Here is a 63,495-nt window from a genome sequence, read left to right as displayed (position 1 = left end):
TTCCTTTGAATCCATTAATATCTGTGGTATGATCCAGAATGGAAAAGATGATGCTGATTGGCAGCGTACTGTGATTTCAAATAGTAACAGCAACTTAGTGGGCCAATGTGCAGGTAGTACATTAGAGTATTTTTTTTCCCCTTTGGATGAGCATTTCCTGTTTGCAGCATGAATGATGCAAGGGTTACTGCTGTTTGCTGTCAGAAAGGCTAAGTCATGGTGAAGCATTATGTTAGGCTGGACACAGTTGAAGCTGGATTAATTTATACTCAGTGATCAAAGGAGAGTTGTTTGCTTATGGTCCCTTAACATTTTTATACTGTTCTTAGAAGTAAAACTCCTATGCTTCTGTAAGCTTGTCAAATAGTAGGTGAGTTCTCCCTCACCCCAGGATTGCAACCCAATCCATCATGTTTCCCACCTATCCTCCAATCTACTTTTTTCATTTTCTTTTCTTTGACTTTCCAAATTCCAGTGGCATTACAATCTCTTCTTTACATCCAATTCAAAAGAAGCTGTCTCTCTGTTAAAGCAGTGTTTGCTGTTAGTAATGAGTGGGGTGAGGGCAATCAGACTTAAGCCTAACCCTGACAAGATAGAGGTGCTCCTGCTCAATCAGGCAGCAGATCAGAAAATAGGGATTCAGCCAATGCTGGATGGGGATTAAACTCCCCTTGAAATCTCAGGTTTCCATCTTGGATGCATTCCTGGACTTAGTTCTGAGCCAGGTTTTGACAGTGGCCAGCAGTGCATTTGCACAGTTAAAACTAATGCACCAGTTGCACCGACTACTGGAGATGTGACCACTGAGATCTGTCATCAGTGAAACAAGCCGTGATTTCATCCTGTTTGGATTATTGTAATGCAGTCTGTGTGGGGCTTTTATACTTTTAAAAAAAGTATAAATTCCAAATAGCAAACCTTGATTTTGCCATTTAATATAAGAGATACCATCTTACTACGACATTGTATTTAATGGGACCTGACCACTTATGGATTTTGTTATCCCTGGGGATCCTGGAACCAAACCTTACCATACCAAGGGCCCACTCTACTCATCTTTCACACAAACAGTTCATATCACACTATCATAGAATTCATAGAGATGGAAGAGACCCCAAAGGGCCATCCAGTCCAACCGCTTTCAGCCATGAAGGAACTCACAAACAAAGCACCCCAGACAGATGGCCATCCAGCCTCTGTTTAAAGACCTCCAAAGAAGGAGGCTCTACCACTCTCCGAGGGAGTGTGCTCCACTGTCAAAAAGCTCTTGGTGTCAGAAAATTCCTCCTAATGTTTTTTTTATTTTAATATTAAATTTTATTAATAAAATAACATACAACCAACAAAAAAGAATAATACACAAAAAACCCAATATACAAATACATAATGTTGAGGTGGAATTTCTTTTCCTGTAGCTTGCAACCATTGTTCCGGGTCCTATTCTCTGGTGCAGCAGAAAACAAGTTTGCAATATCCTCAGTATGACATCCCTTCAAATACTTATACAGGGCTATCATATCACCTCTTAACCTTCTCTTCTTTGTAGAGATGGGATATTCATTTGTATTAAACTCTCAAAAATGAAATCCCAGCTAATATTATCAAATGGCTTTTTGGCGTTGCCACATTAAAACCAGTTTTTTTATTGTGCTTTTCAAAGTATGTGATAATATCTACAGTACAACAAATGTTAATCCTTATCTGTCTCTTTGGTTTAAACATCCTTCTTTCATCTGCTTTGTAGAGATGGGACATTTTATGCATCTGGATACAACAGTAGGGCATTCAGGCGAATCAGCCATTTTGGAATCCCGGATACTTTACCCAAGAAGGAATACAAAATGTCTACAGTTTTTTTACAAATTTGATGGAAGTCTGCAAGATGAGCTCGTTATCTGGATTAAAAGTGATGATGGCACTGGAAATGTTCGGAAGACAGATAAACTACAATCAATCCCTGGTATGATTTGATCTTTGAGATTTTAATTACTAGATTTGATTCCTCATATCCAGAATATAACTGGTTTGGGCAATAAAGCCTAGAATAGATTCTAAAATGATAGTCAGCCTTTCATGGATCCACAGATTCTGTATGCATGGCTTCAACCTTCCACAGCTTGAAAATATTCCACACAAAAATTCTATAAAGCAAACCTTGATTTGCCATTTTTTTTATATATGGGATACAGTTTTACAATGCCATTGTATATAATGGAACTTGAGCAATCCATGGGGGGGGGGGTCCTGGAACCAAACCCCAGTAGATACCAAGAGCCCACTGTATAATGTTATATGCACAATACAAAAAATGAGTTTTGACATCAGTCTCTGTGGTTATTGCATTCCAAATGTATAGGATGAATGCCCTGATAAATTCTTTCCTTATTTTATAATCTAATTATAATCTTAGATGTGTAATAGAACACACTTTAGAGGTGCAATAGAATAAATGTACCAGATGAGTCTACCCTAGTTTTAAGTTCTTCAGCAGAAGGTTTTCTTCCACTCTGTGGAAAGTTTGGTGAGGACATGAGAGAAACCCTTCTCAGAGGCTGCTTGCACTCTTGATAATTCCTTTCCACAAGAGGCTAAGCTGCCCTGTGCTCTGCTCTTTTTTTGCTGGCAGGCAAAGACATTTCTATTTCAGCAGAACTTTGGGCCTGAACAGACATGTCAAATGAATCTGCTTCCAGCTGCTTTGCTGTTTAAATGGCATGTGCCTCAAAAGTGGTTAGAAGCTGCACCAAAGCCGCACTCTGGTCTTTAGGACTGGAGCAAAAAGGAGCTGGCATAGTCTGGCTCCTGGTGGCACCAGTTGCCCCCTGTGTTCACAGCCTTCCTTGGCACAAAGCTGTGTGGACAGTGGTGTCCTGACCTGTTTCCAGCCAGAGGGGACTTAGGCCACTCTTTTGTGCCTGTCTGTTCCACCCCTTCGACTTTCAATTGGTTGTGCAGATGTGATTTTTAATGGGGTGAGCTGGACTTTAATTTTTATGGCTTAAACATCCTTTCAATTTCATTTTGAATTATTTTAATATACATGTATTGTATAATGTTTTTTTAACTTTTGTATTGTACATAAACATTTGCATGGTAACTTATAGTGTAAGTCACCCTGGGTACCATATTTTTGGAAAGGCAGGATATAGATTTCATAAATAAATAATAAATTATTATGGCATTTGACTGCAGAGTGCTCTAACTCCCCGCAACAAAATGGGCACAACATTGGGTTCCTACACTTGCTTCTTACCAAAGCCTCCTTACAATATGGACATAGTAATTATCGTGTCTTCTTTTTTTAACAAAACTAATGTCTTGTTAATGCAAAAGCATACTTAATTGGGTTTATATTATCACTATGTTTTGAGGGTGTACATAAAATGGCAGAACCAGCTTCATTAGAAAAGTGCAAGGAGCATTGATCTGTTGAATTGCCAAACTTGCCAGCTTTAGCCATCATAGCAAGAGATGAGAAATGTTGCAAGCTGAAGTCCCTACTGAGTTTCCACATGTAATCTATGTAATCAAAATGATCTGAGACTGGCTAGGGAGGCAGGAAGCCACAGGAAGGAGTTCTTCAAAATATTTGAATCAAGAGACTGACCAAGAAACTAGTGGAACCACTGGTCAGCAAGGATGGCAAAATTCAAACAGAGCACACTGAAAAGGCAGAACTGCTCAATGCCTGTTTTGCTTCAGTTTTTCCCGCCAAAAAGACAACTATGTGCTTCCAATTTTCAGTAGAGACCTTGGCAAGGAATCTGGATTGGATCCCAAAATACTGAAGTAACTTGCTGACATACTCAAAGAACTATTTGCCATCATTTCTGAGAAATCTTAGAGAACAAACAAGGTGCCAGAGAACTGGATATGAGCAAACATTGTTTTTTTCTTCAAAAAATTCAAAAAACAAAAGAGATCCAGGAAATTGTGGGCCCGTCAGCCTGATATCAGGAAAAATATTGGGAAAATATTATATAGGAGTCTGTCTGCAAGGACCATTACCCTGACAATGCAGTGATCAGTAGGAGCCAGCATGGATTTGACAAAAACAAATCCTGCCAAACTAATCTTTTTTTTAAAAAAATAATGTCACTAATTTAGTAGATGGCAAGAATGCTATGGATGTCATTTATGGATTTCAGCCAAGCATTTGATAGGATCCTCCATGATATTTTGATTAGCAAGCTGATTAAATATGGAATAGATGGAAACACTGAGATGTAGCCATAATTGGTTGGAAAACTGTGCTCAAAAATTGTCATCAATGGATGTGCTTCAGACTGGAAGGAAGTCTCAAACTGAGCACCACAGGATTCTATCCAAGGACCATTACTCTTCAACATTTTTATCAATGACTAAAATGAAGAGTTGGAGGGACTCCATATCAAGTTTGCAAATGATACAAAACTGGGAGGAATGGCTGACACATTGGAATATAGAAACATAATTCAAAAGGACTTTAATAAGCTAGAAAATAGGACTGAAAGTAATAAAATTAAATTCAATAGAGACAAATGTAAAATCTCTATTTTTAGGACACAAAACTCAAATGCACAGGTATGTGACTCTATGATGCTATTGCACCTTTAGCCATTTGCTATTGTGAGGACAAATAAGGAGCATCAAGCACTACAAAAGTAGTTCATGCAAAAATGCTCAGTTTTTCTCTTCTTTCTTTACAGCTGATGGAGAACAAAACTGGAATTTAGCCACCATTCCTTTCAGTAGCCAGACTAAATTTCGATATGTTTTTCATGGCATTAAAGGAAATACATCCAGCTCTACTGGTGGTATTAGTATTGATGAAATCAGTTTGACAGAAACACAATGCCCCACTGGCATCTGGCAGATAAGAAATATTACTTCCCTTTTAAACAGTACCTCAAAAGGAAACTACACTTCAAGCCCTTTATTCTATAGTTCAGAGGGTTATTGCTTTGTGCTCAGACTCTTTCCTCATGGTCCAGCCAGCTCAACAAGCAGAAGTTATTTGGGAATCATGTTTGCTCTGTGCAGTAGCCAGAATGATGGAGTTCTAGAGTGGCCAGCTGGGAACAGGCAAGTGACATTCACTATAGTTGATCAAGATCCTGACATTACCCAAAGGATGTCAGCAAGTCGAAGCTTTACTACAAACCCTGAAGAACATTACAGTAAGTCTAAGAGCTATGTCATGCTTTAACATTGATTGACTGACTCAAGCATAGGTTTCCCTGTTGCTTAGCCAATGTTTGTTAGATTTTATTTCATAATCCCTATTCATGGATTTTATATTCTAGCATAATAAGGTTGAATTTAGATCTGACCATGCTCCCACAAGGAGGTTCACAATATATGTTAAAACCAGATACAATTATAACAATGGTTAATACAAAACTTCAAAACCAATTAATTTAAATTTTAAATAAAATTATGGATTTCAGCCAATTAATTTAAATTTTAAATAAATTTAATTAATTAATTAAAACATCAATTTAAAATAGTAAAAATACAGTTAAAACATAGTAATAATGATAAAAATACAGCACATCTTAGTTAAAAGACCTTCTTCAATGACGAGTTAACAGCCTACATAAATAGGAAGGTATATTTGCCAACTGGCAGAAAAATGAGAGAGAGGGCCAACCTAGGGTCCTATAGGCGGGAATACCACAGGCTTGGAGCAGCGATTGGGAAAACTCTTTCCCATGTCCACACCACCTAATGATGGTGGGACGAAGTAAAAGCCTTGGTCTTCCAGACAGGCTGGACTTAGCTCTTTAGGCTTTTATAGATCATAGTCAGTACTTTGAATTGTGCCTGGAAACAGACTGGTAATCAGTGAAACTGTTTCAGACGCAGAGTTAGATGTTCCCTATAATTAGCTCCAGTCAGCAGTCTGGCCACAGAAATTTAGGCCTGTTACAGACTGCCAAAATAAAGCTGCTTCGGGTCTCTTTGGAGATATGCTATTTAAATGATGCATGCATCCTAAGACTCCGGAAGCTGCACCAAAGCTGCCCTCCAGTGCTTAGGAATGGAGTGTGGCTTTGGCGCAACCTCCGGACTCTTAGGACCCATGCATCATTTAAACAGCATACCTCCAAAGAGACCCAAAGCAACTTTATTTTGGCAGTCTGTAACAGGCCATTGACTTGCTGAAGTTTTCAAACAGTATCCAAGGACAGCTCCACATAGAATTTGTTACAGTAATCTAAACAGGATGTGTTACCATGGACAAGTCTGACATCCCAATAAATAAGTGCAGCTAGTAAACCAGCTTTAAATGTGCAAACATACTCCTAACAATCTCTTAGACTTGGTCTTCTAAACTCAGAGTTGAATCCAAGCATTCATCCAAGTTATAGCCTTGAGATTTCAGAGGGAGGGTTAGTCCATTCAGCAGAGGATGTATCCTTGTTCCCTGATCTGCTTTTTGACACTTCTGTTTTTATAGATTAAGTTTCAGTTTGTTTGCCCTCGTCCAATCCATTTCCAAGAGAAGGGACTGGTTTAACATTGAGACAGCGTCCTTGGATTAGATGGAAAAGAGAGATTTTGATACAAAACATACTGCCGAAATAATCCAGTTTGAGATCACTTTAACAGCCCTGGCTCAATGCTAGGGAATTCTGGGAACTATAGTTTTGTGAGACATTTAGCCTTCTCGATCAGAAAGCTCTGGTGCCACAATAAACTACAATTCCCAATATTCCTGGCACTGAGCCAGGGCAGTTAAAGCAGCCTCAAACTGGATTATTACTGCAGCATGTTTTGGACCCAGGTTGCATGTCATCAGTGTACTGGTGACACCTGACCTCAAAACATTGAATAACTTTTCCCAGCATTTTCATACAGATGTTGAACAGTATGGGGGCCAACACAGGGATGTGGACCACTGGCTAGTATTTCAAACAGAAGTCCCCACCAGCACCTCCTTACTGGAATCATTGCAAAACATTGGCGGGTTATTGACCGCCGCTTTGAGGCGGTCTGCCGCCGACGCCGTTTGCTCCGTAAGGGAGCCGCCGCAGCCACACCGTGCGGCTCCCTTGCGGAGCAAAAAAGAAGCTCCAAAATGGAGATTCTTTAAGCGGCGCCTCTATGATGTCACGAGGCGCCAGGGGCGGACTCGCGATGTCATAGACGCTGTGACACGTGCGGACGCACAGCGTCCGATACGTAAACATGGCAGCCCCCATGTGGAAGGGGCGCCGCCATGTTGTACGTAGGGAATACATACTAGGGTTAGGGGGGTGCGGAAGCACCACCCCTTCCTAACCCTAATACGTATTCCATACGTATTTTTTGGTGGTTTGTAACCCGCCATTGTTTCTAAATCTCATCCCTGATGAGGGAGCCCAGAAGGATGCCATGTTGATGGTACTGAAAGCTATTAAGAAGTCCAGCAGAACAAATGGAGACACTAGTTCCTGCCATCCATGCAAAGCTGTTCCATAACCAAGCATCAAGCAGGACTGAAATAGACCTCATGGACCCCTTTATTTGATCCAATAACAGATCTAATTTTTTTAATGCTATGTATTTCTTTAAAACATGTTAATCTCATGTAAATCTGGATGAGCTAGAGATGTAAATAAAGATATAGGAGATAGTGGGCAAGATTCTGGATTGTACTGGTAAAACTCTGCCAATTGTAGCCTCGTTTCCTCACCCTGCTTCTGCAACCTGCTCTTCTGCCTTTGGAATTCCACCCGTTGTCATTTGGTAGATGGGGATGATGAAGGAGCAGTCAGGCAGTGGCCATTTGTCTTCTTTTAGCTATACAGTACAAACAAAGAAACCATCATTCTCCAAGGTTCTAAAGGACCCCCCCAGGAAGCCCAGGACCAAACCATCTTTTTCATGCATCCAGCTGCAGGAACACAGCTGACCACTATTTGGCCAGGCCTGGGCTCCTCCAGCCTTTAAATGGCTATTGAGGTACCCCAGTGGCAGAGGATTAGGTTGTACATCTACAGGATCATTGTGAAAAGGAGGGGCTGGATGCCTCCTTCTACAACAACCTAAAGCAGGTACTGTAATACACAAGTTAATGCCTGAATCTGTTACTAACAGAATTCTGACCAATGCATTCTTCTGGCTATTAATATGTTACAGTATTGATGAACAAATACCATTCATAGAAAGAGGTGCACTCTAGACCAGACTATAATATAAATGTGACCATGAAGAATTAAAGTTATTGAATATTACACAGTTTCTGATGGTAACCCCTGAATCTGCCATTTGTGCTTTGATCTGTTATTGAGCACATCCACTTTGCAATCCTTTCCACACCTATAGAGAGCCAGTGTGGTGTACTGGATTGAATGTTGGATATGACTCTGGAAACCAGGGTTTGATTCCCAGCATGGCCATAAAACCCACTGGGTGTCCTTGGGCACGCCTCATGCTCACAGCTTCAGAGGAAGGCAATGGCAAATCCCCTCTGAACAACACTTGTCAAGAAAAGCCCATGATAGGTCCATCTTAGGGGTGCCATAAGCTGGAAATGACTTGAAGGCACACAACAACAGTACACCTATAAATAAAATCCAACTTGCTTTTAGACAGAGTTGCATGCTATTGTATAAATTAGGGTATTTGTAGGAAATAGCAAGAATCCTGGAAACGTTTTTAGGGGGGAAATGTCCCTTTTCGTTAGCATGCTAAAAGTCCATAAGTTTCCATGATACCAAATAATCAGAGACTTAGGCTGCATCTGCTGCAATACAGAAAGGAATCTTATCTAGGATCTTAGTTCCCAAAGTGGGTGAGAAGGAGGCAAAAACTTGAATTTCAGTTATGAAGACTATGGAGAAGCACATGGTCAATGTCAGGACTTGACTTACAATGAAAATGCACATCATGAAACAGTCTTTTTAAAAGTCTCACATATTTAAAGACTGTGACTAGTCTAATCAAATGGAATACTAGTATTTATGTAAGCTTATGTATTATTATTTGAATCTTGAAATGTCACAAAATGCTAGGAGATCTTGAATCTCATAAAATGTTAGAAGGGTACGTTTCAATTTGTTTATGAATTTCTTGTTTGTTTGTTTAATTTTGCATGACAGGTGGAAGCTATTATTGGGACAAGCCCTCAATTATTGGATCTTTCGATCCTTTCTATAACCGCTCCATAGGACCAATGTGGGGATGGAATTACATCCTGCCACACAGCGAATTGCATCAGAGGAATTTCCTGAAAAACGACAATCTAATCATCTTTGCCAGTTTTGAAGGTAGTATGTGATTTCTTTTCCAACTTATGATTTATTTATATATTTACTTCACTTGTATGCCACCCTTTTCCCAGAAGGGATCCAATTATACACTTATTATACAAGAAAATAATGCCCAGAAAGTCAAAGAAGACTTACAATACCCAAACTGGCTGGAGAATTTATTAGAACTAATTTTGTTTGGGTGAGCACTTTTCCCTAGTAAATTAGGTTCTATTAACAGATCAAGAGATTTTTTTTAAAAAAATGAAACAAAGCAGATCAATCTCAGCATTGTGAGAACCAATTTAATAATAATAATAATAATAATAATAATAAATATAATAAAACTTTTATTTTTATATCGCTTTTTGTTAAAAACAATCAGAGCAGCTTACAAGAGTTAAAATACCTCCATATATACAAAATATCCCCCCATTAAAAGACAATTAAACAGTATAGAATTTAAAATTACATAACAATTAAAACCAATAAAAGTGGCAAAGTCATAATATATATATGGGGGGGGGGGCAATCACCACATGACCGAGTAGTTTATTCTGGAAAGGCCTGCCGGAAGAGATCTGTCATGATAGCTTTCTTGAAGCTGTCTAAGTTGGTGATTTGACGGATCTCATCCAGCAGGCTGTTCCACAGGCTGGGAGCGGTTGCAGAAAAGGCCCTCTGGGAAGTTGCAGTCAGTTTAGTTTTTATAGGTTGCAATAAATTCTTCCCAGAGGACATGAGAGTACGGAGTGGATTATATGGAAGTAGGTGATCCCTTAGATAGGTTGGGCCCAAGCCATGTAGGGCTTTAAAGGTAATAACCAACACCTTGTACTGTGCTTGAAAACTAATAAGCAGCCAGTGGAGTGACTTTAATATTGGTGTTATATGGTCACTCCTAAAATTTATTTTTATTTGTTTGTTTAATGGATTTATATCCTACCTTTCTCCCAAAATGGTGGCTCCAAGAGGAGATTAAGAGAATTATACCGTGATCTATGCAAGAAATAAGAGATTTCCCCCAAGGATGTAAAGACAAAGAGCTTTAGTTCTGCAGTACTGTAAAGGAAAAAATGATGTGGCATCAATATGCTGATCATGAGGAACAAAGCTGAGAAAAAGAGTGTGGATCAGAGAGGTGTAATGCTGCTTAGCTTGTACCTGATGAAAAGGAATAGTGAGGAAATTTGTAACAGATTGTGACCTCTTTCAGAAGACTTTATCACATGTGAGGAATTTCTCTTAATTTTGAATGAACTGAAAATGGGGCCAGAACGCATTCACGTGAATTTGCTAGTTCAGCGAATTTACGTGAATGCAAATTGCGTTTGAACTGGCTTCCCATTGCCCGAAAATAGCATGTCATTGCCCGAATTTGCGTGTGGTAGTCTATCACGCAATAACGTGAAACCCCATGATTGCGCTCGGACTGACTTCCCATTGCCTGAATTTGCGTGTATAGGTTATCACGCAATAACATTAAACCCCATGATTGCGTTCAGATTGCCATGGGATTATACTTCCAATTTCTCTTGTCTGATAAACTCCAGAGACACTGAACTGCATGAGAACATGGACAAAAATATTAAAAGCAACAAACTGAGGAATAGGAGGGAAGAATGCGGCAAACATGAATGAATTGGTGGATCTGCAAAGCCTACAAAGCTGACAGAGGCAGGGACAAGAGTGGGAAGATGGCAGTGTTTCAGATGATGGTACTGGAGGAAAGGGCAATAAGTCAGGGAAAGAATGAGGGACAGAAACAAGGGGAAGGTCAACTGTATGAGATGTTGAGGTAAGTAAACTGGCAACCATGCAGGAGGAATTCTTCAGCAAGAATCCAACACAGAGCAGTTCTTCATGAAGATAAGGATGTTCCTGTGATGTATGTGGACAACTATAATGATGTCTGGTTTTTTTTCCTTCTTTTTCTTGCAGTTGTTGAAGATCCTGGTAGTGTTTTATAATCTAAGAGCATCATTTCTTTGTAGAGGTTTTCACAAGCATGTGCGTCCTGTACATTTACACTCCTTAGAGCAATCTTCAGGTGTAATTTATGGATTCATGATGTCTACAAAGAAATTCTTGCAAAGAAAATAAATTCAAAATAATAAATGCATATGTTCTTCTGAATGTTATCTGTATTGCAGCCTGCAGATCCATCTATCATAGCTTGTATATTTACTTATCCGTGTATTACATTACATTGCACACAAAACAATTCACAGAAAATAAGTGATGCTCTAAATAAAACAAGAGCTAGAATAGGAGATAAATTAGCTCAGTTTTCTCTTAATTCCTAAGTGTAATTGATATTTCCTCAACGAAAGCTTGAGGCTGAATAAAATTTCCATATTTTGTTAAGCAATTTAAGCATGCATACAAGAGACATACAGGCATGCCTCAATTAACAAAGCCTCTAATAAAGAAGTTCCTTTTAACTAAGTATTTTAATCTTCATCCAGCCCCCATTGTCTTCCTTTGTCTAGTTAGATGTTTTTCAACAGTAGTGGCATTGGGAACGTGGTGAAGAAGGGCTGGTGAAACATTCACTTTTACTTTACAGCAATATGTCTGCAGTAAACAATGCAATAAAGTTTGAACTGAGAAAGAAGTAAATTTTCCTCTATCTGATTCTACTATAGCTGTGTGTGCCTGCCTACAACAGGGTTGGAATCCTGTTTCACATTACACTTAACTCAGTACTTAACTAAGCACTTTGTTTTTTAGTGTGACTATGTCAATAATCTCACACACATTCTGGGTTTTTTATTCACACTATCAAACTGCATCTGTGCACAGCTCTATGAGTTTGGTTGTTCATACATGTCAGCGCTCAAATAAAGATGGGGCCAATGATGTACTTGAAGCGTATAAAAGACATGCAGAGTTTTATCTTGGTTTATCCCATGTCTATATGCAATGGTTATTCACACATCTGAATCTTTTAGCAAAGCTCAGGGGGGAAAATCCAATATCAACTATCCTGATTTAAGTGGGATTTTTTGGCAACCCCAGCCCTCACCCCAAACTTAATCGGATGCCAAACCCAAAGGGTGCTCAACAATGGCTCTTTTTCAACCTGGAGAGAAGTGATCAGTGGGGTCCCACAGTGGTCTGTCCTGGGCCCAGTGCTATTCAACATCTTTATCAATGACTTAGATGACAGAATTGGGAGCATACCTATCAAATTTGCAGATGACACCAAATTAGGAGGAGTAGCTAACACCCCAGAGGACAGGATTAAAATTCAAAATGACCTAAATAGACTAGAAAGCTGGGCCAAAGCTAATAAAATGAAATTCAACATGGAGACATGTAAGGTACTGCACTTAGGGCGTAAAAATGAAATGCATAGATATAGGATGGGGGACACCTGGCTGAACGAGACTACGTGTGAAAGGGATCTAGGAGTCCAAGTAGACCACAAGTTGAACATGAGTCAACAGTGTGATGCGGCAGCTAAAAAGGCCAATGCAATTTTAGGCTGCATCAATAAAAGTAAAAGGGAAGTAATATTGCCACTCTATTCTGCTTTGGTCAGGCCCCACCTGGAATATTGTGTCCAGTTTTGGGCACCACAATTCAAAAAGGATATTGAGAAATTAGAGCGTGTCCAAAGAAGGACGACTAAAATGGTGAAGAGTCTGGAAACCACGCCCTATGAGAAACGACTTAGGGAGCTGGGATGTTTAGCCGGGAGAAGAGAAGGTTAAGAGGTGAAGAATTAAAAAATGATAGAATAGAAATAAATATTTGAAGGATGTCGTATTGAGGTGGGAGCCAGCTTGTTTTCTGCTGCTCCAGAGACTAGGACCCAGAGCAATAGATGCAAACTCCAGGAAAAGAGATTCCACCTCAACATTAGGAGGAACTTCCTGACAGTAAGGGCTGTTTGACAGTGGAACAAACTCTCTCGGAGTGTGGTGGAGTCTCCTTCCTTGGAGGTCTTTAAACAGAGGCTGGATGACCATCTGTCAGGTATGCTTTGACAGAGCGTTCCTGCATGGCAGGGGGTTGGACTGGATGGCCCTTGTGGTCTCTTCCAACTCTATGATTCTGTGATTCTATTCTATGATTCAAAATTCATGTGAATAACAAAGATTCAACCTAGATTATACCTGAATTATTTTCACCATCTGAATATCCCCTAAGGAACTTTTTCACACACACACACACACACACACACACACACACACCAAACCATTCAATCATGCTTCATTTATTGGCAGAATGGAGCTCCTTGTCCCCACGCAACTGATGCCCAGTAAAGTCTGTTGGGGGACAAATTACAATTGTGGTAGTAGTGTCAAAATTGTGATTTTGTATCTGTTATTTCTATTTAGCCTTCCATTGCTTGGGGAGATCAGTAAAAGTCCCCCTAGTCATGCTCAGAGATGTCTGATGGGAAAACAGTTTATATCACACTTTATAATTTTTTGATCATTTTTCATAAATTGTTGCTAACCTTCCAGTCAACAGGATCATGGAATATGCAAACAAAGCATGCCATCGCAAGTGCCCAAAGAAGTACCAAAGCACTTCTTTCCTTTTTCTATTCTAAAGGTGGCCAATATGTTCCCGCAGCCATCCAAGTATTTGTCAGCAAAATAATTTCCCAGATGCTGTATCGCTGTCAGGAGTACACGCTTAATGATTACAACTCATTCTAAGTAGCTCAAATCAATTTTTAAAGAACAATTACAAGAATCCCAACATGCATCCCAAATGTAATACTCGGGTTGGAGACAGGACAAATTTCTATGGAAGCCCAAATATTGATGCTTACTGTGAATTGTTTCTCAGGCAATCCTATACCTAAATCTGATTCCCATAAAGGTATCATTCCTATAGATTTTCCAAACCTACCTTCCTGTAATATTCAACATATTCAAGCTTGCCCAGTTTTATCTACAGGTAATTTTTGGGTTTGAAGAAATAGGATGCCTTCCATGAAAACATATGATGTACCACTGTGCTTAAGTCCCTCCAAATAGTTTTGCTTCAGGATTTTAGAGAGAAAAGGACGGTTCCTAAAATTCATGATGTTTCAGAGAGTGTGGGGACTATTCCTGCCATAGTGTCAATACATGGTACTTTAGACCTCTGCTCATCAGACATCATAATTTACTAATCCCATGGGTATTTTTAAAAGTGTCACTTGATCGTGACACTATGCTCCTGTTCATTCAGCCTATAATTGGATTGGCATTTTTGGCTATCACATCACACTGTCGACTCATGTCTACTTTGTGGTCTACTAAGACCCTTAGATCCTATTCATATGAGTTGTTTTCAGACTAGCTATCCCACATCCAATTTTTGTGTCCTTTGTTTTTCCTGTCTAAAGATAGTATTTATCCCCACTGTAATTTATTCTGTTACTTTTGTCCCAAATCTCCAATCTGTCAAAGACATTTTGAATCCCGATCCTGCCTTCTGGTGTATTCACTACCCCCATCCCATTTGAGAGATCCAGTGTTGTGTAGTGGTTTGAACTTTGGAGTATGACTCTGGAAATGAGTGTTCAAATCCCATTCAGTCATGGAAATCCACTAGATGATATTAGACAAGTCATAATCTCTTAGCCTCAGAGGGAGGCAAAGGCAAACCTTCCTTTGAACAAACTTCGTCATCCAAGTTCCATGATGAGGGTTGCCACAAATTGGAACTATTTGAAATTCAAACTCCAACAAATGCCTCACTTGCCTTGCACACAATTTCATTGTCCAAGATGTCAAAGAGGCAACATCTGATCCTAACCAACAGTGATGATCAGGTTAATGGTGTGGAAGTGGCAGGATTCTTAGGTGGGAGTGATCATGTTCTCCCAAAGATTGTTATACAGCAGATAGAAGCCAAACATAGTCAGACGCACATTCAGACTTTATGAAAGCTGATTTCAGTAAATTTTGGGAAATACTGGTAGCGATGCCATAATCAAGAATATTAATAGAGAAGGGGATTCATGGGGGATGGGAGTTTCTTAAAAGTGAGATATTGAAGGTACACTTTCAAACAATTCCGGTGAGGAGGAAAAGTGGGAGATGTCTAAAGAAAACAGAATGGGTGTCTAAAGAACTTTCAAGTAAACTCAAAAAGGACATCTACAAGAGACGGAAAAAGGGAGAAATTACCAAAGAAGAATTCAAACAAATAGCTAGTTCATGTAGGGAAAAAAATCATAAAAGCTAAAGCATAGAATTAGCTTGGGTTTGCTTAGGGTTGCCATAACCCGGCTGCAACTGGGTTTTTCCTGGTTTTGGCGGCACTTGTCCGGTCCCGGCACAGGTGCCGCCAAAAACCGGGAAAAGACTGGTTGCAGTGGGGTTGCTAGGCAACCCTCGGGGCCTAGCTGCCCTCCTCCTCCTCCACCGCGCATGGCCACGCAGAGGAAGCGGAGGGCAGCAAGGCCTGGGGCGGTGGAGGCTGCAGTGAGGCAGCGCCTCTTGGGCGCAGCCACTCCAACCTCCCCGCCTCCGTGCAGCCTCCTCGCCTCCTTCCTGGTCCCTGTGGGAACCAGGAAGGAGGTGAGGCCCCGATCCTGGCCTCCGATCGTGGTGAGGCCCGGGGCTCAGGCAGGGAGGGAAAGCCTCCTTAAGTGGAGGCTTTCCCTCGCCGCTTGGCCTCCGCTCCCCACCGTGATCGTGAGGGGAAATGTAGGACAAAATGTTGAAATGTAGGGCACATTTTGTGTGTCCTACATTTGAAAATTTTGTCCTACATTTTCCCGGTTTGGAGGTCCAGCAGTATGGCAACCCTAGGTTTGCTAGAGATGTTGAAAACAAACAGGGCTCTTTTTTGTTTTGTTTTTTGGTTAGGCTTCTAGCAAAAGGAAGAACAAGGAAAATGATAGGGCTGCTGCATGGAGAAGACTGCAAAATGCTAATCGACAACAGAACAAAGGCTGAACAATTCAACACTTCCTTTGCCTTGGTCTTCCCTGAAAAGGAAAACAGTGCTAAACCTGGGGAAAATGTAATAGATAATACTATAGGGGAAATGCAGCACAGAGTAGGTAAAGAATTAATACAAAAATTACCTGGCTACTCTAAATGAATTCAAGGCCTGGAACAGACGGGCCTTTGCGGCGCCCTCATCACATGCGAGGGTTGCCTGGTGGGCGGAGTGCCCACATGCCCAGCAACCCTCGCACATCATGGACACGCCATAGCTGCAGCACGCCCACCAGACGGGGCGCATAATGACATCACAGCTGCACCGCTTTCAAACAGCACAGTGCAGCTGCGACATCACCACGCCGTCTCTGATGCTTTGCAATTTGGTTGCTGCCATGCTCCTGTGGAGCAAATAGAGGCGTCGGGAAGGTGCCTCTTTTTGGCACTCTGTACCGCGCCCAAGTTTCCAGGGCAGGATGAACTGCATCCAAGGCTATTGAAAGACCTGGCAAAGTAATCTCAGAGCAACTGTCTATAATCTTTTAGAATCCTTGGACAATAGGAGAGGTCACAGATGACAAGGATGTTCTCATCTTTCAAAAAGGAAAAAAAGAGAGGACCTAAGTAATTACTGCCCAGTCAGTCTGATATCAATACCAGGAAGGATTCTAGATCATTAAAGAGACAATCTGCATGGATTTCTCCAACTAATGCAAGACTTATCTTGTCTCTTTTCTATTTACAGAGTCACAAACTTGGTAGATAAAGGGAATGCTGCGGATGCATCACAGCTTGATTTCAATAAGGTCTCTGACAAGGTCCTCCTTGATAACCTTGAAAACCCATAGGCTATACAATGCGACTGTTAGGTAATTTTTAATTGGTTGACCAACCAAACCCAAAGGGTACTCAGCAATGGCTCCTCTTCATCCTGGAAAAGGGACTAGTGGGGTGCCTCAGGGTTCTGTTCTGGATCCAGTACTAATCAACATCGTTATTGATGACTTGGAAGATGGAATAGAGAGTATGCTTATCCAATTTGCAGATGACACTAAATTAGGAGGATTAGCTCAGAGGACAGGTTCGGAATTCACAGATAGATTAGATAGGTGTGCTAAACAAACAAAATGATTTTGAGCAGGGAGAAATGTTGGATACTTTGATTGAGAGTTCCTGCATGGCATGGGGTTGGACTGGATGGCCCTTGTGGTCTCTTTCAACTCTAGCATTCTAGCGTTGGCACATGACAACCTATGAAGGTTCACAACCACCACTACCATACCTAATTTGGTGACATATCGAAAATTGATAAGCATGCTTTCTAGCACACTATTCAAATAATTTATACAAATATTGAGCAACTGACCAAAGACAAAACCCTAAGGCACCCCACTAGTCATTTGTATCTGATATGAAGAGCAACAATTGATGAGCATTCTCTGGGTTTGGTCAATCAAACAGGTACAAATCCACCTAACAATAGCACACACATGCAGTCCACAGTTCACCAATTTGCTTGCAAGAATTACATAAATTGCCTTGTTAAATGCCTTACAATAATCAAAATTTATTATATCCACAGCACTCCTCTGATTTATCAAGCTCATAACTCTATAAGAGAGAGATTAGTTTGCCCTAACTTCTTTGTGAGAAACCCATGTAGGATCTTTGTAATCACACCACCCTTTTGTAAATGTACATAGACTGAGACTAGTGGTGTTTTCTATAACCTTTCTTGGTGTTGCCAACAAACTAATTGGTCAGTAGTTGCTTGAATCCTCTTTTTTGCCCTTTTTAAAAATGGAAACAACTTTTACCATGTCCACTCTGCTGGGATCTTTCCTGTTTTCCTAGAATCTCAAAGATGATTGACAGTGGTTCTGAGATTACATTTGCAAGTTCCATTAGTACTTTTTGATGAAGTTTATAAGGCTCTGGAGACCTGAATTCATTTGGAGCAGTTTGGTATTCCTTTACTAGTTCTTTACTTACTTTGGGCTGCAATCCCCTTATTGCATAATCATAGTGCTAGAACTGTGAAAAGGCCTCTGGTATCTAGTTTGGCAAATTCTTTCTGGTGTGAGTCATCCTCCACTGTATTAGTCCAACTGAAGAGTCTCTTTTCCAAAGCTCACATGTTCAAATATCATGTTCAAAGCTTATTTTATTGTCTGAAATAATTCTAGATAATTGTGTGTAATCATAAAAAAAATTTATGACGTCTATGCAAGGAGCCTGCAGGTCAGCGAACTACAGTGAAGCCTCAAAAAAATATTTTCCCCCCTAAAACTCTCTTCAAAGGATTTTATTCCCTGCTAATTTATCTCTCTGTAACTAAAAAGAATTCCAGTAGCATGTTCATGAACACCATCTGCCCATATCACCAGTGTTAGATGTCAAAAGAACAGGCTGAGAGTTCAGATTTAATCTCAGAGGCCTATAAATAAATGAACACCGCCCCCACAATAGGCTAATTTTCAGTGAAGCCCACTATTTTAAGCAGCGGTAAATGCAGATACAATCTCATTTCATAGCAATGCTAATCAGCAATCCACACCCATTCTGTTGAGCTATACAGTTTTGGGCACAGCTCTGATTATTTGTGCAGTGATGTCCATATTTGAAACCTATGGCCTCTTGGGTTAACAATGATGAGCTCATAACTTTGATGTTAGAGCTGAATCCACATCAACCTTGGATATGAAACAGGCACTTCAAGATTTGAATGAATCCTTTCTCCCCACTTTCTCTCCCTTGTAAAGGGTTGGGGGGGGGGGAACCACACAGATGAAGTTTCAAAGCACAATGTCCATATCACACATTATTCTAGGTACAATGAGCTCCCACATTAGTGAAAAATATTTGCTTTTGAAATTTACTTAAAGTTAATGACAACAATGCCCATAGGAACTGAAAGTTGATTTTCCAAGAATGGTGAAATCAAAATTAAAATACACTAAAATAAGTAATGCTTATTTCTGCTCTATCTGATGCCTCCTCAGCACTAACAATTAATTGCACAGAGATAAGCTTTAATACATGTGACAGCCAGATGCAACTTCATACATTACACTTAGAAGTTATCCCTGCTTAACAATAACAACATGTGTGTTCTCAATATTCAATAATTTGACTTGCTTCTATATTTAATGGCAACAAAGCATCAGTAGGAAAAGAAATTAAAAAATAAGGATTAAACTGCATTAGTTTACACCTACTAGTCTCTCCCAAACAACAGATCTTCTTAGGAAAAACAACACTTCAAGCAGTGGTGATAATCAGGTGGCTCTTGTGGATCTTTAGGACAGAGAGACCAGAAGTCCTCCTTTTCCAGGACACATCCTACATTTCAATATTCTTGCCGGGAGGAATTTCCTCCATTTTGAGCATGACTAAGAAGCATGAGTTTACATTCCTATAAGTGTTTTTAGCTTTTTATTTGGTCCCCCATTTTTCTTGAATGTCCTGTATTTTGTGGTGCCTTGTCCTCCTTTGCCGTAAGGACATCTGGTCAGCCTTCTTTTGGAGACCCTCCCCTTGATCACTCCAATCCTCCCTGAAAAAAATTCAGCTTAGTTCAAGTTCATATCCCATGTTCTTTCCCTTCTCTTTTTTCTGCCTTTCTCGTCCTTCCTTCCTTCTTTCCTTTCTTTGTAACTGTATCTTAATAATCCAGTTATCTTCTTTCTTTTCTTTTCTTTTTCTTCCCCCTCTTTGGGAGGCAGGGCTAAACACTTTACCAATAGCAGTGGAGAGGCTTTTCAAATTTAAAGTAATGAACATTCCACTGTTTTACTCTGTTCTTTTTTATCCATAAAAAAACTTCCTTCTGCAAAAGCTATCTTCATTTCATTCATTTTGTGGGAAAAGAACAGACAGATAAATAACAATATGCATATTTCTGCTAACCTCATAAGGATGAAGTACGCTTCTCAGGGTGGTATTGTAGAAAATGGGAAAAGAGCATAAAAGCCACACAGTCTTTGCCAGATGTTCTGACATGCCCTTAAGTGGCAATTGATTATTCATAATTCTGGGTATATCTTGACGCATAAAAAACAAAGTTACAAGTCTCAATTAAGCATTCTAGGAAGAAGTGGTTTGATGTAAGAAGAGATTAAAAGATTTTTTTTCCTTTTCAGTCACGTCAACCATGGTTTCTGCTAGTACTGCTTTCCAGTTCTCCAGCTTTGCAATTCTTTTTTTACATTGCACTTCATTCTCAGTAAGTCTTAATCCAGTTACTTTATTTTACCTTTCTGTGATTGCCAAACAAAATGAACACATTATTTTTTTTCTTCTCTTAGATCCAGCATTTGCTACAGAACAATGGTAAGAATTTATTCAAATTTCCTAATTTTAAAATATTTTTTATTTCTCATTTCTTTACGGCATGAAAATAAAGTGTGAACCAGAAATTTAATACGATTCTTTTTATTAATTAGATGCTGATGCTGGTGAACTGAGAAAAGATATCCCAGAAATAAATTCAGGTAAATGTCTTGTCTCTTGTCTGTTACAAAGGAATTAAAGAAATACCAGAAGATTCTTGCACTTTGTTTCTAATATAGCATGCTGGTCCTTATCCAATCTCTCTCTCTCTCTCTCTATATATATATATATATATATATATGTGTGTGTGTGTGTGTGTGTGTGTGTGTGTGTGTGTGTGTCTTTTTAAAGGGCCATTCCTGGTCTTTACTGATAAGAACATTTTCACTTATAATGCTAAACCCATTGCATTTTTCAGTAGAATATTTGCATTCCTGGACAAAATAGAGGATTGTATGTTATTCTTTGGTATATTTGTGTCTTCTCTTCTACACTTGCCACCCCCACACCCCATGTACAGATTCTTGATGCGTATCTGTACATGGATCCAAAAAGAAAAACTATTTAACCCCTGTCCCTCAAGAATAAATCTACATGTTTTTGAACAAATGATTGTAGCATAAATGATTGTAGCTAGACTATAGGTACGGAGTGGTTTTTTATACAACGGGATCACCACAAAAGAGGAGAAAAATAAGTGTAATGATTTTCTCCTACAGTTCAGTTACCGCTACCATCCCATTATTCTCCAAATGACTTCATGTGATGTAGTTCATGAATTGTAATAGTGTCCAATGAGAGGACCAATCTCCATTATTTGGGATGGTTAAGGGCTCAGCCTGTTGTTGTTGTTGTTGTTGTTTTTTGGGGGGGAGGGAATCTCTTCATTATTATGATTGAAAAACTGTCAGTTGCAGTAGTACAGGAGTGGAACTAGATCAGTTTTACAGGTCCTTATTAGTGGCTGCATAATTTGGAGCCCAGTATGGCAGTTGCATCATTCCAACTCTTTTCCAGCAGAGCCTGTGGTTTTCAGATTGTAAAGAGAGCAAGGACACCCTTCTTCTGTCACCTCACAAATGTTCAGAGTCTGAAACACAGCAAATAATGCTTGGTACCAAAACCAAGCTATCCTCGCTGACTGAAAGCAGCACCTCGATTGTCAAGTCTCTGCAATTATCTTTGGACTTTATCACACATGAGGAATTTCTCTTAATTTCGAATGAAAAGAAAGTGGGGCCAGAACGCATTCATGTGAATTTGCTTTGCTAGTTCAGTGAATTTACGTGAATGCGAATTGCATTCGAACTGGCTTCCCATTGCCTGAAAATAGCATGCCATTGCCCAAATTTGCGTGTGGTAGTCTATCACGCAATAACATTAAACCCCATGATTGCATTCGGATTGCCATTGGATTATACTTCCAATTTCCTTTGTCTGATAACGTTCTTTGTCATTACTATCATACTCTTCCATTTTGGAGTGCATGTGGTGGTGTCTCCTGCTTCAGTTGGCAGACTTTGGGTAAGACCCACTGGGAGACCTTGGGAAATCACACACTCTCAGCTTCAGAGGATGGCAATGGCAAGTCCCTCTGATCAAACTTTGCCAAGAAAAGCCTGCGACAGGATCATCTTAGGGTCATGATAAATCAGAAATAACTTGAAGGCACACAACAAAGTGGTGGTGTCATGACTGCTGAGATTGATCTATTGCTTCTAGGGCAGTAGCACCTCTGTCCCTTTAGCTGATGGAAAAGGTTGTGGAATTCATGCCCTTGAGGCTTAAAGGGGCTGGGGAAAGTACAGCCCTCCAGATATTGTTAGACTGTAACTCCTATCAGCCCTGGCCAGTCTAGCCAATGGTGAGGACTCCTTGGATCTACAGTCCATCCACAACTAGACTCACTTTGTCCACTCATGTCCTAGGACAAGGAGGTACATTGTTTTACCAGGCAGGAGATGAGAAATAACAGAAATACAAATAAAGAAGACAGAACTTGTATTAGAAGACAGAACTTATAACCACCGCCTTGAATCCCACTGCGGGGAGAAAAGCAGGATATAAAACTGGGAAATAAATAAATTAAAATAAAATAAAATAATAGTTAATATTTGTACACAGACGAATATATACAACTCTCATGTGATGATCTCCACAATCACTTTGCAAACGGATTATTAGAGTAGGGAATTGTATTGTGGCCAAGGCATCACTTCTCTGGTTGGCCAAGTGCTTGAGGGCTTCATTTTTTTATTTTTTTAATTACTTTATATAATTATGTATAAGTCTAGAAATTTAGGTCAAAGAATTGACCCAAAAAACCTGAGTCGACTTATCCATGGGTTAATTTAGGTACTGTATCTTAACTCTTATTTAAAAGAAGGAACCATCCCCTGGTGAAAAGCAAGAGTATAATCTGTCCTGGAAGCATTGACTACTTTCCCCCATCCATCCAGCCTTAAGAATGAGCACAAAGAGTTATGTCAGCTGAAAATTTGTAACTTTTTTGACATTATTTTGGTTTGCTTCATCCTTTAGATTTTTTGTTATATGCACCTAAATTTTACCCTCGACTTATCCACTGGTCATATCAAAATCCATAAGTTTGGCCCCAAAACCTACCCTTGACTTATACATGAGAACAACTGATAGTCGAGTATATATTGTAGTTGACAAATGATTAAAATATTTAAAATTACACATTAAACTTGTTAGTTAGACATTAAGAACTTTAAACATTAAAAGTAATGCTTAATTAAATATTATTATGTAATTTCTAATATTAACTCTGCTAAATTCATCATAAAGTGTAATAATTCATACTTTTTGTTTGTTTGTTTGTTTACTGAAACATCTTGTGGAGGAGTCAGCCAGGCTCTGCCTTCCACCTCAACACAATTTCCTACAATCTCTACTTGCCCTCAGACTTCTCCTTGCCCTCAGACCACAAAGCTCTTAATGAAAATAGAGAGAAGGGAGCAGATGGGTAGGTAGGCCTACCTTTTGAGTGACCCCACAATGGCTGATCAAGTGTGAATTCTGCTTCCCCATCCCTTTTGACCAAGGCAATTGGCCATTGCTGCAAACAAAGGCAGAAAGTGCGAAAGAGAAGATTTTGAATTTTGAAGAATTCTGGCAGCAGACAGATTGCTGGGTTTTGTGCCATTATTGTTTAAATACATTTAAAGAAGAGAGCCACAAAGAGGGCCATCCACAGCGTGTACTTTGCCCACCCCTGATTTAAGTGGACATTTTGTAAAGGGAATACAAATTTAAAGGTGTTTCCTAAATTTAGCAGAACTGAATAATATTGTCTTACGTTAAAGTTTAGCACTGGTAACAACTCAGTTTGTAACTTGTAAATAATCACTTTTTCTGCTGAAATAAATCATTTCCAAAGATGTTGTCATCTGTATATCTATGTTATCTGGGTGATAGGGGCCCAGGACTGGAATACAGGGATTGGGGCTGGGATTATTGTTGCAAGGGACACTCAAAAATCTTTAATGAACTGAGGAATCTTCCTCTGTTTCCTCCCTTCTAGCTACTGGAGTCAACCTCTTTCAAGGAGATATTTTACTCCCTGTGAGTCTTTTTCAAACCTCATATATTGCCATTTGTTTTTTTAAAAAACAAACCTACTCTCTTTGCTAAAGTGTAAAGTTAATCTTAATGTTTGTTCATTTTCTACAGAAAAAGCGAAGTGCACTGAGAGATGAGAATTACCGGTGGAAATTTCCAATTCCATTCATTTTGGCTGACAACCTTGGTAAAACTTTAAAATATTGAAATACTCTTGAGTTTAAAATCTGATCTAGTTGTGATTTGAGCATGGGGGAAATGTCTCCTGTGATATGAAACTATTGAGAGAGGTCACCAGTCTCCTCTTTCCATTCAGTTTTGGAGCATCTGTCAGTGTGCCAAAAGGGTGTCTAGAGATTGCAAAGGGATGGACCTGGGCAAAGAAATGAAAGCTTAATCCATACAGGATAGAAGTGCTCTTGCATCTTTGCAGGAGCAGAGAGGCAAACTTACTTTGGAAAAAAAGGAGGGCAGTTGTGTTAAACTTTAAGGATGATAAAAAGATTGATGTTTAATGGATTTAATGATGGATTTCAATCTGAGTCAAAAGGGTTGTGCAAGCTGCATATTTTGAGCCTCAAGTGTAACATGGTAATGTGAGGGAATTACTTCCAGAAGTCTAAATGCCATAAAGGCACGTCCCTGGGGCCAGGATCGGGATGCAGGAGCAGTCAGGAGATGATGGGTTAGCTCGCTGGGGGTCCCTGGGGGCAGGATCAGGATGCAGGAACAGTCAGGGGATGATGGCTTAGCTCGCTGGGGGTCCCTGGGGCCAGGATCGGGATGCAGGAGCAGTCAGGGGATGATGGGTTAGCTTGCTGGGGGCCCCTGGGGCCAGAATCGGGATGCAGGAGCAATCAGGGGATGATGGGATTGGTGGGAGGCTGAAGGAGGGGAGCAGATCAGGGTCTAGGAGGACTCAGGGGATGCAGGGGATGATGGGATCGGCTGGTTGGCAGAGAGGAGGAGATGGCATGAAGGAGGAGGAGGGAGATGACGGAGCAGGATGCAGGGGACCAAGGGGGTGGCATCGGAGTGCTTTTCCACACCAGAACAAATCACAGTGCAATCGAAGGCAGCCTGGAAGCGAATTCTCTGAAGTCACTTTTTTCCCGTTTTTACCAAAATGAGGGGGTGACTTCAGAAACACTGCGGAAGCAATTCACAAGGGGCTCCCATAGAAATCAATGGCGTCTGATAAAACAGTCACTTTATGACATCAAACCGTGTCATTGGAAGTGCAATCACTTCGGAAGTGAGTTGGAACTGAGCCACAACACCACCAAAAAGCTCCGCGTGATATACTCCCAGGTGATGTAGGAGTAGGGTTGCCATAATTGTCCACTAAAACCTGGGACACAATGTAGGACAAATTCTAGACCAAACTGTAGGACAACTGCATGACAAAACTCAGGCCAAAATGTAGGACATTTAAGTTCCTCCATTTTTCTTGAAATGGCTGTGCATAGCTGGATGCTCTGTGGCTATCCTCTGCCCTCCCCCAGCCCATATATGGCCACCAGGTGAGAGGGGCAAGGAGACAGTTCTCCATGCAGAGAGATGATGGCGGTCTTGTCCAAATCCATGTGGTAAAAATAGCTTTATGAACTGGTGTGGGTTTTTTAAAGATCTAAATGCGAAAGGAGTGGATTCTTAAAGCGGGAAGGATTCCATTGAAAAATCTTGTGTCACCTTCCAAACCTAATGCTGGGAGAGAATCATATATAATATTCAGAAGCTTGATGGGTAAGTGAACCAATTCTGTTAATGCATAGGCTGACATAGGAGCTGCGGGGCTACACCAGGGTGACACCCCGGCCTAAGGGGATATGTGACACCACTGCTCCCCAAACCTCTGCCTTTTGGCAGAAAAACAGACTGTGCCATTCACCCGAGTCCCTTTAAAAACACTGAAGGAGATAGTGTGAGTGGGATAGATTCAGTAGAAGAGGAGAAGGGAAGGCCCTAGCGTTTTTTTTTAAAAAAAAAATAATTTTTAATTAAAAATACATTATTCTTTTAGATTTTTTTCCTAAAATTACCAAATTTTCACTTGTATACATTTAGGCTGTGCACATGTATTGTTTAAGTATAAGGTAAATTTTAATTTTGCTTGTTGTTTCTGTCAACAACTATTACCAAATTGGACACATTTCAAACTTAATAGTCACAACTATATTCAGTGATATATGGAATTATGATTTATGAGTAACATTAGAACAAAAAAAATGTTACTAAGGAGTCTGTATTGTATGGTATGGGAGGAGGGTCCGGTTGTGTGTGTGTGTGTTGTGTGTGTGGTGCTGGTGTGTGTGGGTGTGTGACACCATGATGCCAACCCTAGTGGACACCACTGTTTTAAGAGGAAAAGATAGAAAGGTGTGCAGTGTATTTTGACTGGTAGCCACTATGCAGTGTCCTTCTTAAAGTTATTCATAGATGCTCATATAATTCTGTGGTTGTCCAGGATCGTTGAAACCCCATTCCCTCCCCCCCCCCCTAAATATAGAAACTGATCTCATGGTTTTGATTGACTGCTAACACATGAACTCATGGTTTGAATTGACTGCTAACATTACTGTTCAAGGGTGACAGACGACATTCCACAATTAAACACCATCATAACAGCACACAATAAAATCCACATAGTTTGTGGTTGCAGGAGAAACCTGGTTTTTTTGTATGAAGTGCCACAAATATGTTGCTGCAGTTCAAACTTCATTTCTCTTTCTTTGTTTAAAACCTGATGGAGGTGAGCAGATGGATTCCATTGGCAAGTCATGTTTGCAATGTTTGTTGGGCTTAGGGAAATGTGATGGTCCAGTGTATCAACTGTTTGTTCTTGATGGGTTACAAGTCCCTGGGAGATACAGTGGGTGGGGGTTTGTGTACTTTTTTGAAATCAAAGGCGGGGTACAGGACCGCCGCTTGCGTCGGTCTGCCGCTGCCGCCGGTAGGTCCCAGGGGGGAGCCGGAGCCTTCAGACGGCGCGGCTCCCGCGCGGACCGAAAAAGAAGCTCCAAAATGGAGCTTCTTTTGAGTCACGTTTTGACGTAGCGAGGCGCCAGGGCGCACTCGCTACGTCATAAAGCTGGCGAAAACGTTACGGACGCTCAGCGTCCGATACATAAAGATGGCGGCGGCCCGTATGAACAGGGCGCCGCCATTTGTCGTATTCAATACGTACTAGGGTTAGGGGGGTGCGGAGCACGCCCCTTCCTAACCCTAGTACGTATTGTATACGTACTATTGGCGGTCTGTAAAACCCGCCCAAGTGACTTTAGCCTGAAAACATTTCATCATTTTCATGATGTGACATTCAACCTACTCAGAGAAAGAGGAATTCGGTGATAGGCCCAGTACACAACAAAGCCCCTACTACGTGCGGGTGGCACCATAATTGCATGGCAGTGCCCACATGAGGGGGAGTGTCTATGACATGTGGGCATCTGAGCAACCCACACGTCTTCTAGAGGAAGTGCCATCATAGGGCTGCATCACTCTAGGTGACTCCTTTCTTGCTGCGCATGGTACCATGCTGTTTGGTTGTTGCAGTAACGCTGTGCAGCCAAAGGGCGCATTTCTCCACCCATCTGTCCTTTTTTTTTTAATTTATTTTTTTTTCTCTGTACATATACTCCATACAGATACCATAACATGTTTCAAAAACAACACCAGTCAAAAAAAAAAAGAAAAAGAAATAACTACTAAAACTAACTAAAATAAAAAATGTAATCTATACATTAAGAATACGTACATATAAACAAGACGAGAGGTTAATATATTAATCCAGTTTTCTTACATGATTTTCCCATAATTCTGAAACTTTAACTTAACCCATTTGTCTTAGTACGTTTGCTGGGTTTTCTATTATTTTTATACATAGAAAATCCATATCTAGGTGGCCAATTCATTCAACTTTAACACCCCATTCTCTACTGTTTGGAGTCTTAATCCGATTCCAGTACTGAGCCCATTTTAGCCTCCCGAATACAATGTATAATAAAACACCTCTGTTCGTACTGTACAAATTATCCTGAATATCATACTTAATTTAACAAAATAATTCTTTCTGGGCTCAAAGTGTTATATTTTTTTTTCTTTAAAGTAACCACTATTTGTCTATTGATCTGCTTCCAAAATTTTGAGCACCCTTACATTCCACCAAATGGTAAAAAGAACCTCCTTTTTCCCGCACTTCCAACAAATAGGATTTCCCATTTGAGCAATTCGAGAAAGTCTGTTGTAGACAAGTACCGACCTAAAAAGACTTAAGTAGTGTTTCTTTCGTTCATATTTCCACCCATCTGGTCTTGGCGCATAGTTACCCATGCTTTCCTCAGATGCCACAACTAAACTATATAATTTAAAAATAGCTGGACTTCCTTTTTTTACTCTGCCCTTCTTCTCCTTGGTACATATATTTTATAGATACAGTCATACTGGGCATTGACATTCTCTAACAAAACAAGATGGAGTAAATTAGGCTGTGGGATGGAAGTTTGCAGATTTAAGAATATGTGCTCAGATTCTGTGGACTTGAGCTGAAAGATTTGGCTGTTTGAACTACTGTCTACACTTCCATGTAAAAGAACTTCTAGCAAGAGCCATGTTACATCTAATGGCAGTTGGTGGTAAAGTGTTTCCTAGGAGTCTTACAAACCTGACCAGAAGGGTTTCATACTAAATCCTGTGAGATTGAAAGTCAGTACTTCAGAGGATGCAGGCACCAAGGAAATTATCAGACATGGGATATCCCATCCTTGTATAGAGCGATTGTGAAAAGATTTTCATATGATGTCACATTTATTCCATCAGTGTCCCATCATTAAATAGTGATTGACCGTGATCACCTGAAAGACTTTCACATGATGTTGCACTTGTCTTGTCATTGTCCTGTCATTGAAGTGGAATTGTCCTGTCCTTGCCATTCATTTTGTATTAATGGAAGAATGTGTTAATGCAATTCCACTTCACTGGTATTTTAATGACAGGATCAGAGCAAAAGTGTGAATGTCTTTCATGCCATCACTATCACGGATGGGATAAGGATGGGATTTGTTCCCCTCCCCTGTCTAATAATCTCCAATGTGTTGGGAGCAGTAGCATCAAAAATACAAGGGAAACTGGTACAGTGGTATAACCATAAATGGGCTAGAAAACATTATAAAGAAGGAGCTGAAGGGAAGGAAACATGGTTTCAAAGGTCTCTTCATTGCACAAACTATGGGAAATAAAACAAACTTGAACTTTAATCAGCACCAGCGAGATAAGACTCATGAGTGGATGGTACCAATTGAGAACCATAACTTATTCAAAAGGAACAAACCTAACAAGAGAGGAGGAAGCATACAATCATAAGTAAACATCATTTACATGTGTGAGGAGATACATAACTTGAAAGCTGAGAGCATTTGAGAAAAATTATAAAAAAGAGAAACCATAAGACATCACTGTGAGGGTTTGGTACAGACTCCCCAGCAAGGGCGTTTTTTGCTAGAATACATCATCAAACCTTCAAAAAGGAGATATATAGTAATAATGGGAGATTTGAACTATCTTGACACCTGTTGAAAGTCACACTTTGCCAAGAGTGTAAGGGTTTACTTTTCAGCCAGTATTAGTATTTTGTAAAATTATTCTGCAAACATGTGTTTTTTGTGCAAGATTGCTGTTTTTTGCACAAAGATCTTGCACCAAAAAGTCTTACACACACACACAGAGCCACATAATTTTGTTTTTCTGATTGCTGTTTTCTATGCAAGATTTTTGCTGAACAAGACTTTTTTTAGAAACTTGTTTTGGGTGTAAAAGCAGGAATCTTGCATTAAAGAATCAAATGTAGCTATCTAAAACTGTGTGTGTGTGTGTGTGTGCGTGCCCACACACGCGTGTGCGTGCATGCAAAACACCACCATTCTTACATGAAAAAACATGTATATTTCTGGACAAAGTGATTTCCTGAAACATCTTCTGGATGTGTGAGTTACAGCAGGCAAGAATAGTGCTGAAATGTGTGCTTTCTCCAGAGCATGTGAGCATAAAATAGTCTAATATTAACATCCCAACTTTAGCAGTGGATTCCTGCATTGGCAAAGGGTTGGAATAGGTTGCCTGTCAGGTCTCTTCCTATTCTATGATTCTATCATAATTAATTAATTAATTTGTTTTATTTATATACCGCTATTCCAAAGATCATAGCAGTGAACAGCAAGTAAGCTAATTAGCAATTAAGCTAATCATGTTTTACACTGTTGTTAATATAGTTGGAGTAAACTACTTTTCAGTGAAGCTGGTTAAACAATTCCTTCAGTTCAGATCAGCATTCACAGCATATTAATATACAGTATATCATGCAGTATTACTTGTCTTTGTGTTTTTCAGATGTTGGTCTTCAATTGGAGATGGAAAACATGGCCAAAACCTTTCTATTGGTGTAGGATGTGATCACAAAGCTATTGTAACACATGAAATCTTACATACACTAGGTCTTCTTCACGAACAAACAAGACCAGACCGTGATGATTATGTTAAAATATGGTGGGAACATGTGGTGCCAGGTTGGTTTTAGTCCCATAGTCTATACATATTCAAGGTTAATTTTGCTGACATCACAGAAAACAAACAAACCCATATGCCTTAAAATAGATGCATGACTATCTTTTATTTTGGGAACCATAGAATCATAGTTCCCTGTTTATAATATAGACATAATTCCAAATTTATTATTTCACGTTAACATGACTTTGTGCACAACATGAAGCTCAGCAATAGAACACTTGAAAAGTTACATAGAGTCACAACAGAAAGAGTCCTAAACAAACAAGAACTGTTAAGGAGCTATTTGTAAACAGTTAATGTCCAGTTTTGCCTGCCTATTGTATTTGCTTTTCAATATGGAGGTCTCCCTGAATTTCCATACTAAAGCATTTTAACACTACTGGGTTTGCTTTTCTCCAGCACTTTGTAAGCAGAATTAAAACTGGTATTCTATGTTGGACTTACAGGCCAATCCTGTCCAGCACCTACAAGATACCAAATAGGTCACCAGTATCAAGCTTGTTGTTATTTGCCATCAGGTTGACTTTGACTTATGATAACCCAGTGAATAAGTGACTTCCAAGGGCCCCAGTCATCAATTGTCTTACTCAGTTCATAAAAACTCTGGACTGTGGCTTCCTTGATTGAATCAATCCACCTGTAAAGCGGTCTTTCTCTTTTCCTACTGCCTTCTACTTTATATGGCATCATCATCATCATCATATTAATATTCATTTATATCCCACCCTTCTCCCAAGGTTGAGATTAAGGGCATCTTACAAGATTTTAAAAACCATTTAGTTAAAAACATACAAAAATAGTGTATTAAAATAGAATTAAATTACTACAAGATTAAAAACAAATTCAATGTTAATATCAAGTTTAAAAAGATTAAAATGGTTAAAATACATTAAAACAATATACCAACACCCCATCACATGCCTTAAAAACTTTCTTTTTTAAAAACATGTTGAAACAAGTAGGTCTTAGCCTGCCGGCAGAAGGATGACAAGGAGGGGGACATTTTGATCTCCCTGGGCAGGGAGTTCCAGAGTCTAGGGGCAGCTACAGAAAAGGCTCTCTCGTATCCCCACCAAACATATTTGTTGGTGAAGAGCCTCCTCTGAGGATCTCAGAACCTGGATCGGTTCATATAGGAAGATACAGTCTGCCAAATAGCTTGGACCTGAGCCATATAGGGCTTTATAGGTCATCACCAGCACTTTGAATTGTGCCTGGATACAAACTGGCAGCCAGTGGAGCTGTTTCAATAGGGGTGTAGTGTGGCCTCTATAACCTGCCCCTGTTAGCAGCCTGGCTGCAGCTCTTTGGACTAGCTGAAGTTTCTGAACACTCTTCAAAGACAGCCCCATGTAGAGTGCATTACTGTAGTTCAGTGCTTCTCAATTATTTTCTGTCATGCCCCCCCTAGGAAGAAGAAAACATTTCGCGCCCCCCGCGCGACTGTAAATAGTATCATTTGTCTATAAAATTGGTCAAACGAGCCCCCCTTTATGGAGCCTCGCACCCCCCCTTGGGGGGCACGCCCCACTATTTGAGAAGTACTGCTGTAGTTAAAATGTGATGTAACCAAAGCATGTACCACTGAGGCCAGATCTGGTGTCTCAAGGAACAGGCACAGTTGGCGCTCAAGTTTTAAAAGTGCAAAAGCATTCCTGGTCAATCCAGAGACCTGGGCCTCCAGGCTCAAAGGTGAGTTCAGGAGTACCCCCAAACTATGAACCTGCATCTTCAGGGGGAGTGTGACCCCATCTAACACAGGCTGGATCCCTATTCCTTGATCTGCCTTCCGACTGACCAAGAGCACCTCTGTCTTATCTGAATTAAGTTTCAACTTGTTTGCCCTCATCCACTCCATTACTGATGACAGACACTGGTTTAGGACCAGGACAGCCTTCTTGGATTGAGGTGGAAAGGAGTAGTACAGTTGAGTGTCGTCAGCATATTTCACATTATGAAAGCTGCCATGCTTTGTACAGATACTGAGAGGACATGACTGACTGGAAAAGGTTATATGTCAACAGATATGGAAATCAAAACAATGGCCAACAGATTGGAAATGATCAATATAGATCCCTTTCCAGAAAAAGGGAGACACAAGAGACTGCAGCAACTATAGGACCATAGCACTGATCTCCCGTGCATGCAAACTCGTGCCCAAAATTTTGCAACATAGACTCCAACCATACATGGAGAGAAAAATCCCAGAGGTCCTAGCAGGGTTCAGGGAAAGAAAAGACAGTAGGGACCACATTTCAGGCATGCAATGGCTAATCAAGTGCACCAGGGAATTCCAAAAGAAAATCAGCATGTGTTTTATAGACTATAGCAAATCTTTTGACTGCATAGATCATGAAAAGCTATGGAATTGCTTTAAAGCCATCGGAATACCAATACAGTACCAAGGGGTCAGAAAAGGCCACATCTTATCACCTTATCTGTTCAATTTATATGCAGAACATATTGCAAGAAAAGCAGGCTTGGACATAGAAGAGGGAGAAATACTAGCAGAAAACCTTACCGATCTGAAACAACTAAGGAATAGAAAGGAAGAAAGTTCAAAGGCAGGCTTACTGTTGAATATAAAGAAAACAAAAATAATGAGCATGAAGAATCTACACAAATTTAACCTAGACAATGAAGAAATAGAATTTGTAAAACAGTTCTCATACCTGGGATCAAACATTGATAGGGACGGGGATTGCAGTTAGGAAATCAGAAGAAAATTAAAGGGGGAATGCGGTGATGAAAGAACTATAAGATTCTAAAATGCAAAGATATACAACTGAGCACAAAAGTTAGAATCATACAAGGCATTCCCCCCCCCCCCCTTTTACCATGTATGGATGTGAGAGCTGGACAATTAAGACAGGAGGCGAATCAATTCATTTCAAATGTGGTGCTGGAGAAGAGTACTTGGGATCCCAGGGATAGTCAAAAAGACAAACAAATGGGTTCTAGAGCATTTCAAGCCAGAGTTCTTCCTGGAAGCCAAGATGACAAAACTAAGGCTGTTATACTTTGGACATATCATGAGAAGGCATGATTCATTGGAAAAAAACAATAATGCTAGGTAGAGGAAAGTAGAAAGAGAGGAAGGCTGCATGCTAGATGAATGGACTCTGTCAAGGAATTCATGCTTATGATTTCGTAGGAACTAAGCAGAATAGTGGTGGACAAAGAATCTTAAAGATGTCTCATCCACAGGGTTGCCATGAGTTGAGATCAACTTGAAAACAGTTAATAACAACAACTAATTCTAGTGGCTGTCCTCTGGGCATATTCCTATTTGTCAGTATCCTTGAACTATAGTTGACTGGAACTGGACACAGTAATCTGGGTGAGGTCTGACCTAAGCAGAATAATCATGCAGAGTGCAGAATAGCTGAGCATATTTCATTTTTTTTTTCCGATGAACTTTTATTCATAGGGTGACTCTCCAAAGTCATCTTACGAATGAAAGTTTGCATCAGAAATGGCCATGATGCTCATTAAATTATAGTCACCTAATCCACAATCAATTTATACTGTAGGATGGGACCGGAATCCCCTTTCTAGCACTTCTAAGTAGTAACTGTATATTTCTTCCCCTATCATCTTGCAGATCAAGTGCACAACTTTAAAAAGTATGGAAGAAATTATCTCACTGATTTGAATACTCCCTATGATTATGAGTCCATCATGCACTATGGTCCATTCTCATTTGGCAAAAATTCAAGTTTAGCAACAATTACTACCAATATACCTGAATTTAATGACATTATTGGGCAACGCTTGGATTTCAGCGCTTCTGATATTGAGAGACTCAGTCACATGTACAACTGCAGTAAGTCGATGTTTGACTTGAATTTTCAGGCAAAAATTAACCATTCACTTTTGAACAGATTGGGTGAGCGGTGTAATCCTAGATGCACTTAGATGTCCTTTTGAGGAAATTATGTCTTAATATACATGCACAGGGTTGCAATATTTCCTGCACTTTCTACTGAAAATAGATGGGAAAGTTATCTCAGCTGAATATGCTAACAATAATTTTATATTATATACTCTCCCCTTGTACCTAGCAAGATCTCTCACACTGTTGGACCAATGTGATTTTGAGACAGCTGATCTATGTGGCCTGGTGCAAGAAACAGGAGATGAAGCTGTCTGGATTCGTAAGATAAATAACCCAATGGGGCAAGACAACACCCAAAGACAACAGTGCAAAGGTAAATCAAGCATACACATACACCCCAGTTCCTATTTCTGAGTTCCATGTTGTGCCAATGCAAGTAAGGAGAGATTTGATTTGAATGCTGTGGTTGCAGGTTGCAGCTTGTTTACCAGACTATGGAACAGATTTACTCAAGGTCCATATGTGAGATTCTTTGTTGCCATTCACTTTTTGTGTGTTTGCAATACACTTGGAGTCATACCAACAGCTGGGGTTGCACTGATAGTGAATTAGGGGGAGTCAAAGGAAGTCATAGGTTCTTTTGCACAAATACCACTCATTTTTCTGGCAGTTAAATGAATTAATTTTTTTAAAATCCATTCTTTATTACAGTAAGGGAACTAATTGGTTCAAGATAATTCCATTTTAAAAGATGTCAAAAAAAAAAAAGATGGATGGATAGGAGGGAGGAGAGAAAGAGAGAAAGAAAAAGAAAGACAGAAATAACTCCCTATGGATCTATGAGAACCACAGACATAAAATTTTACAATATAATAAAATTATAAAACTAAAGTTAAACCCAAGTGTTATACTTGTAGTAATTTGCAGAAGTATATGAAATTAACTAGGGAGGTCCTTTTATTTGCTGAAGATTGCTCACTATCTTTTTTCATCTTCTGGCTTCATTAGCCTTTACTACTTCTCTTAGTAGCCTACCTCTGAGATATCCACTGAATAAGTGTGGACTGCCACAGAGTCAGCATATTTGGTGGTACCAGCAGGACTGGCTGCTACCAAAAGTCTGGAAGCTGAATTTCTAGCAAAACAGGTATTTTTGAATGCCTATTCATAGAGATCCTATGCCAGCTGTAAGGTGTGCCAGTGAGGGCCAAAACTGAGCAGCCCAAAAGGGTAGCATGATGCCCTGAAAGAGCCAGGTGGGCACCATAGCAACTGCATGCTATGGCCCCACTCCAGCTTTTTTCCAATACAAAAATAGATGGCAAAATGCCGTTCCTTTTTGTGCCAGAAAAAGAGTGGCTTTTCTTCCACAGCAACACTGTTTTGGTACTCCTGCGGCGTGTGGCGTATGACCGGCATCTGTTTGGGCAGGTAGCGTGGTGCCAGCATCAGTGTGGAGTTGGAGCGTGAAATCATAGAATCATAGAGTTGGAAGAGACCACAAAGGCCATCCAGTCCAACCCCAGTGCGTCATCTGTATACCACACCCTCATGCCACCAAGAAGTCAGCATATAGTGCCAGTTTGTACCGGCCCTCTGTTTCCACTACCTGACTCACTGTCCACTAGTTCCCTCTCTGAGTCTTATGGGAGTCAAGCATTGCAGGCATAACCATATCTGGGGCTTCTCTGATTCTGAGGCCTTGCTTTCCAAATGTCACACTGCAGTAGGTCCAGGAAGGACTCTCCCACACCAGTGGTGCATAGGCCACAATAACTGAAAATTAGAAATTAAAGAATGACCAGATATATACATAGATACAGGCAGCTATATCTTCAAATCTCTTCCCAACTTGTCTGAGTATCCTACAGGACATTCTACTGTATATGTCTCTGGGCCAGTCTGCAACAGGTTTTCCAACAGTTTCACAGGGGAAATGTGTTGCTACATTTAACAGCATGTTCATGCAGCCCCATGGTTATCATGGGTGCCTGAGCCACCTAAGACACAGAAGCCTTGGTATGGAGTACCTCCAAGGAATCATACCTGAGTCTTTAACACCAATTTGAGATCACCTGATCAGCTTGGGTATGGAGATCAGTGGGCAGCAACTATACAGTAGTCCAGCAGAAGCCCTGAATTTCCCAAGTACCAAACATGAGATACAAACACTTATAATTGCAACCTAGAAAGCCAAAAGACAGAGGTAGAATTCTCTCCTTCTTGACCTTCCAATGACGCTCAAGTCTAAGTTGAATACACAGGATAAATAGAAGAGCATAGCTGGGAGTGCCTCACTCCTGCAAGTCCCCTCACTCCCACCTTGGTGGTGCAAAACAGCTCTGGGCATTTCTGTTCTTTTAAGACAATTCTTATTGCTGAAGAAAGGTAAATTTTAAACCAGCAATATGCATTATGGTCCATGAACTCTGTAACAGAGGACAAAGATATCTGCTAGATAGCACAGAAACTGGGAGATAGTGAGCCTAAGGGCCAGATAGAATGGTGCTTATTAACCCCTGGGAGATAAGAAGAGTTGAACATAAAAGGGTGTGAATCATACATTAACTCTATGTGCCATTTGTTTTGGTTGGAAAAATATTGTCTCAGCAAATTAGGGTGCAATAAAAATCACTATAGGGCCTTCACATTCTTCAACTACAGTTGTATACTAGTTGTTGGGAGTTGTTTTTGATGAGGTTTTTAATCATACCAGTACCCTGTCCAGGTGAATCATTGGCACTTCCGGTAACACTGTTCTATACTCACAACCATCCCTTCTTGAACTAGCACTCCTTCCATCTTTTTTGTTACTGTAGAAAATCCATTAAAGAGAAGAAATCTGAATCTTCTAAGTGGTAGCCTGAATGATACTTTGTCAGGAAAAGCCTGGAATCTTATGAAGAATCATGGGAATTATACTTTGGTAATTGTCTGGAAGCTACTGTGCTACAGCGCTTCATCAAACTATAGCTCCTACCCGGGGTCCATTTAGGAGAGGGAATAGCTATTAAGGTGGTTTAATCCATAGAGCAGATAGGTCCTTAGGTGTACCAGATTTTGAAGCCAATATTAAATTAAAATTTTCACAGCTTTCGTGAACAAAATTGACAGTGAAATCCAAGAGACAAAATATGTATGCTTATTGATGGTGTTAATTCTTGAGCAGCTAGTTTCTCTACAGATGCTGGCCACGTCATGTACTTTAATACCAGTTGTGGGAAACAAGGAGATGCAGCCATCTTAGAATCGCGGATTCTGGATCCAAAGAGGAAGCAGCAGTGTCTACAGTTCTTCCTTAAAATGACGGGAAGCTCCCAGGACAGACTTGCCATCTGGGTTAAGATAGATGATGGCACTGGAAATGTTCGCAGGCTGGTTAAAATTAAAACTTTTCAAGGTAAATTTGAAAAGTCATAATACACACACACACAGAAAACACATTGGCTTTTGGAGGGCATATATTATTTTAGGTCGCCTTTATGTGTTATCATTATCTTCCTACAAAACACACTCCTGTCCTCCAAGCAGGAAAAGAATGTTTTAAAAATGTTGCTCCAGTACCTCGATAATTTTGGTTATCCTTTTCTGTACCTATTCCAATTCTGCTGTACACACTACTCCAGATGTGGTTGCACCATGGATTTGACTAAAAGTAGCATGGTACTGGAATGTTTATTTTCAGTTCTTTGTCTAATTATATCTATCATGGAATCTGCACATAGCTTAGCATTTTCACTGAGCTGTCCCTGGCTTGATTAGTCACTGCCAGCTCAGATTCCATCTGTGAACACAATTTTTTTACCTTCAACATGCATTGTTCTAGTCTTGTTCTACTCTAGATTGTTCTACCCTACACTGAATTCCATTTGCCACATTAGTATGCATTTTTCCAGTCTGGAGAGTTCCATTTTGTTCTCATCATCCCAAATAATGTTGCATCATTATTATAATTGGTTGCCCTCATACGCACCTTAATTTCTAGTGATTTTTTTACAACTTGAAAAGCACAGGTCCCTGCATAAATCCCTGAGAAACGTCCTACTCACATACCTGCACTTTGAGACCTGACCACTTACTCCTCCTCTTAGCTTCCTGTTCTTTATCCATTTTTAACCCATGGCAGAACTTCTCCTATAATTACATGACTGTTACATTTGCACAGGAGGCTTTCACATGGATTTTGTCAAAAGCTTTTGGAAGTCCAAGTTTATGGTTGGTGGGACAGCACTTAACTTTGCAGCAGACATATTTATTATTTTTCAGCATGGCTTACCCTTTTATATGCTTGCTGCTTTAATCATTTTAAAACACTTCCCACCAATTTACCCCAAATAGATTTAAGTTCAGTATCTTGTAAATTCCTCAAGCCCCTTTTGAATAATTGGCATTATAATGAAGGCTGATCTCAGGGGCATGTTATATAATGCAGCTAGAAGACTGACAATTTCACAATTAAGTTCTTCAAGAACTCTTGATAGATACCAATTGGACCTAGTGATTTGTTTGTTAATTTGTCAGTAAGGTTAACAGAATTTCCACTGTTGCAACAACTATTTGCCCCAGTTCTTATTATTCATATTATGGATTGATGGGGTGGGTCCATAGCTGCTGGTGGTAATAAATGCCTCACTCTGCCAGGATGGGTGACTGCTGCTCTGAAGGAGGCTATGATACTCACATCTTTCCTAAACGAGATCTCCCTGGACCCAAAAGCATATGAGAATGACTCTTCTATCACTTAAGCAATATCCCTTTGGGGGGGGGCAAGGTGCTTGATCACCTTCAGACATTCTGCTAGGAAACTAACAGTCTGACCCATTTCACTCTGGTTTCAGACCAGGGGATGCTACCAAAGCAAACCTCTTTGCTCTAATTGCCAGCCTACTCTGAGTAAAAGATGTGAGCAGTGCTACTCTGTTGATTTTCCTGAAGTTCTCAGTAGCTTTGATATCAGTGATTGTTGAATCCTGATGGACAGCAGAATGGCGATAGGATACAGCTCTCCTGGATATCTTCCTTCAGGACCTATGGAAGACCCAGAAGGTGCCTCATCAGACATCACTGTGTGTCCAGCTATAGGAACAGAGCTCAACACTTCTCTGCCTCTCCCCTATTCTCCCACAGCCAATGCATTGGCATTGAGGGACTGCAGGAGCCAAAGTATGGGTTGGGCTGAGAGGGGAGACATTTCACAGCTCCACCTACGCAGAATTTTGCAATACTTCTCCCAATCTTGGTTGTTTGACTTTGGATCATGAAAGGGGCTTTGTTTTAATATTTGAATGCTTTTATTTTTATTTTTTATGAAGGAAAATGGGTTATGTAATTTTACAAGGCAACATATATCATTTAAAGGCTGATTTTAAAAGCAGGTAACAGCCCCCAAATTGGATGAGGTCAGGTGAATCTTTTAAACACTGACATATTAAAAAGCAAATGAAATCTCTTTATCACTCTTGATATTAGAAAAATGAGTGCTGATGCTTAAACTAATGACTATAAAAATGCTGACATTTCTCATATGTTATAATGTTTACATCTTCTTCCATAGGAGACAGTGACCATAACTGGAAAATTGCCCATGTGAATCTCAAATGCCAAAAAAAGTTCAGATTTCTCTTCCATGGGCTAAAAGGCAATCCAGACGCTTCGGCTGGAGGAATTTATATTGATGACCTAACCCTGAGTGAAACCCAGTGCCCCAGAGGTGTATGGCTTATTCGCAACTTCTCTCAGTTGCTTACAACTGCTCCCGAAGGCTACTCCATGCACAGTCCTCGGTTCTATAGCCCTGAAGGTTATGGTTATAGCTTAACCTTGTCTCCCAGAGGGTTAAGAGATTCTGCCTTTGAAAACTATATACGGATTTCTTTTCATTTGGTCAGTGGTGAAAATGATGCTGTTCTTGAGTGGCCAGCTCTGCGTAGGCAGGTTACCATCACGGTGCTCGACCAAAATCCCAATGTCAGGAAAAGGATGTCCTCAGAAAGGAGCTTCACAACAGATGAAAAACAAGTTTTCCGAGGTAGGTAGCAGTTCCTGGACAGCAATGACTATGGAGGAAAGAGGACAGAGTTAGGTCAGTACTTCAAAGTAGCTCCAAAGCAGAGTGTTACAGTAATCCACCTTCTCTATCATGTTAGACAGCCAAGTCCTCATTTCTCTCATTTCCAGAACTAGTTTTAATGATACTCTTGTCTATATATGTAAACTGAATACCAAAAAAACAAAACTGGATCATGGAACTCAAGGGTTTGCTATGACCTTAGTGATGTAAATCTTATTTCATTCTTGAATGAAAGAACAAATAATTTCAAAGCTCTTCTCTCTGCTGGCTGAAGTATGAAAGGTTTTGAAACTTTCTAATAATTTTTGATCTTCCAGAATCCCTCCCCCCCACAAAAAAAGAATTATTTGTTCAGAAAGCATGAAGTTTGGGGGCAAAGCCAACTTTGCACAAAAAAGGTATATTTTGTGAAAATACTCTGTTTTCTGGGGAAATATTGTACTGTGCAACCCCCCAACCCCCACCTCACAAGTTTATTCGTATGAACAATATTTTTGTTAAACCCCTATTGTCCCTGAATGCAAAAAAAACCAAAACACTATTGTGGGAGTTGGCTGTTTTCAGAAGTGTCAAGCCACCTTTTTTAAATTGAGAACAAGAAAATTTGTGAGCATTCTTTACATCCCTACACCCTCTTTTAGAGCACATTTAACATCTTCCTTAAACTAATTCAGTAGACCCAGCTCAGTCTTTCACTGTAAGGCTTCTTCCTCTTCTGTGTGGCTTAATTTGGTTTTATATTTAGAGGATACTTGTGAGACATCCTCAGGCCTGGTACAGATGGGCCAAAAGCGGCGTGGCAGCACCAATACTAGGGTTTGCGAGCGCGCAGCAACCGCACGCTCCTGAACCCTAGTACGTATGGACAGTGCTGTGTCAAGATGGCACCACCCACATGGCGCGTGTGTCCATGACGTGTCAAAATGGCATGGCGCACAAGACACATCACTGCACCACCCCAGGGTGCAAATGGTACCTTGGTGGTGTCACAGGGAGAAACTCCATTTTGGAGCTCCTTTTTCCAGTAGATCGTTGTCGCGGCCATGTGGTTGCTGCCTCTGGCCTCCCCTTTCTCCTACTTTGTACCAGGCCTGAGTTAATTTGTTTTAAAAAAATTGACCTTACACAGAGGGGCATCACTACAGCCTGCAAGGGTTGTGGATCACACTAGGTGACACCTCAGAGAGGATGTCATCCAATGTGCTAATGGGAGAGAGTACCAAAGTTCTGGGTCCAAAGGCTTTGTTGACCAGGTGGGAAAGGAGGTCTCCTCCCTCTCCCCCAGGTCAGCAGCTCCATCAGAACCACAAAGGCTGTGGGGAGACAGAAGTGGACGCCAAATTCCCAGCTCTCCAGGTCTTGCAGCTTTGCTGATGGGGCAGAAACAGGAGTTTCCTCCCTGTCTCATTCAGCCAGTAGCTGCTTCTCTTCAGTGGGGGCGATAGCCTGGTGACTCAACCAGGGAGCATGGAGGCAAGGAGGCAGGGAGAGAAGTCTCCCCTCCCCTGCCTGCCTTGGTACTGCTCAGTTGAGCTACCAAGCTACTCTTTGGCAATGCCACTGCTGCTGATAGGCTGCCTTTTGGGGGGGGTCATGGTGCCCCCAAATAGACAAACATTAGCAGCAGTGGTGGCGTAAACATGGAGGACTCCACCTCTGCCACTATCAATGCCCATGCCTATCTCTTCAGGGTGCTGTGCCTCCCTCCCCGCCAAAGAAATTAGCCTTGGTGGCGGTGGCAGGAAAGTAGAGGACTTGGCCTGCCCACCCTTGCCATCACCAATGCTCATTTCTTGGAGTGCTGCAGACCTCCAAAAAGATCAGCATTGGCATCAGTGGGGTTGGAGGACCAAATGCTTCCTGTTCCTGGTGACAGGAACAGGAAGGACTCAGCAACTAAAATGATGAAGGGTCTGGAAATTATGCCCTATGAGGAAAGACTTAGGGAGATGGGGATATTTAGCCTGGAGAAGAGAAGGTTAAGAGGTGATATGATAGCCCAGTTTAAATATTTGAAGGGATGTCCTGTTGAAGAGGGAGCAAGCTTGTTTTCTGCTGCTCCACAGACTAGAACGCGGAACAATGGATGCAAACTGCAGGAAAAGAGATTCCACCTCAACATTAGGAGGAACTTCCTGAGAGTAAGGGCTGTTTGACAGTGGAACAAACTCCCTTGGAGTTTGGTGGAGTCTCCTTCCTTAGAGGTCTTCAAACAGAGGCTGGATGGCCATCTGTTAGGGATGCTTTGATTTAGATTTCCTGCATGGCAGGGGGTTGGGTTGGATGGCCCTTGCGGTCTTTTCCAACTTTACGATTCTATGATTTTATGACAATGAAATTGTCTCCAAGACCAGTGAGGAATTTGCTAGACCTTGAGGATTTGGTTAAGTTTGACTTCCAGCAAATATCAGGATAGTTGAAGTCACCCATCACAACTACATCTTTCCTTTCTGAGTGTGAGGAAACCTGTTCTAGAAAGGCACCATCCAATTCCTCCATCTGACTGGGGAATCTGTAGTACACTCCCACAATAACATCCCTGTTGTTTCCCTCACCTTTAATTTTTATCGAAATGCTCTCCACTTGGTTTCTAGGATTGATGTCTTGGATGTCTTTATTGGTGTAAATGTCCCTGACATATAAGGCTATTCCTCTTCCTTTCCTGTTAGAGGATACTCTAAGCAGTGTAGTTGCCATGGAATGTTATCACCATCAATGTATAATGAGCTTTTGGTCTTCATACCTTGGGAATTACTGATATAGTCAAAATTAGGCATTTGATCTGAAAGCTGACAGCTGTGTGTGTGTGTGTGATTGTGTGTGTGTGTATACACCAGTCCTCAAGAAAGAAGACACAAAAGACTGTAGGAATATATGACAATAGTACTAATCTCACATGCAAGCAAAATAATGCTCAAAATTCTGCAGCATAGACTCCAACCATTCATTGAGAGAGAAATTCCAGAGGTGCGAACAGGATTCAGAAAAGGAAGAGGCACTAGGGACCATATTGCAAACATAAGATAGCCAATGGAGTGCACCAAAGAATTAAAAAAAAAAGAATCAGCACGTATTTCATAGACTACAGCAAAGCATTTGACTGCATCGATCATGTAAAGCTCTGGAATGCAAGAAATAGAGTGGTTTCCAATAGGAAAAGGGATCAGGCAAAGCTGCATCCTATCACCCTACTTGTTTAAATTATATGCTGAAAACATAATAAGAAAATATGAATTAGAATCAGAAAAAAGGAGGAGTGAAGATAGGAAGAAGGAACATTAGTAACCTAAGATATGTGGACGATACCATAATATTAGCAGAAGGCATTAAGGAAGTGGAAAGTTAATAAAAAAGGTCAAAAATGAAAGTGCAAAGGGTAGGTATGATGTTGAACATAAGGAAAACAAAAGAATGACCACAGGGGTGAAAACATACAAATTCAATCTAGACAAGGAAGAAATTGAAATAGTTTTTAAAATTCCCATATCTAGGATCAAACGCTGACCAGAATGGAGACTGTAGTCAAGAAATATGAAGAAGACTGGGAATGGGTAGGACATCTATGAAAGAACTAGAAAAAATACTGACAAGCAAAAACATACAACTGAGCACTAAAGCCAGAATCGTTCAGGTCATTGTATTTCCAATTGCAATGTACGGATGCGAGAGCTGGATAGTGAAGGAAGCAGGCAGAAAGAAAATCATTTGAAATGTGGTGCTGGAGAAGAGTACTTGGGATACTTAGGATACTATGGACAGCCAAGAAGACAAACAAATGGGTTCTTGAACAGATCAGATCAGACTTCTCCTAGGAAGCAAAGATAACCAAGTTGAAACTATAGTACTTTGGAAACATAATGAGAAGGCATGGGTCACTAGAAAAAACAATAATGCTAGGAAAGGTAGAGGGTAGAAGAAAGAGAAGAAGACTACAGACAATATGAATAGGGACGATCGGGGGGGGGGGGGGAAGTATGGGTAAGGGCTTGCAGGACCTGGGCAAGAAAGTGGAGGATAGGGATTCTTGGAGATGTCTCATCCACAGGGTCACCATGAATCGAGATTGACTCTAGGGCAGCTAACAACAACGACGATGTACAGAGCACAAATAGTATTATTATATATTCTGGATCATTTTGCAGAAAAAAATAATTCTTCCAGATGGGGAAAACCATCTCTTCTTGGAAAATTAGATACTTCATGCAACTGTGCTCGGAGTGGAGGCTGGGGATGGAGTAAATTTATCTCACATGCACAACTAAAGAGAAGGGATTATCTGAAAAATGATGACCTTATTATCTTTGCAGAATTTGAAGGTATGCAAATGTCTTTATAAAATGGACTAATTCCTCCTCTCCACCTTGATCTGCTCAATCTCTCTATGTGTGCAATGGCAGCCAGAATATGTCTGGGCAAACCACCATACGTTGGTGGGGGTCTGCCAGGGAGCTCCCAGTTGCTCTTGTGCAGTTGGGGAGAAAGTGGAGACAAAGGAACAGCCTCCCACCCACCCCATTCCCTGACATATTCTGGGGTGAAGGTTGGTGCTCTACTAGCAAGCTTCCTGAGTCTTGGCTGTTCACTTCTTTCTCTTTCTCTGTTTATATGTGTATGTGTGTATCTATTACTGGAGACCCATCATGGCATAGTGGTTTGAGTGTTGGACTATGAATCTGGAGACCAGGGTTTGATTCCCGGCTCGGCCATGAAACCCACTCGGTCAAACTCTCTCAGCCTTAGGAGATGGCAATGGCAAACCTCCTATGAATCTTGCCAAGAACCCCCCATGAGAGGTTCACCTTAGGGTTGCCATAAGTCAGAAACATCTTGAAAGAACCTAACAACAACAAATTCCTGGTGTGTCGAAGGGGGTGGTGGTGGTCATAAAAATATTTCATAGGCCCGTTACAAATGGGCATAAAAGTACGGACTGGGTCCGTACTAGGGTTAGAAAGGGGCATCACTTCTTGAAGCCCCTAACCCTAGTACGGACCCAGTCTGTAGAAAATGGTGGCCCCCATTCCACACGGGGGCTGCCATTATGACGTCATCACCGTGCCGCCTCCAAACGAGGCGGCGTGGTGGTGACATTGCGCTGCGCAAGGGCGCCTAGAGCGCCCTTTCTGCGGTGTGAGAAGGAGCTCTGAAACGGAGCTCCTTCTGGGGTTTGTGTTGCTGGGCACAGCCTGTACATGGCTGTGCCAGCAACACAGAGAAGAAGGGGGCCAAGCGGCCCCTTTGTCCTCCTCCCTGCCGCCATCGGGTGTCCTTGGGGCTTGAAGCCCCGAGGACACCCCTTTCCAGGCCGTGGGGAAGCGGCCTTTTGCGGCTTCCCCGTGGCCTGGAAAGCGGCGGATCGGGGCCTCAGAGGCTGCCATTGTGGCAGCTGAGGCCCCGATCCGGCGGGGAAAGGGCCGGTTACAGGCCGCCCCAAACGGGCGGTCTGTAACACGCCATAATTTTCTTATTTTCAATGCAGCATTTTTAAAATATATATATATCTATGAGCCATATTGCTCAACATATTATCAGTGTTCAATTCAATGTGGAGTCAAAGGCTTTCATGGCCAACATCCATAGTTTTTTATGGAGTTTTGGGGGCTATGTTCTAGAAAAGTTGTTTTCCTGATGTTTCGCCAGCATCTGTGGCTGGCATCTTCAGAGAATGCTTGCCTGGAAAAGAGTTGGGTATATATTTTATATATTTGTGTCACCCTGGGAAAGGAGAAGTGACTTGCATGTATATTGTTTGTTGCTAATGGCAGGCCTCACGGTGGGAGGATATGCAAAGGCGGATTAATGTCTGCTTGATTAGTGCTCATTGTCTGCTGGGAAGCTCCTGACCCATTTCTCATTTGCATTTGTTGAGTCTTCATTTCATTTTGGCCCAGCCTACTTAAAGGTTGTGGTGGTAACTATCATCATCATCAGTTTATATCCCACCTTTTCCATAGCAAATAAGGGTAGTCAAAAGTTTACATTAAAAATAACTCTTTTAAAAACACAAATTACAAATGCATATAAACATCAATCATAGATGTTTGACAAAATGCAGTAAAAATACAAAACAAAAACTGAGAAATATAAAATAACAAACATAAAATAAAACACGTTTTGCAAAGCCGATACCAATCAAGATGTTTTAAATAGTATTGAAAGGATGTTTCTTATAGATTTCTAAGATGTGTTGTTTTTGTTGTAGCTCCTTCTTAATATATCCAACAAAATTAAGTAATTTGGTGCTTTAAAATGTGGGGTACAAGCTTTTGTTTCATTTTTTAAAAATTCAAAATATTTGTCACAGCTGTTTGGATGAGCCTTGTCTCTCTTTTTGAATAAGATTTAACACATCTCAGGAAGACAGAACATTTGCTCCCACAAATGTGGCCCATTGGTGAAAAAAATCCTCTGGGATGGAAGAAGAAGTCAGCCCATCTGAAAGACTGGCAGCCCTACCCAAGAGAACATTGTGACCAAAATCCTTGTCAGAATGAGGGTGTCTGTACAATTATCAAAGGAAACACGAGCTGCAGGTATCTAGTGTGATTTTTGTGTGCCATCTCCCCACCCCTATTTGCATGTGACAGTAGTACATAATGAACTAACAGGCCTATAGACTGATGACTGCCACACTAAAGGCACCAGATACATCTGATCTTGGAAGCTAAGCCAAGTCAGTCTTAGTAAGTACTTGGATGGAGACCTCCAATGATTACCAGGTGCTGTAGGCTGTATTTCAAAGGAAGGAACTGGCAAAACCACTTCTCAGTAATCCAGTCAACAGGCAGCTTGAAGGCACATACAGAAACACACACCAGTACTACTATTACTACTACAACTGCAACTACATATTAATAGTATTAGTATTATTAGGCCAGTTCTTACAGTCTTTGGCGCATTACAGACCGCCCCTTTGGGGCGGCCTGTAGGCGCACCTTTCCCCAGTGTATCGGGGCCTCAGTGGCTAGAATGGCAGCCGCTGAGGCCCTGATCCGCCGCTTTCCAGGCCGCGGGGAAGCGGCAAAAGGCGCTTCAAGCCCCAAGGACACCCCAACAGCAGCGGGGACTCCCAGAAAGGGGCCAGCGACGCAAACCAGGAAGGAGCTCCATTCCATTAAGCGCCCTCGCGAGGAGCGATGGTGTCACGTCTGCACCGCCTCATTTGGAGGCGGTGCATTTGTGACGCCATCATGGTGGCGGCCATGTGGAATGGCCACCGCCATTTTGTGCGCATGGAGCGCGTGCTAACCCTAGTATGCGCTCCGCACGTACTTTAATGGCGGTCTGTAACCTGTCATTATGTAACAAATAACAACTTAGGGCATGGCACATGCAAAAGAATTTTCAGTAATGTTTCTTTTTTTTGTATGAACATGGCATTATGATTGGGAACTCAGCCCTATGTAGAAAACGAGTAAATGTTTGGGTGTGAACAGAGTGCATAACTCCACTCTTTCCATACTTGTTTTAATTTTACATAGACATTAGTTGTCTACAAAGTGGTCTGATGCTCTGGCTCCTGGGTTCCTCCAGTCAGCTGGGATGGGATGCAACAACAATGACATTTTAAGATGGCTTTTAATTTGTAATTACTACAAAGGAGTGTGTGCATAATTTATTTTTTAAAAAAAGTTTTGTATGCGTTTTAAATAGAATCATAGAATTTAATTAAATAATTTTATATTGTTTCAAATGTGATGGTTTTAATTGTTTTAAAGGTTTATTGTTAGGTTTTAAGTGATTTTATTCTGTGGGCAGCCTTGGATCCTGTTCCAGGAAAAAGGCAGCATGTAAATAAATAAATAGTACTTAGGCAGGTAATGGGAACATCTTCAGCTACACTGATGCATTTTCCTCTCCTCTCCCATTATTATGATAAAGCATAGGTGTATCTCGGTAATCTCAACAGTGTTTGAAGTCTCCATTGCATTGTATTGTTTTACTAGGTCAGTTCTTACAACTGTTGTGTAATAGGTAATTCACATTGACAATGGTATATCTTGATTAAATGGGAGCTTAAGTCCTTCTTTATTTATAACTAGCAGCAGTATACTCAGCTCTCCTTCTACCTTTTCATGGCCTTCTTGGACTGAATAGGTAGTGGGACTATCTCTCTCCCAGTTTAAACAGTCCAAGGGCCCTGCTGAAGAAATGCAGAGCTGCCAAGGAACTCTCTGGAGAAATGAATGTCTCAGGCCTGCCACCTAGTAACTGAAGATGGTACTGCATGCTAATGGCAAATTTAGATGAATAAAAATTAATCAGTTTTTAAAGCAAAATATACATGTTTATGGATTTACCTTAAACCATGTTATCAGTGCCTTTAGAAGCATATGAGTACCTTCACTACTTGCACTGAACTGTTCCCTACTATGCAACTATTGCCATGCTCTTAATGACAACTCAGCACTGAAGCTCTGTTATTGGAATGCTCATGGCCTTTGAAGCAAATACACAGAGGTAATGGCTATCATGCTACTCAGTACATAGAAACAGGTACTGTATAGGTCATAGCTAATCTATATGTATTTATAATGATAGGTAGCATGGGAATCATGCTTACTACATTGAATACCTTTGGCAGGGTGGTTTGTGTCCATGTTTTAGTTTTGTAGTGACAGATACATAGATAGTGCTGTACAAATAAAAATAAGTAATGATAACGTCACATGGGATTTTTTATTGTCAGGCTTTAAAAACAAATAGTGATAAAAATGTCTGACCTATCATTGAAGAACAACAGTAGCTCCAAACTGGCAAGAGCGCCTGAGCTCACTTTTTAATGTTGTCTTTGGGCCATTTTCAGAAAAGCCTCTTGAGAAGTTATTTTCCATTTGAGCTGCTGTACATTTTCTGTTAGAGGAGAAACCAGAATCCGTCACTGATTTCCTCCTTTCCCTTTTAGGTGTGCTACAAACAAAATCTTCTTTTACACAGGCGTGAGATGTCAGGTAGCACATGTCAACTGGAGCATCCTTTGCTTGCTGATCGGTGGAGCTGCTGGAACCATTATACTCATTATAGTATCTGTCTCTATCATAGCTAAGGCCTTTTTTCAGAGTGTGGCTTCAAGATGATTTCATGTTACTTTATGCATTTGTATGAACCAGAACTTTTGCCTTTCTTCTTTCTTTCATGACTTTGAGGATGCCTTGCCTCTTGCTCTTAGGCTGGCTTTAATAATAATAATAATAATAATAATAATAATAATAATCTTAAACTGAATTCCTCTGTACCAGGAGTGAGAACTGAGAGATTGCTGATCTGCAACATCCAGCACTTCTTGCCTTTGACTGTTCTGCCTACGGCTGATGGAAGTGCAACAATATTTGGAGGACTGTGTGATGGATACACATACACACACACACGCATACGTAAGAGCAGGTTCCACTTAACTCAGTGGGGCTTATTTTTGAGGCGATATGTCAGTGTGCTAGATTATTTATATTATGCAGCTCTTTTCCATGAGGAGGACTGTCCAGTTATTCCTTTGTATCCTCCTTTGTCTCCTACATTCTTTGGCACCTTTTCTTTGCAAGTGTTTTTACAAGGGAATTTAACAGGAAAAAGGAGTGACTGGTGAGAATGCCATCTAGGTTGCTGTATAAAATAGCAGGGTGTGTGTGACAGATCCCCTCTCCAAGCTGGCCCCCCAGTTCCAACTCTTGAGCGCCTGTCAATCGCCTTGCCCCCCCCCCCCCAGACCGAGTACTTGGCCTCAAGGTGATCATATGTGAACCAGTGGATGTATTGTTCTGTGGGTTCACTGTGGTATGTGTGACCAGACTCTCCACCAAACTTAATAGGAATATCTAGAGACAGTTGTAATAATGAGAATAAAGTACAGTGGACCCTTGATTTCCCCCGAAGGCTGGTTCCAGGAACACTGTGGATACCAAAATCGATGAATGCTCAAGTCCTGTTAAATACAGTGGCATACTAAAATGGTGTTCCTTGTATAAAATGGCAAAATCAAAATTTCCTTCTTGGAATTTCTTTTTTTAAAAAAATATTTTCAAGCCATGGGTAGTTGACTCCATGGATAAAGAACCTGTGGCTATGGAGGGCTGACTGTAGAAGTTTCTTAAGACACATCAACCTGTGAACCATTTAATCTTTTGCAGCTCCACAAACCCGTATTCAGTCTCCCCTTGCCCACTGACAGTCCTATCCCTTTTTCTCCCTGTCTCTAGGCCACCTTTCGCCATCTGCCTTCCCTCACAGACAAGTCTCAGTTTTGCATCTCCCTCCACCAGTCCCTCCTTCACAGAATCCCCTGAGCTGTGCTTGGCTGTTTCTAACCAGGCTTGCCCAGCTTCTCCTTCACAAAGGGTTATATACTGTAGGTCTTACTTACTGTCACTGCCACTTTTGAAACACTAACCTGAAGCCTTTCCTGCCAAGGGGCTAGGTGCAGACATGCATTACATTTGTAATATAATAAGTGGTGAACTGTTTTCAGCAACTGTCAAAGGAATGGAAATGTTTAAAAGTAACTGAGAACTGAAGACAAAGAACATCCATAAGAGGAATAGTTTCCTTTCTTAAAAGATACTCAGGCCTTTTAGTTGTTATCATCTAAAATGTGGATTTATTTCTGGTTTTGTTATTTTAAAAATATACCTGTTATACAACTATGATTCTTCTTGTACATTTCTGGACTTTATAATGTGAGTGTGCCCTACAAAATCTTTTAGGCAGCTCAGAGATAAGAACTTTGAAAATTACATTGCAGTCCAGTGGACACCCTGGCGTTCCAGTCTGAAGCAGGACATCATGTTTCATGTACACCTCCAGACAGGAACAGGATGAGAAGCTACTGAGCAGTGTCCACTGGACACCTGCTCCTGCTCATTTCCAGTTACAGAAACCTTTGGCTCCCTTCAGTTTGCTTTGTATGGCTTAAGGAACAAAATAAAGCAACTCTATTGCTTTTCCCCAGGTATATTTTCTAATACTGTTACTGAAGCTAAAGATTTCACTTTACTGACGTCTCACTTTCATCAATTTTTAAGAATGCATGTTGAACCACAATCCTATGACTAATGTAGCTATGCTGATAAAGTAACGGCACAAACCTAGGATGAAGGGAGTGAGTAGCTGTGAATCTTTTAGAACTGTTCACAGGTTGCCACTTGTCACTGAGAGCCTGCATTGGGAGACAGGCAAAACTATGTTGCATCTCCCCTCTCACCCCCTCCTGGATTCACCTTCTGGCTGCCAATGGAGAATGGGGAACATCAATGGTGGTGCAGTGGTTAAATGCCTGTAATGCAGCCACTCACTCAAAAACCATAAGTTTTTGCGAGTTCAATACCAGTGAAAGGGCTCAAGCTTGACTTAGGCTTGCATCCTTCTGAGGCTGCTCAAATGAGTACCCAGATGGTTGGGGGCAATTAGTTTACAGTTGTAAACTGCTTAGACACTGCTAGTTCAGTATGAAACTGTATATAAATGAAGCTGTTTGTTTTTTGTTTTGTTTATGTGCCTAATAGCCAGATGCAGTACAATTACATCATTTGCCAGGACCTCTGGCAATCATTTCCAATTACAAATTGATGGCGGTCGTTCCAAATAGCTCCAAAAGACTGAAGATCCATGATCTAATCAAAATCAGTAGGAGTCTCTAAGCCAATCCAACTGATGTTTACATCCCAACTGACACAAATGTCATTTGTTCCCCTTTGTATTTTTGACATCACTTGACATTTGGACCTATATTAAATTTCTCTATGAAGAGAGAAGATGCTGGCCAGAAACCTGTATCAGTTACTTGGCTAAATATACTTAACTATGGGGCTATACAGATTGCCCCTAAGGGATGGCATGCAACCGCCCCTTTTCTGGCCAGATTGGATGCAGCACCAGAGGTGTGTCATGATGGCACACACCGTGTGGACCGGCACATGCCAAAATGGTGCAATGAGGTGGAGTTAGGGCATCCAGCATGATAATGCTGCACCCTGACTCTGCCCACAGGCCAGCGCTTTCTGCCAGTCTGTATAGGGCCACAGTATACTTCTGCTATGAATACTACAGCTGTGCTGATTAAAGCAAGGACACAAACCTGAGATGTAGGGAGTGGAGAGCTATGGATTCCAAAGTTAAGTACCGTATATTTAACTAAGTAATCTCTCCTGGCCCAGTCCCTGCCCTCATCAAACCTGACAGAAGCATCATTTACACACTCCAATCCCTGGTACAATGGATCTTCTTCACTCTAGGCAGCTGATCCCAGGTAAAGTAGGTGGGGGTAGTTACTATAATGGTGATAATGTCACAATCATTACTAAGTAGTGATTGTAAATACAGAACAGTTACCTAGACTTACCCATCCATACCTGTTTTGTATTCACAATCACTACTTTTGTCTTGATTGTGACACTACTGCCAGAATAATAACTTCACACACACACACACATAAACATTTTAGTAGACATCAGCTACATGGGGAAATCTATTCTGCTGACAACTGGATCATGAGTGAATAATTCCACCAGGTTTTGGTTACTTAAGTAACCAAATTTCCATTAGGAGAGGTTACTTAAATGAGTAGTTGATACAGAATTCTGGCTGCTGTTTTATATTTTTCTGCAACCTTAAGTGGGGTTGGATGAAGAGCTATGTGGCAGATAGTCTTGCAAACAGGACTTACCAGAAAGATCATAAGGTCATAATTAATAGTTCAGAGAAAATATTGGCCCAACGTATGTCTGCTGTGAAAAATGAAAGATCTTTGTTAGGAATCATTAGGAAGAAGCCAACACCAAAATTGACCATTGTTGCAGTCTGTAGAGCACCCCCACCAAGACAGGTGTGTATGTAGGTATGTTCTAAATGGATCATGTTTTACTCTCTAGCTAAAAACAAGTAAGTTTAGCTGGGAAGACCTCTCCTAGTAACCAGCAGCCATTCCTAGTAGGCAATTCAAGAATAATGATCAAATTATTGGACATGATTGAATATCCATAGCGAAGGCTCTGTTTTTCCCAATATGACATTCTGTAGCAGGCAACACAATGCATTATGCACAGGGAATGGTACTGACATGGAATAAACCTTTAGGACAAGGTTGATCAGTTCAGTACTTCTGTGATGTCTCTCTTACCTGAGTGGCTGTCTGAGACATTAATGCTTTTTGTTAAGGAAAGTACTAGCTAATGAGGCTTAAGAAGTCCAGATGGACAGGCTTTGTTTTTAAGGTTCCTTTCCACTAGAGCAGTGGTTCCCAACCTGTGGGTTGTGACCCCTTTGGGTGTTGAATGACCCTTTCACAGGGGTTGCCTAAGACCATTAGAAAACACATATTTCTGATAGTCTTCGGCATATTTCCAATGGTCTTAGACAAATAAGCTTATGGTTGGGGGTCACCACAACATGAGGAACTGCATTACAGAGTTGCATCATTAAGAAGGTTGAGAACCACTGTTCTAGGGGACCTTAAGGGTCGTTCCCTAACATAAATCCACTAAAAAGATCCCAGATTCCCAAGCTTCTGGGGCCATCCATTATCAACCAAGGCTGCTTCAATCACTCTCTCAGACTCACCTGAAACTGGGATTTTGGCAAGAGAATGCTGCTATCTTATTCTTTTCTAAAAAGCATTGGTCTGGCATAGAGAAACTCATTTAGCTTGTCTACTTGATCTTTACACTGTTCCAACCAAGAGTGTAACACTCCACAGCTTCTCCCAAGAAGGTCCAAGAGGACCAATGAGAAGCCATCTTTACCACTGGTAAAGGGGGGATCCAGACTGGTGGCTCCATGCCGCCCGTCTTTGCCCCTTGTCGGTGCCACAGCAACTGCACAGCATAGCACAGATGCACTTGTGCACCATTATGCCACCGCTTCCGGCAAGTGCCATTTGGTGTGTGGACACCCGTGCATCATCATTGTGTGCCCCATGTGGGCAGGGCAACGGCAAGATGGTGCATGGACGCTGCTAGTAGGGCTGGGTGAATATGGACGCCCATCCCTCTGGAGCCCTAAAATCGGCTCCAGGCCAGCACTTTGCACCAGTCTGTACTGGGCCAAAGTCCCTATTTTGGGGAGTAGTTTCCTTGCAGTTCCCCCCAATATGTCCCCTTTTTATCCAGTGTGTGTGCAAACCATGTGTGCATGGATTAGGGGAAGTATTATATTACCTTTACTTTTTGAACTCTTTTTTTTTATTGTGAGCCATGATAAAAACTGCAGACTGCTTAACTCTGAACCCCCACAGCTTTGCAAATTTGAGTTAGCATTTCCACATCCTAAAGCAACTATGCTCTGTTAGCTACTTATTTGTCTTTTACATCTACTTCTTGTCATACTACCGGATTCCTCAATGAAATTGTTGTGTATGTAGTGGGACCTCACCATCCAAGGATTTGAACACCTGCAGACTGCAAGCCCATTGTCCCAAATGGCGGTGCATGCGTGCAGCCATGCTTGGGGCTGTATGCATGTTGCGCTACCATTAGGAACAACGGGACTTGATGTCATGGTTTTTTCATATCCGCAGTGGTGGTCTGGAATGGCTCCCCCATGGATACAAAAGTCCAACTGTATTTTCATTCTTGCATGTTCAATAGCATTCTCCCTTTTAGATAATTCTGTGTGGACATGGGTTACTGACTTCGATTTGTGTGAGACACATGACTGCCAAGGTCACAAGAACCTGTAAAACCTAATTGGCTTTTTGACTAATTCTCAATACTATGATGAGAGATTGGAACCTAAGTTTTATGTCATGTTTAGCTTTAACAAATGAAACAGTGGAAATCAAGGGGTGAAAGTACTTATGAGGGGCGACAGGGGGTGTCAAAGTATTTCTCACCTAGGGTGGCCAAATACCTAGAGCCAGCCCTGGGGTGAGCTCCTGACACTTGTCCCAATTTCTGCCAACCCAGCAGTTCAAAAGATGCAAATGCAAGTAGATAAATAGGTACCACTTCAGTGGGAAGGTAACAGCATTCAGTGCAGCCATGCTGGGCCACATGAACACCACAGCAGTCCTTGGACAACGCTGGCTCTTTAGCTTAGAAATGGAGATGAGCACTGCCCCTCCAGTCAATTACAACTAGACATTCATGTCAAGGGACTACCTTTACTTTACCTTTACGAGTTCATGCATGTGCTCTGAGAGCATATCTGGTATCAACATAGCATAACACTCTTATACAAATCCTTGGTACAACCACACTTGGAATTTACAGTTCTGGTCACCACACTTGAAAAAAAATACAGCCGGCCCTCGCCTTACGTGGAGGATCAGTTCCGGACCCCCCTGTGTAAGGCGAATTTCGCCTATGCTCAAGCCCCATTGGAAACAATGGGGCTCGTGCACGGTGGCGCACAGGCATGCGCTCCAATTCAATTGAATGGTACGTGCCTCCCCTTTCACCCTGCGTGCTCCCCGCGGTTTGAGCGCGTACGCTCAAGACCATGTAAAGCGCGCCCGTGTATGACGTGGGTGCACTGTAGTATGAAGCTGAAAAATACATAGAAAAGAGTAACCAAACATAATCAAGGAACTGGAGCAAAAATCCCTTGTGAGGAAATACTACGAAGTTAGCTTAGAAAACTATGTGGTGTTTTCTATGTGGTGTTTTCCCATTCACAGTGGATATGGAGATTCCCCACTTTTTAATTACAATATTGAAACCTAGTAATCATATATTAAAGATAAATGAAGAGAGATTTAGTGTAGATTAAAAACTGAAACTGTGGAGCTTGCTACCACAAGATATAATGGTGGCTGCTGATTTTAACAACTTTAAACGAGAATTAGAAAAACTGATGGCTATTAAGGCTATCATTGGATAGGCTATAAGTTAAGATAAAAGAACCACAACTGCTTAACCAAAGTGTGAACTTTAAATAGTCACAAAATCCATATTTCTTTTAATAAAAAGAATGTTCAAACGATGGTAGGGCACTGCCAAGGATAGGGCACTGTGCAAGCATTTTTTTTATTAAGGACCATCATAAATATATCTTTATATTAAATACCCTTCACTTTAGTAAAGCAAGCAGTGTAACTGGGGAAAAAAATCAGAGAATACAAAAATAAAGTGCTTTGGATTGTATAGAGAACAGTGCACACGACTGACAGATAACTGGCTCTGATTCACATAAATTCCAAGCTGGTATGTACATGCTGAAATGAGGATCGTGATGTGGACTGCAGTCCCCTACTCTATCTTGAGAATAATTTCCATTGAATAGAGGTTTAGCTCTGAGCTAACATGCATAGGTTTCACTGGCAGTTGCCTTAAATATTAAGAAAACAAATATGCAAATGCCTCAACTCAACATGTAAATAATAGTTATATAAAACCATATGTCTGTCTGGGTGTATATTTTGGTATAACTGAGGTATGTATCCCCCACTCACAAAACCCCGAGCTGGGATAACCAGATGTAATGCGTAACTATCAATCCATTCCCACAACTGGATCAGAGAACAAACCTGCATTGAAAGATTACCAATACTCTGGTTCATAGAGGACATCCAACATCTTAGAGCACGGGAGTGTGCTCCACTGGATTTTCTCTTACATAAAAATAGAACTAAAAGGAGTCTTCAGTGCATCACATAGTACATTGAGAAAATAATATATTCAGTTAACAAATCATAGTTCTTTATAGCCTATGAAAAGTCAAATATTTCATATCTACTTCTTCTTGTTGCTTGATCTGCAATCTGGATCATTGAACCCTTTCAGGGATGAATGTGTTCATGTCAACAAAGAATATGCCTTTGACGTATTTTCAGAAGATGAAGATGCTGATTCTGTAGAAGAAACTTGGTATTTTCCTGCAGAAGAAAAGGCAAGATTCTATTTTACAAGTTGTGCTCAGTTATTGTAAATATATGAAATGAATGTGCCTTTCTCATTTGGGATATTCTAATACATGAATATTAAAGTGCCCAGGGCTAGACCAAATCAAATTATAATAAAGGTTGAGTCTCCCTTATTAGAAATGCCTAGGGCCAGATTTTGCGTACTTTGGAATTTTGGAATATTTGCCTGTGGCCTTCTTCTGCATTGTGAACAAATGACTAAGAGCGCTGTCTCTGTTGCCACCTCCAGCTCAAAGGTAGAAGTAGATGACTGGAGGACTCCCCCAAGATCTCTTGTACAGTAATGAGATCCCTTATATAAAATAAAATGGTGCAGTATTTGCAGGCTGCAGACAGATGTGGTTGGAAACATGAGGGTATTTCAAAATTCTGTTGTTGGTTTTTAAATGTATGGAAAATAGAGTGAACTTTCCAATGACTAGGGTGGCGATGGAAGGAGGCACATGGCACCAGAAGCTGGTGAGTGACAGGACCCAGGAAGAGCAGCTTCAGTAGCAGTGATTATTATAGGCAGCCTGGCATCCATGTTGCTCCCCCCCACTGCATCTTTCTGCAAACTGCAAATACTGAAACATTTGTTTTATATAAGGGGCCTGATTACTATAAAGGAGATCTCCAAGGAGTCCTCCAACCATCTGCTTCTGCTTTTGAGGTGACAGTGGTGGCAGGAGCCATCACTGGTCAGTTGGCTGTGAGGCAGAAGTGGGTGGATAGCAAATATTCCAAAATCAGGTTCATTATATAAGTGCCTGCCAAAATCTGTTGGATTAGGACTACTGTATAGATTAGTGATTCCCAAAAATTGATCCTCCAGGTGTTTTGGATTTCAACTCCCAGGATGCCTGGACATTGGCCCTAGTAGCTGGGGCTCCTGGGAGCTGAAGTCTAAAATACCTGGAAAACCAAAGTTTGGGAATCTGTGGTATAGGTAATAGGTAGATCATATGGATATAAAACAAAGTCTGACCAAACAGTATCAATAAAACCTCATGGAAAACCCATTAACAGAACCATAATACAAGTTTATGCTTCAACTAGATAGGCAGAAGAGGAAGAAATTGAAAGATTCACTTGTGGAGTCCAGAGGAAATTGATCAGGTACCAAAACAGGACATGTTGGTAATCTTAGGTGACTGAAATGCAAAGTAGGAAACAGAGCAAAACCAAACATTGTAGGAGAATTTGGCCTAGGATCAAGAAATGAAGCAGCAGATTGACTGACTGACTGAATTTGGTAGGGCAAACATTTTGTTCATCAAACACATACTCTTCAAGCAACTAAAGGCATGACTATATAAACTGATATCACCTGCTGGCCAATATAGAAATCAAATAGACAATGAAAATGGAAGCAAAAGATGGAGAAATTCCATTCTCTCTGCAAAGACAAGACTGGGAGCAGATTGTGTCTCAGACCATGAACTGTTAATATAAAAACTTAAAGCTAAAGAAACCAAAGCAACCAATACAGCCTGAAGAATATCACTTTAAAATGTAAAAATAATTTAAAAAAACAGATGTTCACTATTAAGTCTCATTGACCAGGAACCGAAAGACTGAAGCTGGGAACATTGTCATTCAAGGAACAATGCAAAAAGGCAATATCTCTAGCCATAAAGAAAGGAAAACCTCAACAATGGGAACTTCTGTTATTGGAGAAATGGCTGCTCCACGAACGCTTTGATGATGGGCGAGGAGCGGGACACCTCAATGGCAAATCATGGGAGGAAAGCATGATTGGCTATCACATCCATGCACTTTACAGATGATATAGACATGTTTCAGGGATGTTTCAGGGACGTTAAGGCTCCATGTGATAATCGCCACAGAATCACCCTAAGATGAAGTTGACTTGAAGGCAGTTAACAAGAACAACAATGGATACAATGAACTAGAAACCCGGTCTATGAGAGATACCAAAAATTACATAACAATGTTGGATGTAAAGGCTTCTTATTACATACCTGCTTTGCCAAACAAGTTGTTTAAAGTTTTTGAAAATGGAGAACTGATGGAAAGCATAGGAGCTGACATGCCCTGGGATGTTGACTGCAAGATGAAAATGCATATTAATTAAAAAAAATAGTATTGTCACCAGAACTTAGGTTTTGTTATTTTTATTTATCATATTCTTGGAATACTATATAGGCACGACTTGGAGCCCATACAGACACATCAAAATAAAGCTGCTTCGGGTCAGTTTGGAGGTATACTGTTTAAATTATGCATGCATCCAAAGAGGCTGGAAGCCGCACCAAAGCCATGCTCCAGTCCTCAGGACTGGAGCGCAGCTTTGGCACAGCTTCTCTTAAAATGCATGTGTCATTTAAACAGCACACCTCCAAAGTGACCTGCAGCAGCTTTATTTTGGCCTGTCTGTATAGGCCCTTAATTAGGAATCACCCTTACCCAGATCAATGAGACCTATTTTCAAATGCACATGGATGTATGTTTCCTCTTAATCTGATTATTCCAATAAGCAATACAGAAAAATATAAAACTCTACTCATGTTTTTACTTGCAAATGGTGTTGTGCAAACACATTGGTCTAGAGCAAGAGTGGGACTTATGTGGTCCTCTAGACTTCAATTCTCAACATTCCTTACCATGGTCCATGCTAGATAAACTGCTGGGATTTGAAGTTCAGTAACATCTGAACATGATTTCCTCTCCATGAAAGATAGCTTTTTAATGAGTAGATGACATTTTCTGCAATCACAAGTAGGATATCTGGGCCCAACCTTTCCTTCATATCTACATAGGATATTACCTTTGAGTGTTGTAAACTCCATCTGGAAAGGGAAAATTTATTCATCACAGCCTCTCGTACCTGCATGATTGAAACAAGAAAAATTAAAGCTATTATCAAGTTATATTTACAACTTAACTCAATCAAATTAAAAATAGAAAACTGGGTATTGTATTTAGCTTCCTACCTTTCTATCCCAGAGAGTTCCACAGAGGAAAATGAATAATCCCTGAAAAATATTTGCATATTAGAATTATATACAACACCCTAGATATTTATGTATAAACAGATCCAAACACATAATTCTAGACAGAGGAAGAATAGCATTCCTTAATTTTGCCACATTAAAAAAAATTAGGAACAATGGATATGTATTTTAGAGGGGGGAAATGAGCAAGATTTGAATCACACTGCAGGGATTACAAACTCATACTGATGCAGCAGCAGGATTAGTCTCAAGAATAAGAGGCCAGGGACAGAATCCTATTGGAATATGAGTTTGTTAACATGCAGAAAGTGGAGCAAAGAATGGGAAATGGGAAGCATACTGATGCATTCTACTGCTCCTAAATAGTCTTACAGGTTTTCTGTATCTCTGCAAAGTAGTTATACAGAACAGGTGTAGGTATTCTTTTCCCCCAGCAAGGGACATGTTCTCTTGAAGCCAGTGACCCTTCCCATTCTGAAGGAAATCTGAGCAAGCAGTCCAATGGAATGGCCTTTCCCATGCCCAGAGAGTGCTGTGCTGACTTGCTCTCTATCCACATTTACTGATTTACAAGAAAAGGAGAGAGGATAGAGAGATACATTGCTCTGTATTCCCCTCTATCCACAGCAGTGACATGCTCACACTTGGTGTCACTTGGTGTGTGGGGGCCGTGGGGGGGGATTAGAGTGGTACGTGTCACCCTATCTCATGGGGGGGCAGATGGCCCGACTGGGTGTCACCTGTCTTCTGGGGAAGACGGAGATTATGACAAAGGAGAGGAAAGCATCCTTCTCCCATGCTTAATTTGTGTTCTTAGTGCAATTGGGGGAAAGGTTATCACACCCCTGCTCACTTATCCTGTTCTTCTACCATCAGTAAACAGTAATGGACCCATCATTGTGTATTAATGGAAGTTCCCATTAATACCCAATGATGTGTCCATTAATGTTTACAGATAGAAGAAGAACAGTATAAGTGCATGGGTGTGTGATAAGCTTCCCCCCAATAGCACTAATAACAAAAATTAAGCATGGGAGAAGGACACTTTCCTCTCCCATGTGATAATCTCCCCAGTGTGGACTGCACCACTGCAACCCCCCCTTGTGGTACCACTGCCCCACAGAAAGCGTTACTTTTTGTTGTTTCCAGACATTTTACAGAGATTGTTAGGCTGCTCCCCATTGCCAATACAGCTGACAACAGGTAAACAGCTTTCAAAACAGTACAACCCAGCAGAGTTTGGTCAGCCAAATATCTATATGTCCCTTTTTAAAAAAGGAAAACATAGGAGGGCGGGGGGGGGGGGCACCCTGATCCACAAGCAACATGCATTAAACAGTGAGGAACCAAGAAGGCAAATAAACCACAAAGTGAATACAAATATCAAAATGATGTGAGAAAGGAGTAGGCTCAAAAGCTTTAACAATAAAGCCAGAACAAAAATTTAATAACACAATAACAGAAATAAACAAAGAGCGTGTAAGAATGAAAAGCTTAAAGCAAGAAACACCAGAACATATAGTAAGAACAACATTGTCTTTAATAGTGTTCCAGTGAGTGTTGCTGGTCTCTACACAGTAACAGCTAAAAGCTGGAAGGCAGCCTCCACACTGTTTATTCACCAGGCCAATGTTTCAACGCCTATAGTCTTCTTCAGTGGCTAGGACCATGAGGTGCTAAGAAGCCTGAGAGGAATATTGTGATATGAAGCCTTTTTATACATTTATAATTCTAATTCATATGTGGCATCTTGTACAGTGTGCCAGCGTCATACGCGGGTACGCTATATGTGGCTTTCAGCATACACTGAAAGCTGCATGAGCCCCATTCACTTAAATGGGGCTTGAGCATGCGTGGAAATTGCTTTATGTGGGGGAGTCCGGAATGGATCCCCCATGCAAAGCAAGGGCGCACTGTAGTAACAAGCATGAGTGTAAGAAGCAAAGTCAAAATATATTTTATTGACCTGTTGCTGCTGAATTACTTTGCTACAGCCACAGGAGATTATCAGATGGGGGGGGGGTTAATGACAGTAGAAGGATGGAAGGAAAGAGCCATGCTCCTGTCCTTATTTCATGATCACATGAAGATTATCAGACACGTGGCACCTATCCCATGATTATCCCATCAATTAAGAGGAATTGTCCAGTCACTTTAACAGGTTATCCCATTATTAAGAAATGGAGGTAAATGATGGGACAATTCCTCTTCATTGACGGGATAATCACAGGATAATCGTGACATCATCTGATAATCTTTGCACAAGGACAGGAGCATTGCACTTCACTCCTGTCCTTCTTCTGTCACTACCCTCTGTCTGATAATCTTCATAGTCATAGAAACTGAGAATACCTTTGGGTAGAAATGTGTCTGGCCTGGTGAATAACAGCACAGAGGCATGCCAGGAAGGGAGGGTTTAATGGGCAGGGGACAGATCATGCCCGCCCCTTTGCTCTCTGCTTGTCAGCCAAAGCCATAGCCATGGAGGGTGTTCTCCTGGGAACACCCCATTAGATGGTGTACTTTTGACAGCTTATGCTCTTCTGTGCTACTGTGCTAGCTTGTTTTCTGCTGCTCCAGAGACTCGGACCTGGAGCAATGAATGCAAGCCTCAAAATTAGGAGGAACTTCCTGACAGTTCCACTTCAACATTAGGAGGAACTTCCTGACAGTAAGGGCTGTTCAACAGTGGAACACACTCCCTGGGAGTGTAGTGGAGTCTCCTTCCTTAGAGGTCTTTAAACAGAGGCAATCTGTCAGGAATGCTTTGATTTAAATTTCTTGTGTGGCAGGGGGTTGGACTGGATGGCCCTTGCGGTCTCTTCCAATTCTATGATTCTGTGATTCTCACTATGGAACTGGAAATTCAGTGATCCTACTGAACATAATCATATGAAAAAAACAACCCAACAACTGTGCAAATCACTTAAACCCCCCAAAAAGGTATGACATAGTAAAATTATTGAGAGATACCAAGACACATATTTTTTTATCTTGTACATATAGCAAATAGCTGGTACCTACTTACCTGAAAAGCATTAAAAATTGTAAATAATAAGTGGAATATGCTTGGGCTTTCTGGGAAAACTGTGGCAAGACCAAATCCCCACGTAAGGCCTAACAGTGGTGTCAGAACACCAATACTCTTGGTGATACGATACAAAGATTTCTTTTCTTCGC

The 63,495-nt window shown here is 40.9% G+C and overlaps 3 protein-coding genes across 5 annotated transcripts in view; 2 read left to right on the top strand and 1 right to left on the bottom strand.

The window, feature by feature from the left end:
- Positions 1–11,822, top strand: part of LOC121918910 (meprin A subunit alpha-like) — a 47,681-nt gene extending 35,859 nt beyond the window's left edge. The window contains 5 exon segments of the mRNA XM_042444943.1: positions 1–113; positions 1,748–1,963; positions 4,692–5,162; positions 9,072–9,239; positions 11,163–11,822. The exon segment at positions 1–113 is cut by the window's left edge and continues 2 nt beyond it. Of these exon segments, the coding sequence (XP_042300877.1) occupies positions 1–113; positions 1,748–1,963; positions 4,692–5,162; positions 9,072–9,239; positions 11,163–11,191 (997 nt within the window). The 3' untranslated portion in view covers positions 11,192–11,822.
- Positions 11,823–25,731: 13,909 nt separating this feature from the next.
- Positions 25,732–51,092, top strand: LOC121937214 (meprin A subunit alpha-like). 3 transcript variants are annotated; one of them, XM_042480202.1, is made up of 9 exons: positions 25,732–25,786; positions 30,425–30,600; positions 34,206–34,427; positions 34,666–34,812; positions 37,624–37,839; positions 39,994–40,467; positions 44,652–44,825; positions 46,850–47,042; positions 49,415–51,092. In XM_042480202.1, exons 3-9 carry the CDS (start codon positions 34,283–34,285, stop codon positions 49,584–49,586), a joined length of 1,521 nt encoding a protein of 506 aa, XP_042336136.1. In that variant the 5' UTR covers positions 25,732–25,786; positions 30,425–30,600; positions 34,206–34,282; the 3' UTR covers positions 49,587–51,092. The 3 variants fall into 3 exon arrangements, with proteins under 3 accessions (XP_042336136.1, XP_042336144.1, XP_042336153.1); XM_042480210.1 differs by lacking the exon at positions 44,652–44,825; XM_042480219.1 differs by lacking the exons at positions 25,732–25,786; positions 30,425–30,600 and having other exon boundaries at positions 34,300–34,427; positions 34,670–34,812.
- A 5,351-nt stretch (positions 51,093–56,443) lies between these two features.
- The window catches only part of ADGRF5 (adhesion G protein-coupled receptor F5), a 46,501-nt gene continuing 39,449 nt past the window's right edge, over positions 56,444–63,495 (bottom strand). Inside the window, 5 exon segments of the mRNA XM_042445370.1 lie at positions 56,444–57,310; positions 59,323–59,407; positions 60,129–60,188; positions 60,295–60,336; positions 63,344–63,495. The exon segment at positions 63,344–63,495 is cut by the window's right edge and continues 10 nt beyond it. Coding sequence (XP_042301304.1) covers positions 57,231–57,310; positions 59,323–59,407; positions 60,129–60,188; positions 60,295–60,336; positions 63,344–63,495 — 419 coding nt within the window. The 3' untranslated portion in view covers positions 56,444–57,230.

The sequence above is a fragment of the Sceloporus undulatus genome, chromosome 1 (assembly GCF_019175285.1).
Source record: "Sceloporus undulatus isolate JIND9_A2432 ecotype Alabama chromosome 1, SceUnd_v1.1, whole genome shotgun sequence".
In the NCBI taxonomy this organism is placed as follows: domain Eukaryota; kingdom Metazoa; phylum Chordata; class Lepidosauria; order Squamata; family Phrynosomatidae; genus Sceloporus; species Sceloporus undulatus.
This window is presented reverse-complemented; position numbering and strand designations above follow the sequence as displayed.

Excerpts from the sequence above, each read along its gene's own strand:
- LOC121937214 (XM_042480202.1), top strand. The coding sequence starts at position 34,283 with ATGCACTATGGTCCATTCTCATTTGGCAAAAATTCAAGTTTAGCAACA. Across the intron at positions 34,813-37,623 it reads CCAAAGACAACAGTGCAAAG|ATGCTGGCCACGTCATGTAC; the intron begins GTAAATCAAGCA and ends GTTTCTCTACAG. Across the intron at positions 44,826-46,849 it reads TATCTTTGCAGAATTTGAAG|ATTTAACACATCTCAGGAAG; the intron begins GTATGCAAATGT and ends TTTTTGAATAAG.